This window comes from Nicotiana tabacum, chromosome 20 (genome assembly GCF_000715075.1).
Source record: "Nicotiana tabacum cultivar K326 chromosome 20, ASM71507v2, whole genome shotgun sequence".
NCBI classification, from domain to species: domain Eukaryota; kingdom Viridiplantae; phylum Streptophyta; class Magnoliopsida; order Solanales; family Solanaceae; genus Nicotiana; species Nicotiana tabacum.
Genome location: NC_134099.1, coordinates 91,172,265 through 91,244,353, shown reverse-complemented (window position 1 = coordinate 91,244,353; position 72,089 = coordinate 91,172,265). Strand labels below are relative to the sequence as shown.

The window sequence follows — 72,089 nt, the reverse complement described above, 5'->3', positions numbered from 1 at the left end:
TATTATGTACCTGGCCTTATTTGCATGTTCTATACTTGCACTATGCTGAAATTATTTCCTTATGTGTTAAATTCCATGTCTTATGTGATCTCTTTCCTTATTTGTCTTTACCATTTGAAATTAACTCCCTTAATTAAGGGAGTACTTCTATTAGTTTTATACTAATTGATACCTAGTTCCATAACTACTGCTTGACTTTGATTCTTACCTTATTATTTTGCCTAGTTTCAGACTATATATAGGCTCTCTCATTAACACACGCAGGACACAAACACTTGGCTCAAACTATCTCTCATACTTAAAAAATTTTTGCTCTCTCTCTCTTGTGCTACTTACTACTGCTCTAAGTTAGCCGGCTACAAGTCAAGGCTAACCATTTGTGTTCTCTTGTTCTTTCACTCTGCCTATTATCCCCTTTACTGGTATGTCCTAGTTTCAATTCAAAATTCCAACAACAATATGATTCTCTTATTGTTTCAGTTCATCTTGTTTCTGGTTTGCTTCTATTTGTGGTTCTATTGTGAAACTTGTAGCTGAGGGTTATATTGTTAGCATTTTATCATGTCTTCCCCTCCCCTTGAGATCAGTATATTTCCCTTCTGTTTGTTTATGAGCATGTCTACACTAATCATCTCTCACTTGTTATATGTTTACTACCATGGATCTCCCAAATCCCTACCCCCTTGCATGTGGATCTTGTTCTTTATGTCTGATTCTGTGGCTATGTCTAGCTAGCTACTTCTGGGCATGACTATGCTAATTCCCAGGTCTTTGCTTAATTATGTATCCTATGTATTCCCAAACTCCCTTGACCCTTGTGTGTGAATACTGAGTTTACTTAGTTCTGTAAATTGTCTATGTGCAAACCTTCCCTAAGGTGTTTGGACTTTTGTTCATCTCTTCAACCCTTTTCTTTATACAGTCTCTATTTCTTTACTAAACTACTTTCAAACAAGCCCTCTTTTATACAGTTTTTTTCACTAAAATCACTTTCACTCTACTCTTAGTCAATAAGTTCTGACCCCTCCAGTATGTGTACTGCCTTGGGATCCTCTTGAGAACCCTCTGAATTCTGACATACTGAGGCTGGCCCTTCCACACTACACTTGTTCAATTCTTGGTTTCTAAGTCTAGGTGTAAGTATTGACCGGGATCCTTGAGATCCTTAGGGAACTTTGATGCACCTAGACTCTGATTTGTCTATGGAATTGAGGCATATGAGGCCATTGGAGGCTTTGAAAAATCTAGGCCTGATTGAAGGCTCCCTATAGAATAGCTTCTTGATTTTCTATTTTTACTTATGTAATTCATTCATTGGCCTGTAAAAATTTGTAAACAAATATTGGGGTATTTAGTGAAAATGGTGGGTAGATACATGTTTTATGGGGTAATTCGGGTAGAAATCATGCTCATTGGACTTTGCTTTTAAATCTGTTTGCTCTACTAAGTAGAAATCATGCTCCTAGGACTTCACGTTTAAATCTGATTGTTTTTCCAATAGAAATCATGCTCTTAGGACTTCCTGCTTAAATTTGAGTTCCTCATCAAGTAGAAACCATGTCTATAAGGTTTTATATTCTGTCATGTTTAGAAACCATGCTTATAGGTTCCAAACAATCATGTCTTAAAATTAGTTTAATAATAGATGTCATGCCTATAGGACCTGGTCCAAATTCAGTTGCAACGAGTATTTATGTATGTTTCCATACCTGCAAACCGTTAAAACCAGTATTACGCGTAGACATCATGCCTATAGGGAGCCATACTCGAAATTCTGTCTGTTAATCTAATTTAGTCTAATAAATCGACTTGATCAAGCCTAGTTCATTTTTTGAATTGGTTTTATTAAGTATGAAGTATTTCCTGAAACAAGTTCCTTCAACCTGCCTCAATCTAACTAGATATCATGCTTATAGGTATTAAAGGAGTCCATTTCAAAACCTACTTTGTTTCTGCATTAATATAGACATAAGTATTCTGCGTATAGGCGAGCCTTTAGGGCGTTTTCAAAATTGCATTTCTGAAACTGTCTTTATTGCTAATATTTTCTGATCCTAATAAGCTTTTAAAAAGAGTCCATAGGCAACTGCTAGGGTATAACTTCTAAGTCTAAAAAAGAGGTTGTTTGTCTTTTGCATATTCACTTAGATATCTTGCTTTAGGAGATTGTCTAATAAAAGATCTTAATTGTGCTTGGGTCATGTTTCTTATGTGTTTGTTTGAGGAGAAAACTCTAAGCCTCTTAATTGCTCCCTTTGTATGTTGAAAGTCCTAAGTGTTTTTGATTATCGTCTTAGAATGTTCGCCTTTTAAAACCTTAGGGGTACTTCTAGAATCACCTATAGGTAAAGGTCCTAACTCCTTCCAGGACCATTAAGAAGGGACGGGTAGCAGCACGCACTAGAAATCATTGACCAACACTCGCTTTGCATGACCAATAAGGGGATGTAAAGGGTAGATATGGGATATGATGACTACGCGCTAATGTCACATATAGCCCCTCATTGAGGAGTGTTTACCGGACATTGTGTGGGGTAACCCTATAGGATAACCAACCTAGGACCCCTCTTTACCAAATCCCTTCTTTATTTAAACCTTTGTTTTACAACTTGTCCAAACCTTTATCTTACTACTTGAGTTATTCTAACGTGCTTTAGTCATAACTTATTTGATTCAACTATTTACTTGTGATGGACTAATTTGTGAATATAAGTTCGGCCGGGACCCACAGTTGTGGACTAAAAGGGGTGCCTAACACCTTCCCCTCGAGGTTACTTCAAGCCCTTACCCTAATCTCTAGTAATGCAAACCAATCCAAGAGTTAATCGCTCTAGGTGCCCTAACACACCATAATCCATTAGATGGTGACTCTTCAAATACCCAATTTCCAAAAGGAAGGAGTCATTACACCCCGTGAATATCAAAATCCGGACTTCTCCCCGTAAAAAAGAGAGGAAAAAGGGGGCGCGACAATTGTAATGTCTTCTTGTTCTTCTAATATTCTTGTGATAAATAACTTCTCCACTCTGGAGTAGTCTTTCTTAGGGTTATTGATGGATCTTGTGATTTAACTATTGTTTTGGATTTTACTCTCTGCTAATTACCCGAATTCATTGAATGAGTTATTAATCAAATTGCAAGGCTAATTGTGGGTTATCTTTAATCGAAATAGAAGTGTTGCTACAATTTGCATTGTGCCAAATTGTTTGGGATGATTTTACGCCTCTCATAGGTAATCGCAAGAGCTTAGAGAGTTATTAATTAACCCAGTTTGAAAGAATAGTCGAGAGGCATTCTTCGAAAGATCATTCATTCACTGTAGTTGTGCATATGTTCATAGAACTTGTTCTTAGGTTGGTCAAGGGAACTTTCATTCATTCGAAAGAAGAATTTGAATCCCTAAGGTAGCCTAATCATCTATTGAAATCGAATAAATCAGTATAAATTAAGAGTGAACTTAACTCAGAGTTACCCGGACTAATAAGTGATCACATATATTGTCACAGCCCTTACTTCTCACCTTGATATTCAATCGTTGCTATTTAACCATTAAATTGCCATTAGTTTCTACAATAGATAATCTTAGTTTTATTAGTAGTCGACGATAATATAAATAAAAGGTTTATTATCCTGGATAGTGTTGAGCTGAAGATTTATTAGAACATTATTTAAATTTTAAACTAACTCCTGTGGAGACGATTTAATACTATACTATCTTTGACTAGCGAGCCTTAGTTTTATACATCGATTTTGCGCTCGTCACATACCGAGCTCGTAGATTTTGTGGTTATCTGAATTATTTGATGCTCTTACAATGACTCTTCTCCTGATTCAAAAAGGTACTTTTTTAAAATTCATTAAATAAGTGAGTATAAATTAATAAGGGCAAAAATAGTTAATTATACTTTTCACATTAATGATAATAAGTTAACAAAATTATTACAAAGTAAACATAATATTCGTAAACCACAACTAAGATTAGCGAAACTTGGAGGGAGGTTTCTCAAATTATCCCAAATATAACTAACTTATTTTGGAGTGTTATGTCATATTTTCAGTATAAAATATAAAATTCGGGTGATATTTAATTTTTGGTTACCTTGAATGACTTTTATGTGACAAAAAATAAAAAAGTGACTTTTATTTTATAAACTCAAAGTTAAATAATTTTTATGTGATAAAAAATAAAAAGTGATTATTGTGTTACAAACTCAAATGAACGACCACCAGTGAAATTTACTCCTTATTTTTGGGTGTTTGTTTTTTGTTGGAGATGCATTAATATGGTATTCTTTCACAATCAGTTTTCTAGATTACAGGAAATCTACCATATTTGAGGGTATAACATTCACTATGTTTATTCTTGGTCATCACTCGTTTTGAAAGTAAATTCTGTGTTCCTAGGCCTTAAAAACATCTTTTTATCTCACCTTGATTTGCGTGTGCAGTTCGGGCACATTTCCGGAAAGCTTTTACGTGAAAACTAAGTGAAATAAGGAAATTGGCTTTTAAAATTAAATAAAATTGACTTTGGTCAACATTCTTGGTAAACAGACCCGGACCCGTGATCCGGCAGTCTTGTAGGGTCCATAGTAAAATTTGGGACTTGGGCATATGCCCGCAATAAAATTCCGAGGTCCCAAATCCGAGAAATGAATTTTTGAAAGAAATTATTTAACTGAAATTATAAGAAGTTTTCGAAATAAAAAGATGTTTAAAATTAATGGTATCGGGCCCGTATTTTAGTTCTGGATCTCTATACAGGTCTTATATAATAATTAAGTTGAATCTCTGAAGTTTGGTAAGAATCGGAGTTCATTTAGTATAAACTGGACCCTTAGTTGAGAAGTTGGAGATTTTGATGTTCTTGAGTGATTTCATGAATTTGAGGTTTAATTCATAGTTATTGATATTATTTTGATGATTTGATCGCACGAACAAGTCTGTATGATGTTTTTAGACTTACGTGCATGTTTGGTTTGGAGCCCTGAGGGCTCGGGTAAGTTTTGGATAGGCCACGGAATGAAATTAAACTTAGGAAACCTACTGATGTGTTGCAGGTCTGCAGGCTTCGCAATTGCGAGCTTGCATTTGCGACTAACCATCGCATTTGCGATGATTTGGTAGGGGGTGACCTTCGTATTTGCAAAGCTCAAGTCGCAAAAGCGACTCCAATAGTGTTCGCATTTACAAGAGTTCACATTTGCGAACATATCATCGCAAATGCGATATCTGCACCTGTGTAAATCATAACTTAGCCGAAAATTTTTCATTTTTCAAACTCCCTCAAACCTTAAGCTCTCTTGGGCGATTTTCTAAAGAAAAGTTCTTCTCCAAATCGATTGTAAGTCATTTCTAACTCATTTTCTTTAATCTATAACATTTTTCACATAATTTCAACTCAAAATCAAGGGTTTTCATGGGGGAAATTGGGTGTTTTGGGTAGAACTTAGGATTTTCAAATTTTGGGGATTTGGACCTCGATTTGAGATCCGATTTCAAAATAAATTATATATTTGAGTTCGTGGGTGAATGAGTAATTGAGTTTTGGTTCGAACCTCGGGTTTTGGTCATATGGGCCCGGGGTCAATTTTTGACTTTTTGGAGAAATCTTTAGAAAACCTATTTCCATGCATTAGAATTGATTCATTTAGAATTTATTGATATCGTTAAGTAAATTGTGGCTAGATACAAGCGAATTGGTGGTGGAAACAAGAGGTAAAGCGATAGTTGAGGCTTGAATTGTGTTCATGGCATTGAGGTAAGTGTTTGGTCTAACCTTAGCTTGAGGGATAAGGAGTTGTGTCTTAGTTGCTATGTGTTAATTGTTGAGTACGACATATATGTGTGGTGACGAGTATCTATACGTCGGTGTCAAGCATGCCCGTGAGTCTTATACTATGATTAATGTGACTCGGTTTCGTATTGTTCATGCTTTATATGATGATTTCTATTGTTGAACAAGGCTTGTGGAAGTATTATTGGTAATTGAACATTGTAGAGCATTGGCTCAAGTTGAGAATTGAGTTGTGAAGTAATTGTGAAAAATAGAAGAGGTTTATGATAGATTGTCTCCCTTGTCGGGATGTTATTGCTTTTGATATTATCTCCCTTGCCGGGATGTTATTACTCATGATATTGTTTCCCTTGCCGGGATATTGTTGTTATGTTATTGTTCCCTTATGGGGATTTTATTGTGATACTATTGATTCCCTTGCCCAAATAGCTTTGAGATTGTTGCTTGGGTGAGGAAGAGTGTAAAGCACGAAGGGTGATGTCGTGCATGATTTTGAGAGTGTTAATGCACGAAGAGTGATGTCGTGCCGATATTGTGAGGTAAAAGCACGAAGGGTGATGCCGTTGTTGATACCCAATTTTTCCTTATGTATTTTTACATGCAAATACTTTCAAAATAGCATATATATGCATATATAAGTATGTCCAAGTGTTTCAATAATTTTCCTAATTTCTAAAAGATTTTTAAACTGATTTATTGCCCATTTTAGTAGTACAAAAACCAATAATTATTCCCAAAATTATCATTTTGGTGAATAACTTACTTTATTCTCATATTTATACCCAAATATAGCTAGGGTAATTTTTATACATTTTTTACAAATTTATTTAGTATTTTAAAATCTAAATTGCATATAATTACAATTTTAGCCTATTTTAAGATTAAAAGCATTATGAAATTGGTTCCAATAATTTTAAATTAATATTTATATCATTAATTGACTCAGTACCTTTAATTTATTTTCATAAGTTATTTTACTATTTTTATAAAAATAAAAAGAGAAAAGTGGCTATTTAAAATTTGGCCCATTTTGTTTCAATTATAGCCAAAATTGGTTCCCCTAATTGACCCAATTTCAAACCCAATTTCGGACCAGCCCAGTTCCATTTAACCCAACCCTTAACCCATTTAAACTACCCGACCCAAACCCCTTTTAATCTAGGTCGTTGATTAATCTGATCAACGGCCATGATTTCCCTTTTCCTTTTTTAATCCGTCCACACCCCTAACCCTAACTCATTTCATTCTATCATCCGCCTCTAAATACCCCCCTTCCCTCTCAAGCTCTCTCGAAGGTTCTTGAAACCATAATCATCTCCTATTGTCTTCTACCTTCAGCTCACCGGAATACATGGCCTCTCAGGCCATGGATGGCTTAAACTCATCTCCCTCTGCTCTTAAACACTTGGTGTTCGAAGTTTCAAGGTCTGACCTCAATGGTGTCCATTCAGATACTCTCCGATTCAAGGATCTATGGCCTCTCCGGCCTTACTCCGGCATGTCCAAGCATTATGAGCCTATTTCTGACTTATACGACTCAGATCAGATCTTTTCCAAGCCTTTCTCTCGGTATTTTTGTATTCTTATACTGTATGTATTTCCTATTGAGTTCTTAAGTTTTGTTTGCCTTCTACTGAACTCTGTTTAAGTCCCTTCTAAAAGGTTTTCTTAAACACGTTTCTTTTATTGTCGTGACTATTCTCTCATTATGCTCCTGCGCTCTGTCTGCTTTGAATATTATTTGTATTTGCTTGTCTTCTCATGAGATTCTGAAAGGAAATCTCTGAGCCTGTTGCCTCCTCATCTCTGTATTTGACTCGAGTCGGAAACCCTAGAATTTGGGGGTTTCCTCCGAGTTTGGTCATATGATCAAACTAGGGTTCTGTTTGAGGACCTTTGACTCTTTTAGACTTATTTCTGGGTCTATGAACTAAGTGTGAACTTCTTTTGTTTGCACACAATTCTGATTCTCCTACACTAGAATCTTCTATTGAATAGCATGACAAATTTCTTCATGTTTAACGTGTCTGTGTGCTTTTATATATGAGGAATCTTTCTTCAAAATGGTTTTCCAACTTGTGATTGATTCAGAATTCCTTTTAATAAGTTTAATTGATTGGTACTGATTTTCCTTAAGTCGAAATCCTTCCCATCTTTCTAACCTGGTTCATTCATACGAAATCCTCAATTTCTAATTTACTAGCTGTTAACTAATTTCCTTTCCTTACATGCACAAACCATGTACTATCAAGACTTTGTCCTTAAATAAACCTTTATGTATTTACCCCTCTTGTACTGCTCTGGAAAAGTGTTTGATTGACTCATTTCCTTAATTATTTTGCCCGTTTGAAATCAGAATCCCTTAATTAAAGGGAGACCTTGTGTAATTGATTTCCAAACTATTTTTCTTACCTATTTCTACTTGCTTTCTGCACTATAGAAGGGCACGACCCTTCTGCACTTTAGGACACCTTCAATTCAATACTTCTACACGTCACACTTCACAATTCTCTTCTAAACTCACAGCATTCTGATTGCTCGTTTGTACTTTGGCTTTACAAGACTACTGCTTTCTCTTTGTTTGTTTTCTGTGAAACTGGTATGTCCTAATTTTAGTTTCAGCATCACCCCAATGTGTTTACTTAAAGTTTTTATATCCATGGCTACCTTACTGCTTATGTAGAGTTCAATATTTAACTTAATATGTCTATGTTCTATTGCATGTTTCTACTGTGAATCTTTGCTCCCTACCACATTACCCCTATGTGTTTGTAAGTGGTGACTTAGGGCATGGCAACATGAGTTGTTTCCCATGACTTGGGTTCTGAACCAGTGAGGTCCTAACCTCTAACAAGCTGGAGGGTGTGCCAGCATACCCCAATGCTGAATATGCCCATCGGCCTGCTTCTCTTGTGTTCTTGCAAATTCCCTACTCCTCTATACCCCTATATGCACTAATTTTTAAGTTGTTCCCTTTCCCCCTTTCCCCTTTCAGAATTTCACTTCTGCACTTGCACTCTCTCCTAGCTTCTAGGTTCTGCCCCCCTCTTGTGAGCCTTGCCTTGGGACCTTGAGTTTCCTCAGAACTTGGACACTTGAGGGCTGGCCCTTCCACACTGCACTATGTTCTTAATCTGGTAACATTTGGTTGCGAGCACAACCCGAAGTCTATATGAGGCTCTTAGAGAACTCTGACACATCCAAAAATGAGAGAAAGGCTTTGGATCATGATCTTTAGAGTTGGTTCATCTCATATTTCAGACATGGAGTATGAATTAGGCTCCCCTTGGTTGTACTTTTAATTTTGCTTTTCTTATTTCATTCCGGGCTGTAATAACTTGTAATAACTATTGGGGATGGCTAGTGAAAAGGGAGGGAATCATGCCTACAAAGGGGTAGATATCATGTTCATAGGGAATCATTATACTTCTGCACTTCTGCATTTCATATAGATATCATGTTCATAGGGAATTATTATACTTCTACACTTCTACATTTCATATAGATACTATGTCTATAGGTTTCTGCACTTCTGCATTATATAGAGACCATGTCTATAGGTTTCTGCACTTCTGCATTACATAGAGACCATGTCCATAAGTCATTTCTGAAATTTTGCATATCCTATAGATAATATGCCTATAAGACTTCCTGCAATTTGCATGTGCATCTATCATTAGGCAAACCTATTTATAGGAGTTAAATAACTAGCTACATATAGATGACCTACCTATAGGATTTCTGCATGTCAATAACAATGTTTTTAAAGGCAACAATGCCTAGAAAGCATGCCTATAGGAATTAACGACCTAGTATGAAACGTTTTCGTTCACCTATAAGTCTAAAATCGACAATATCATTGTCCAACATCTGCAGAATCTTTTGTCAAAACTCGTCTTCCCTGAATAACTGACGACCTCTTCTAAAATCAATACACTTCATCTTTTCTGAAACCAATAGATATCATGCTTATAGGTTTCATCCAACACTTAGGCAAGCCTTAGGATAAAAGTTATGACTGCACCAGTTTTCTTTGTTAATTACGACCAGCGGGCAGGTCTAATTTGGACTTCTTATCTGAAAATATGTGATAAATCAGCCTGCTTTCCCCTTTTAAGTTTTAATCGGACCCTAATCAGTACATGCAAGACATGCTAAACTAGATGTTTTTCTTTGATTTGAGGAGGTTTATTTGAGCCATACCTGTTTATGTGTTTTCCCAATACTTGTTATACAGGTATGTGATAAATCAGCCTGCTTTCCCCTTTTAAGTTTTAATCGGACCCTAATCAGTACATGCAAGACATGCTAAACTAGATGTTTTTCTTTGATTTGAGGAGGTTTATTTGAGCCATACCTGTTTATGTGTTTTCCCAATACTTGTTATACATGTTTTTCTTGTCGCCTTAGTATTTTGACCTTTTGAAACCATAAATAAGCCAACTTTTCCACCATTATAGGATTAGTAGTCCCAAGCACCTCTGGGCTAATAGAATTGGGGCGGGTAATAACATGCAATAAGTAAACGAGACTATTCCACACTTTAACACCTTAACGGGGTGGGAAAGGGTAGATATGGATGTGATGACCACGCGATAATGTCACGTGTCGATTACCAGACATTGTGTGGGGTGATCCATATTATTTATAAACTTAGGACCCCCCCCCCCCCCTTTCCTTTACTTGTTTATTTCGTTGTTTACCTTTCAAAATTTTAAACCGTTTTTCTCAAATTTCAGTTTGCCTTTCACTTCTTTTAATTTTATCTATTTTCAACCCTTATGTGAAAACCCCCTCATATTTGAAACTCTTATTTGCTTACTTAAAGTCACAATTATAGTATGGCCGGGAACTACACTAGTGGATCCTGAGGGGTGCCTAACACCTTCCCTTCGGGATAATTTCAAGCCCTTACTCGATCTCTGATTTTCCTAAATCAAACTCTTCTTAGTGTCCTAATGCACTTTAATCATTAGGTGGCGACTCTTCTCTTTTAATACCCGTTAAAAGAGTTGTCAATGTCATAAACCCTATTTCGCAAGGAAAAAAAGGGGGCGCGATTATTTGTTTATTTCTTTTAAGCATTCAATTTTCTTTTCGATTGCGAAACTGACTCGTCTCTTGTTTCTTTCACTTGTCTCTTTTACTGCTTTCCTCTATTGCACTCCTTTATAACTGTTTTAAATTATTGTAATTATTACTTTATGAACGTGCAAATATGCAACAACTTGTTTAATCATTGCATAAACATGTTTTCAACATCATATTCCACTCGTGCCAAACAAATATCATAGCAACACTTATAATGAGTGGTTGCGCTCTTCCGATATTTTCACCCTTTAAATCCGGCAAAGGCATATTTACGGTAAAACCAGTCGATCAACGGTGTAGTCGACGGTTTCGTGCCTTTCCCTCTTGAGTTATCCGCTTAGGGTATCAGTCTAAAACCCCCATAGAAACCTTACTCTGTTTAATTGTGCATGCATCATGGTCAAACCTAGCCAAGTCAGTTATGTTGTCTGCATAATGACTCTTTAAGATAGCCTTATCCAAAGTTCACTAGGTTTCCCAAAAATCCAAACGGACACTATCACGTTTTGTGCATTTATTTGGGGAATTAAATGCTTTTATGCCAATTATTGGTATTTAATAGTCGAGTCTGGTGGGGGTAAGGGCCTGACCCTTTTGTCTTGCAGAAACATGAGGCACGAAGTCCCCAGATTTGGCATGGTCACAAACATCCACCCAAGGTTGCTAAGCTGGTGGGAGGATCTTCATTCCAGTGATCAGACTCTTGTCCAAAAAAACCTAGGAAATCTACCTTCTCTCCTGGAGGTCCAACCCAACAACAAAATCATAGAAGCTGCTACTCTGTTCTAGGACTGTGATAGGTCTGTGTTTCGCTTCGGGGAGATTGAGATGACACCCCTGCTATAGGAAATAAGAGGATTGACTGGTATACCATGGGAGACTCCGAGTTTGTTAATGTCGAAAAATCGCAAGGGTAGAGGTTTCCTCAAAATGATGGGCCTAAATAAGAATCCAGACTTGACATGTTTGAAGGAGTCTTACATTCCCTTTGATTATTTGTACGAAAGGTACGGTCACAGCAAATCATACCTTACTTATCCGGATGAGTTTGCCCTTACATCGTTGGGGCATATTCACCGAAGGGTCTTTCTCTTCATGTTCTATTTCTTGGGGATGATAGTGTTTCCAATGAAGAAAGCAAGGATCCACACTAGGCTAGCCATGGTCACCAAAACTTTGATGGAGGGAATTGGGGGACAACCATTTAGCATAGTGCCCATGATCATCGCAGAGATATACCGAGCCCTGGAAAAGTGTGAACAAGGAGCCCCACACTTCGAGGGCTGCAACTTGCTACTCCAACTCTGGCTCATGGAGCATCTCCAAAGGGGTGAATATCGGCAAGAGATTCAGCATAGAGACTGGAACGATCATATAGCCTTCCATCAACCAAGGCAAATGAACTACATGCCCAACATGTTTGCTCACCCAGAAGATGCCAAGGGATGGGTGGAGCTATTTGAAAATCTGACTGAGGATCAAATACAATGGATGTTCGAGTGGTTCCCTACTGAAGAGTTCATCTCCTGATCTAGGGACGCACCATTTCTGATACTGATCGATTTGAGAGGAACCTACCCTTATGTGCCTCTCCGGGTTATGAGACAGGTTGGTAGGAAACAGGTTATACCAAGGGTCGACAAGATGAGTCACTTCCGGACCGACTTCCAAGCTGATGACAGTCCTTATAAGTGTCAAGCTCAGCATATGTGGCATTGCAAGATCATCATGGGGAGAGATACTATCGAGCCAGACAGATATCATGCTGGCTTCACCCCATCGATGATCACCATGTTCGAGGTCACAGAATCATCGATGAAAGGGCTGAAGCACAGTTCAAATACAACCAACTGTGCAATAGGATTCGCGAATATGAAAGTGAACACCGCGAGATTCAAGAAGCCCACCAAAAGATGATTAAAGAATGGAAAGACATGGCTGTCAGCGCCAACAAGCGACTAGGATACTTGGAACGGGGTCTAGTGGAGCTGGAAAGAAAATTTATCAAGAGGATCGAGGACTGAAAGGTGTTCAGCTCGAACTGGGTAACCATGGCGTCCGATTTTATGGACAGGTTCGGGTTCAACACAGAAAATGTGCCAGATGTGTTCTACATCCAGAACCTAAAGAAAAAAACCCGCGGAGACATTCCGCGAGTATGCTACTCGCTGGAGATCAGAAGCTGCTAAGGTTAGACCAACTTTAGAAGAAGAACAAATGAACAGGTTTTTCGTCCGAGCTCAAGACCCACAGTACTATGGAAGGTTGATGCTGATTGAAAGCTAGAAATTTTCCGACATCATCAAGCTAGGTGAGAGGATCGAGGAAGGCATCAAAAGTGGTATGGTCACAAACTTTGAATCCTTTCAGGCTACCAACAAGGCTCTACAATCTGGTGGCATATCCAAGAAAAAGGACATGAGTGCAATAATGGTTGCACAGAGAACCAAATCCCCTATCAAATACCAAACCTACCCGATGCCCCCACTCACATATCAACCTACTCCAAATTACCAAGCATCCTCGCCCTCTTACCAAACTCCACCACCTACTTACCAATCACCTCCACCTCCTACATATCAGCCTACTTCACCCAGATATTCCCAACCCATACATGTCTACCAAGCCTACAATGCTCGACCCTCTTACTATCAATCACCTCCCACTCGCCAAAACTTTCCTAGACCCCGACCGAATTTCGACCGCAGACCTCTCAAACAATATACCGCCATTGCTGAACCAATTGACCAGTTGTATGAAAGGCTCAAAGCTGCTGGTTATGTCACCCCCATATTTGCTATAACCCCTGAAAACCCTTCCCAGTGGGTCAATCCAAATAAACCCTATGTATACCATTCCGGCATGAAAGGGCATACCATTGATGAATTCAGTTCTTTGAAAGATAAGATCCAGACACTGATTGATAACAAGATTATTGTGGCAAAGGAGCCTGCTCCGAATGTCCACAACATCCCTCTGCCCGGCCACAAGGGTGGAGGCGTTCTTATGATTGAGATGGAAGAAACCGACAATCACCCTTAATCCGATTGTAGTCCAAATTTGGCCTTCTGGGAGTACCGAGGTGAATATATCCATACTACTTGAGTTTGAAGTGCCTTCCCCCACAAAGACGCCAACACCAATTGAGGTCAAGTTTGGGCCTCCAGCAAACACACCCGCGCCATTTGAAGTTACGATTTTACCGTCCAAAATACATGCTCTGTTTGGGGTAAAGGCGCCCATTCCAGTAGCAATGTCGGCTATAACACCATTCCATTCAAAGGCCATCCCTTGGGACTACACAGCTGAGGTAAGAAGGAAAGGGAAAGCCAAATTCGGAGAAGTAGTCGTGGCACAGGGTATGACAAGAACCGACAGAGTATACACCCCTGAACATTTGGCTGAATCAAGCAAGCAGGCCTCTGGATGGCCGACTATCACTGAAGCTAGGCTCGATGATCTCTGGATAAAACTACAAGCAAAGGAGTACTCAGTCATTGATCCGTTGAACAAAACACCGACACAGATATCTATCCTAGCCTTGCTGCAAAGATCCGATGCACATAAGAACGCCTTGTTGAAGGTGCTGAGTGAGGCATATGTACCAAGCAACATCACTGGAGGAGAAATGGAAAACATGGTAGGGAAGGTATTGGAGAGTCACAAGATCACTTTTCATGAAGATGAGTAGCCACCAGAAGGGTTGAGTCACAACAAGGCACTGCACATCACTGTGCAATGCGAGGATTATTTTATCACCAGAATCCTGATTGACTGAGGGTCCAGCCTAAACATTTGTCTGTTGGTAACACTCAAGGCATTGGGAAAGGGGCTGCATGAGATCAAGGACAGGGTCATCAATGTCAAAGCTTTCGACGGTTCTCAAAGGTCCACTATTAGGGAAATTAGCTTGTATTTGCAGATGGGGCCTACTTGGTTTGATGTTGAATTTCAAGTAATAGACGTGCCGACATCTTACAACTTACTTTTGGGATGGCCTTGGATTCATGCCGCTGGGGCTGTAGCATCAACCCTACATCAGGCAGTGAAGTTTGAGTGGAATCACCATGAGGTGATCATTCACGGCGACGGTAGCAATCCCATATACAGTCGCCAAACCATCCCAACGATCGGAGGTAGAAGAAAGATAGGTAGAGAGACCTATCACCACATCGAGCAAGTCAACGCCGTTGATAAGGACAAATGGTGGGACAACAAAATCGAAAGCATATTGAACTGGAGCGGATATGAACCTGGCAAGGGTCTTGGCAAGAACCTCCAAGGAATCGCCAAACCTATCAAGCTGAAGAAGTATGACACCAATTTTGGTCTGGGATACGAGTATACTTAGGAAGAGTTCAACAACTGGTCGCCACCATGGCGCGGCCTTTACTACCCACTGGAGCAGCCGATACCCCATTTGGGATAGACTTTCTAGTCAGCCGATGTTATATATGGGTCGGAAGAAGAGGAAGCATTGCGGCAATGGGAAATTTATTCGTGGAAGATGATGACATAGATTGTTCCAAGGAAGAGGGGGAGGAAGGACCTTCCATACAGGCTGTAAGCTGAGGAGCATGCCTCAACAATTGGACCATCAGAACCACCAGAGCCCGGAAAGCCTCGGGGTAGCAAGGCTGAATAAAACATCATGCCCTATCTTTCATTATTACTAGTTGATTTTCCTTTCGCATTTTTGAATTTTCGCAATAAGATCTTCAATATTCAAAACAATTATGGAATTTAGCAAAACATTTTATCTATAAATCTTACTCTTATTATTTTTCTCTCATTACTTTACTCATACAACATTACTATTACTTATCTTGATGAACTAATGACTGTGACATGCAACGAGGCAACGCAACAAACGGACATAGATTCAGAGGAATATGACATACCAGAAGATATTGTTAAAGAGGTTGAAAATTTTGAGAATAGACCTAAGTCCAACCTGGATGAGACCGAGATTCTTAACCTGGGAGATGCAGAGAACGTCAAAAAAACGAGAATCAGTGTCCACTTATTGCCATCAGAAAATAAGGAATACACAGAATTTCTAAGGGAATATGAAGACATATTCGCTTGGTCGTATGATGACATGACTGGTATGAGTACATCTATTGTGGCTCACAAACTGCCAATCGATCCAACATGTCTGCCGGTAAAGCAAAAGCTCAGAAAGTTTAAGCCTGACATGAGTCTGAAAATCAAGGAAGAAGTCACTAAGCAAGTCAAAGCCAAGGTTCTCAGGGTAGTAGAATACCCAACATGGTTAGCCAACATTGTGCCAGTACCAAAGAAGGACGTGAAGGTCAGAGTCTGTGTCAACTACCGGGATCTCAATCGGTCCAGTCCGCAAGATGATTTCCCCTTGCCGAACATACACATCCTGATCGACAATTGTGCCAAGCATGAGTTGCAATCATTTGTAGATTGTTTCGCTGGATATCATCAGATCTGGATGGACGAAGAAGATGCTGAGAAAACGACTTGCACTATGCCGTAGGGAATGTATTGTTACAAGATGATGTCATTCAGCATGAAAAATGCAGGGTCCACCTACATGAGGGCCATGACTACCATTTTCCATGATATGATACATAAGGAGATTGAGGTGTATGTAGAAGATGTCATCATCAAAACCAAGAAAGCCAGTGATCACATGGAAGATTTGAGGAAGTTCTTCAACAGACTAAGAAGGTACAACCTGAAACTGAATCCCGCAAAATGTGCATTTAGGGTTCCTGCCAAAAAACTACTTGGGTTCATTGTAAGTCACCGAGGAATAGAACTAGATCCATCAAAGGTTAAATCCATTTAAGAATTGCCACCGCCAAAAAATAAAAAGGAAGTGATGAGTTTCCTGGTAAGACTCAACTACATCAGCCGGTTCATAGCTCAATCTACTATCATCTGTGAGCCAATCTTTAAGATGTTGAAGAAGGACGCCGCTACCAGATGGACTGATGACTGCCAAAGGGCCTTCGACAAAATCAAGGAGTACCTGTCAACATCGCCAGTTTTGGTCCCGCCCGAACCAGGTAGACCTCTATTACTCTACCTTGCAGTGCTAGATGGAGTGTTCGGTTGTGTTCTTAGGCAACATGATGAAACAGGGAGGAAGGAGCAGGCCATCTACTATCTTAGCAAGAAGTTCACCCCTTACGAGGCCCGATATTCTCTGTTAGAACGCACCTGTTGTGCTCTGACTTGGGTAGCTCAAAAGTTGAGGCGCTATTTCTGTGTCTATACCACGTATCTCATATCAAGGATGGATCCGTTGAAGTACATCTTTCAGAAGCCCATGCCCACTAGCAAGTTAGCCAAGTGGAAAATCCTGCTGAGTGAATTCGACATTGATTACGTAACTCAGAAAGCAATCAAGGGACAGGCTTTGGCAGATCATCTTGCCGAGAATCTCGTGGACGGAGAATACGATCCTTTAAAGACGTATTTTCCTGATGAAGAGATATCATTCATAGGAGAAGACATTGCAGAATCCTATGACGGTTGGAGAATTTTTTTCGATGGAGCAGCAAATTTCAAAGAAGTTGGCATAGGATCAGTCCTAGTGTCAGAAACCGGTCAGCATTATCCGGTGTCTACCAAACTTAGATTCCCTTACACCAATAACATGGTTGAGTACGAGGCCTACAACTTGGGACTCAAGATGGCCATTGACATGAACGTCCAAGAGTTTCTAGTGATCGGGGATTCAGACTTGCTTATACATCAGGTCTGAGAAGAATGGGCGACCAAGAACTCCAAGATACTCCCTTATCTACATCATGTGCAGGAGTTGAGAAAGAGGTTCACAAAGATAGCATTCTAGCATGTCCCTAGGGTCCAGAATGAATTTGCCGATACATTGGCTACCCTATCATCCATGATACAACATCTAGATAAGAACTTTATTGATCCTATTCCGGTAAAGATCCATGATCAGCCAGCTTACTGTGCTCATGTCGAAGAAGAAGTAGACGGAAAGCCTTGGTTTCATGATATCAAGGAATACTTAGCAAAAGGAGAATACCCAGAGCTCGCAAACGCTATTCAGAAGTGCACTCTTCGGAGGTTATCCAACAACTTCTTTCACAGCAGAGGAATCATGTACAGGAGGACTCTTGATTTGGGATTACTAAGGTGTGTCGAAGCAAAAGAAGCATCTAAATTACTAGAAGAAATCCATGCTGGGACCTGCGGCCCACATATGAATGGCTTTGTCTTAGCCAAGAAGATAATCCGAGCTGGTTATTTTTGGATGACTAAGGAAACGGACTGCATCCAGTATGTCCAGAAGTGCCACCGCTGTCAGATACATACAAATATGATAAATGTGCCTCCAAACGAGCTTAATATAACAAGCTTACCATGGCCGTTCGCCGCTTGGGGAATGGATGTTATCAAACCAATCGAACCTGCCGCATCAAATGGGCACAGGTTCATCCTAGTGGCAATTGATTATTTCACCAAATGGGTTGAAGTAGCATCATACAAGGCAGTGACTAAGAAAGTTGTGGCTGACTTCGTCCGCGACTGTATCGTTTGTCGGTTCGGAATTCCAGAATCAACCATTACTGATAATGGTTCCAATATTAATAGTGATTTGATAAAAGCCATGTGTGAAACCTTCAGGATCAAACACAATAATTCTACAACCTACAGACCTCAGATGAACGGAGCCGTAGAGGCCGCCAATAAGAATATCAAGAAGATACTAAGGAAAATGATAGAGAAGCATAAGCAGTGGCACGAGAAGTTATCATTTTCTTTATTGGGGTATCGCACCACAGTCCGCACATCAACCGGGGTGACTCCCTATATGCTGGTTTATGGTACAGAGGCGGTCATTCCTGCCGAGGTAGAAATCCCTTCCTTGAGGATCATACAGGAAGCAGAACTCAACAATGCAGAATGGGTGAAGAGTCGTTATAAGCAACTAGCTCTTATAGATGGAAAAATAATGAACACAGTTTGCCATGGTCAGCTTTATCAGAACAGAATGTCCAGAGCCTTCAACAAAAGAGTCAAGCCGAGACAGTTCACACCGGGGCAGCTAGTGTTAAAGAAGATTTTCCCGCATCAGGACGAGGCCAAAAGGAAGTTCTCTCCCAATTGGCAGGGTCCGTACATGGTCCACCAGGTTCTAACAGGAGGAGCCTTCATACTTGCAGAAATGGACGGAGAAGTTTGGTCGAAGCCGATCGATTCAGATATAGTGAAGCGATACTATATGTAACCTTTATGATTTCCTTTATGATGTAACTTGAACTACGCCTGACTTGATTCCCGTTTAAGAGGGGATATGTAGGCAGCCCTATAGGTTCGGTCACAATGCAATAAAATTTCCATTTCCCCGCAATTGGAAACCGGGGCACAATTTTGAGGAGGACCCTCAAAGTTCCAAAGCCGATTCCAGACATTTATCATTAACAGTCATTAGAATCAGTAGCCTAGTAAACTAGGGCAGAATTTTAAGGAGGACCCTCAAAATTCTGGAGCAAGAGAAGTTGTAATGTCTTGAACCACGTCACAGTCATAGGTTCATCTAAGGAAAACTACTCTTGATTATGTATTTATGTTATATTTTTTTACTAAATCATGCATGTCTGTTACCAAAGTTGCTTTATTTAGCAACGCTACCCCAATGATACGCACAATATCACCGGAAAAGAGCCAAGCAAGTCAAGCAGAGCCAAAGGGAATACGAACTAACCTCCCCCCCCCTTTACAAAACTCACTATTTTCTTTGGATGCAGGCACTTGAGTTGAAAAATCATCAAATATACTATACACTCACAAGACTCACATTACTCGGGAATACTACTCTCAGAACCGTTGCACTTACTCACAGCTGCTATCCGCACGTAGTGTCCCCAGCAAACACAGTATCCCCAGCAGTCGCAATATCGCAATCCGTTATCAGCTAAGAAAACTCTATTGCCATTTGCCATTTTACTTCCTGTATAAGGCTACCATTCTGCCTTCCGAGGTTAAACTCTACCTCCATCTGCATTCTCTGCATTGCATAAGGCTACCATTCTGCCTTCCGAGGTTAAACTCTACCTCCATCTGCATTCTCTGCATTGCATAAGGCTACCATTATGCCTTTCGAGACTAAGCTATGTCTCCATCTGCATTCTCTGCATTGCATAAGGCTACCATTCTGCCTTCCAAGGTTAAGCTCTACCTCCATTTGCATTCTCTGCATTGCATAAGGCTACCATTCTGCCTTCCGAGACTAAGCTCTGTCTCCATCTGCATTCTTGCATTGTATAAGGCTACCATTCTGCCTTCCGAGGTTAAGCTCTACCTCCATCTGCATTCTCTGCATCGCATAAGGCTACCATTCTACCTTCCAAGGTTAAGCTCTACCTCCATCTGCATGGCTGAAATATCGCCACTTCATTTATACCTTGCATGGCTGAAATATCGCCACTTCATTTACATTTGCATGGTTGAAATATCGCCGCTTCATTTATACCTTGCATCGGCTGAAAGATCGCCGCTTTATTTACATCTGCATGGCTGAAATATTGCCACTTCATTTACACCTTGCATGGCTGAAATATCGCCACTTCATTTACATCTGCATGGCTGAAATATCGCCGCTTCATTTATACCTTGCATCGGCTGAACGATCGCCACTTATTGCATTTCATCGGCTGAAAGATCGCCGCTTCATTTATACCTTGCATCGGCTGAAATATCGCCACTTCATTACACCTTGCATGGCTGAAATATCACCACTTCATTTACATCTGCATGGCTGAAATATCGCCACTTCATTTACATCTGCATGGCTAAAATATCGCCGCTTCATTTATACCTTGCATCGGCTGAAAGATCGCCACTTATTGCATTTCATCAGCTGAAAGATCGCCGCTTCATTTATACCTTGCATCGGCTGAAAGATCGTCGCTTTATTTACATCTACATGGCTGAAATATCGCTGCTTCATTAATACCTTGCATCGGCTGAAAGATCGCCGCTTTATTTACATCTGCATGGCTAAAAAATTACTGCTTCATTTATACCTTGCATCAGCTGAAAGATCGCCACTTATTGTATTTTATTGGCTGAAAGATCGCCTCTTCATTTATACCTTGTATCGGTTGAAAGATCGCCACTTATTGCATTTTATTAGCTGAAAGATCGCTACCTGTTGCATCTCATAGGCTGAAAGATCGCCAAATTGTCCAAAGGCATCATTGTTCAGAGGCACCATTTTCATAGCCCGAGAATGCCATTTCATGGACCCCTTTTATCTTTTGCATATCATTATTCAAAGGCATCATGGTTCGGAGGAATCATTCTTATAGCCCGAGAACATCATTTCATAGCCTGCGAATCCTTATCATACGCTTTATGGCCCAGGACGTCATCCTAACCATCCAAAGACAACATTCATGGTCCGACGGGAACTTGCATCATGTTTAATTTTTCGCACAACATACAATTGTGTTTCTTATTTGTAGGTAAACCAGCTAGCAACAATCGTCTCAGCAGGAGCGATCTTGCTCCAGTTCCCGCAGCCCTGTTAGATTTTAACCATCCATCCCAACCTAAATATCGCGCCCGTCTTTGAAGAAATCTCCATCGGCATATTCCGTCGACGGATCCTGAACTACATATGGCCTGATTCCTGTAAGACCGGGGATATGTAGACAGCTTAGGAACCAGAGCACAGTCAAGTTCTTCAAACCATTTCATTCGGTCAAATTGGCCATCATATTTTTACCTGAATACTCTTTCATCTTTCCCAGGTAAAGAAGGGCAACTGTTGATACCCAATTTTTCTCTATGTATTTTTACATGCAAATACTTTAAAAATAGCATATATATGCATATATAAGTATTTCCAAGTGTTTCAATAATTTTCCTAATTTCTAAAAGATTTTTAAACTGATTTATTGCCCATTTTAGCAGTACAAAAACCAATAATTATTTCCAAAATTATCATTTTGGTGAATAACTTACTTTATTCTCATATTTATACCAAAATATAGCTAGGGTAATTTTTATACATTTTTTACAAATTTATTTGGTATTTTAAAAGCTAAATTCCATATAATTGCAATTTTAGCCTATTTTAAGATTAATAGCATTTTATAATTATAAAATTAGTTTCAATAATTTTAAATTAATATTTATATATCATTAATTGACTTAGTACCTTTAATTTATTTTTATAAGTCATTTTACTATTTTTATAAAAATAAAAAGGGAAAAGTGGCAATTTAAAATCTGGCCCATTTTGTTTCAATTATAGCCAAAATTGGTTCCCCTAATTGACCCAATTTCGGACCAGCCCAATTCCATTTAACCCAACCCTTAACCCATTTAAAACTACCCGACCCAAACCCCTTTTAATCCAGCCCGTTGATTAATCTGATCAACGACCACGATTTTCCCTTTCCTTTTTTAATCCGTCCACACCCCTAACCCTAATTCATTTCATTCTATTAGCTTCCTCTGAATACCCCCCTCTCTCAAACTCTCTCAAAGGTTCTTGAAACCCTAATTATCTCCTACTGTCTTCTACCTTCGGCTCACCGGAATCCATGGCCTCTCAGGCCATGGATGGCTTAAACTCATCTCCCTTTGCTCTTAAACACTTGGTGTTCAAAGTTTCGAGGTCTGACCTCAATGGTGTCCGTTCAGATCCTCTCTGATTCAAGGTTCTATGGCCTCTCCGGCCTTGCTCCAGCATATCCAAGCGTTATGAGCCTATTTCTGACTTATCCGACTCAAATCGGACCTTTTCCAAACCTTTCTCGCTTTAGGATTCCTCTGAAACCCTAGCTATTCAAGGTTTTCTCTGATTGTTTTCTTAAATCTGTTCTATATATGTGCTCTACTTGAGTTTTTAAACGTTTTCCCTAATTTTTCTTTCAAAAATTACTCTTTCCGATTTAGGGTTTTTCTGAAAAGCTTAAAATGTTTCTATGACTTTTCTTCTTCTTTTATTTGTGTGTATTTGTCTATACTATGTTCTTATATTTTCTTTTCTACCACGCATGTTCTTCTACTATTTTCTTATGTTTTCCTTTATCATGCATGTTCTTCTGTGCTTTGTTTTTCTACTATGTTTTGTACCATGCTCGCATGTTTATCTTGCTGTATTTTCCTATATGATCTTTTGCTATGCTTTTCCGGTATTTTTGTGTTCTTATACTGTATGTATTTCCTACTAAGTTCTTAAGTTTTGTTTGCCTTCTACTGAACTTTGTTTAAGTCCCTTCTAAGAGGTTTTCTTAATCTCATTATGCTCCTACGCTCTGTCTGCTTTGAATATTATTTGTATTTTCTTGTCTTCTCATGAGATTCTGAAAGGAAATCTCTGATCCTGTTGCCTCCTCATCTCTGTATTTGACTCGAGTCGGAAACCCTAGAATTTGGGGGTTTCCTCTGAGTTTGGTCATATGATCAAACTAAGGTTCTGTTTGAGGACCCTTGACTCTTTCAGACTTATTTCTGGGTCTATGAACTAAGTGTGAACTTCTTTTGTTTGTACACAATTCTGATTCTCCTACAGTAGACTATTCTATTAAATAGCATGACAAATTTCTTCATGTTTAACGTGTCTGTGTGCTTTTATATATGAGGAATCTTTCTTCAAAATGGTTTTCCAACTTGTGATTGATTCAGAATTCCTTTTAATAAGTTTAAATGATTGATACAGATTTTCCTTAAGTCGAAATCCTTCCCATCTTTCTAACCTGGTTCATTCATACGAAATCCTCAATTTCTAATTTACTAGCTGTTAACTAATTTCCTTTCCTTACATGCACAAACCATGTACTATCAAGACTTTGTCCTTAAATAAACCTTTATGTATTTACCCCTCTTGTACTGCTCTGGAAAAGTGTTTGATTGACTCATTTCCTTAATTATTTTGCCCGTTTGAAATCAGAATCCCTTAATTAAAGGGAGACCTTGTGTAATTGATTTCCAAACTATTTTTCTTACCTATTTCTACTTGCTTTCTGCACTATAGAAGGGCACGACCCTTCTGCACTTTAGGACACCTTCAATTCAATACTTCTACACGTCACACTTCACAATTCTCTTCTAAACTCACAGCATTCTGATTGCTCGTTTGTACTTTGGCTTTACAAGACTACTGCTTTCTCTTTGTTTGTTTTCTGTGAAACTGGTATGTCCTAATTTTAGTTTCAGCATCACCCCAATGTGTTTACTTAAAGTTTTTATATCCATGGCTACCTTACTGCTTATGTAGAGTTCAATATTTAACTTAATATGCCTATGTTCTACTGCCTGTTTCTACTGTGAATCTTTGCTCCCTACCCCATTACCCCTATGTGTTTGTAAGTGGTGACTTAGGGCATGGCAACATGAGTTGTTGCCCATGACTTGAGTTCTGAACCAATGAGGTCCTAACCTCTAACAGGCTGGAGGGTGTGCCAGCATATCCCATTGCTGAGTATGCCCATCAGCCTGCTTCTCTTGTGTTCTTGCAAATCCCCTACTCCTCTATACCCCTATATGCACTGATTTTAAAGTTGTTCCCTTTTCCCCTCTTTCCCCTTTTAGAATTTCACTTCTGCACTTGCACTCTCTCCTAGCTTCTAGGTTTTTCCCCCTCTTGTGAGCCTTGCCTTGGGACCTTGAGTTCCTCTAAACTTGGACACTTGAGGGCTGACCCTTCCACACTGCACTATGCTCTTAATCTGGTAACATTTGGGTGTGAGCACTACCCGGAGTCCATATGAGGCTCTTAAGGAACTCTGACACATCCAAAGATGAGAGAAATTCTTTGGATTATGATCTTTAGAGTTGGTTCATCTCATATTTCAGACATGGAGTCTGAATTAGGCTCCCCTTGGTTGTACTTTTAATTTTGCTTTTCTTATTTCATTCCGAGCTGTAATAACTTGTAATAACTATTGGGGATGACTAGTGAAAAGGGAGGGAATCATGCCTGCAAAGGGGTGGATATCATGTTCATAGGGAATCATTATACTTCTGCAATTCTACATTTCATATAGATATCATGTCCATACGGAATCATTATACTTCTGCACTTCTGCATTTCATATAGATATCATGTTTATAGGGAATTATTATACTTTTGCACTTCTGCATTTCATATAGATACTATGTCTATAGGTTTCTGCACTTCTGCATTATATAGAGACTATGTCTATAGGTTTCTGCACTTCTGTATTACATAGAGACCATGTCCATAAGTCATTTCTGAAATTCTGCATATCCTATAGATAATATGCCTATAGGACTTCCTGCAATTTGCATGTGCATTTGTCATTAGGCAACCCTGTTTATAGGAGTTAAATAACTAACTACATATAGATGACCTGCCTATAAGATTTCTGCATGTCAATAACAATGTTTTTGAAGGCAACAATGCCTAGAAAGCATGCCTATAGGAATTAACAACCTAGTATAAAATGTTTTTTTTCACCTATAAGTCTAAAATCGACAATATCATTGTCCAACATCTGCGGAATCTTTTGTCAAAACTCGTCTTCCCTGAATAACTGACGACCTCTTCTAAAATCAGTACACTTCATCTTTTCTGAAACCAGTAGATATCATGCCTATAGGTTTTGTCTAACACTTAGGCAAGCCTTAGGATAAAAGTTATGACTGCACTAGTTTTCTTTGTTAATTACGACTAGCGGACAGGTCTAATTCGGACTTCTTATCTGAAAATATATGATAAATCAGCCTACTTTCCCCTTTTAAGTTTTAATCAGACCCTAATCAGTACATGCAAGACATGATAAACTAGATGTTTTTCTTTGATTTGAGGAGGTTTATTTGAGCCATACCTATTTATGTGTTTTCCCAATACTTGCTATACATGTTTTGTTTGTCGCCTTAGTATTTTTACCTTTTGAAACCACAAATAAGCCAACTTTTCCACCATTATAGGATTAGTAGTCCCAAGCACCTTCGGGGCTGATAGAATTGGGGCGGGTAATAGCATGCAATAAGTAAACGAGACTATTCCGCACTTTAACACCTTAACGGGGTGGGAAGGGTAGATATGGATGTGATGACCACGCGATAATGTCACGTGTAACCCCTAGTCGAGGAGCGATTATCGGATATTGTGTGGGGTGATCCATATTATTTATAAACTCAGGACCCCCCTTTCCTTTACTTGTTTATTTCGTTGTTTACCTTTCAAAATTTTAAACCGTTTTTCTCAAATTTCAGCTTGCCTTTCACTTCTTTTAATTTTATCTATTTACAACCCTTATGTGAAACCCCCCTCATATTTGGAACTCTTATTTGCTTACTTAAAGTCACAATTATAGTATGGCTGGGAACCACACTAGTGGATCCTGAGGGGTGCCTAACACCTTTCCTTCGAGATAATTTCAAGCTCTTACTCGATCTCTGGTTTTCCTAAATCAAACTCTTCTTAGTGTCCTAATGCACTTTAATCATTAGGTGGCGACTCTTCTTTTTTAATACCCGTTAAAAGGGTTGTCAATGTCATAAACCCTATTTTGCGAGGAAAAAAAGGGGGTGCAACAGCCGTGCCGCATGATGTACAATGTCGTGCCATGATATGAGTGATAATACATGAAGGATAATTCCGTGCCATGATTATGTGAGGTAAAAGCACGAATGGTGATGCCGTGATGATTCTATTGATTTTTATGGTGAGGATGAGAGTAAAAGCACGAAGGGTGATACCATGCACGTGTTATTGAGTTCTTGATTCTTGCTAATAATTGAATTATGGCTTTCTTTACATTCTTCTATTGGTTTTCTATTGTTACCTGTTGTTCCCCACAACATGTGTTCCCCTCCTATCTTTAACTGTAAATTTCTGCCTTTATTTTTTCGTTGTATATGATTTAACTGCATAGGTTTATTTGGTAGTCATGTCCTAGCCTCGTCACTACTTCGCCGAGGTTAGGCTAGGCACTTACCAGCACATGGGGTCGGTTGTGCTGATACGACACTCTGCACTGTGTGCAGATCCCGGTGCTGCAGCTTTTGGACCACAGTGAAGTTGCTGCCTTCAGTCCATCAGGTGACCCGAGGTAGTCCTGCAGGTGTCCGCAGGCCTTGGCGTCCCCTTCCTATCTAGATTTTCATGTGTTCTTTACTATTTTAGAGACAAACATGTATCTATTTTGTTCGGACCCTATTTGTAGTATTCTTAGACAGTCTGTGAGATTGTGACACCAGTTCTGGGTAACTTATGTTTATGGATTTGTATCAATATTATTTTAAGTTGTTGCATTTCCTTCTTTCACTTTATTATTTCCGCTGTTTATAAAATATTAACCACAATTGTTAATTAAAATGAAAAGGGTTAAATAATCGTAATGATTGGCTTGCCTAACTTTCACTAGTAGGCGCCATCACGACTCCCGAGGGTGGAAAATTTGGATCGTGACAATGCTATAGAATATGTTATTTAATTAATAGTTGTAAACTGTAGAATATTTTTGAATTCATAAGTAAGTATGGAACCCCAAAAAAAGGCAGAATGTCCTAAATGACACTTATACTTGTGCCACTTTATCATGTCGGTCCCTTTACTTCATTTGTTTTCATTCAGACATTTTTACTTGATCAAAACTTATATTTTAAACTACTATGACCGTTGACCGAGCGTATGTGGCATTTATTTTGCTGAGTCAGATGAAGTGCGTGGTCACACGCTTTTAAAAGCGGGTGAATACACTAGGTTTGATTTTTAAAAAAAAATACTAAAATCAAAAAAAAAAATTATCTTTGACGGCTCCCAAGAAGAGTTTTACGCTTGGTAATCCGGTGACTGTTGCTTCATGGAAAACAATAATTATCGTCATGGAAAACAAGAGGCCTCAAAGGCTCATTACGTCACCCATTAGTGATTCTCATGGGAGATAATCAATCAACTTATCTCCATACAAACCAAAATGAAATTTTTCTCACTCTCCAGATCTGCACAAAGAACAAATATGTGAACTATTGTCAAAGTAATACAGAAATATCAGAATTAGAAGAGCAAATATTCAAGCGAAATCAAATTCCGGCCAAATTTTTTGCCAAGATTTGGTAGTTCGCCTAAGTTTATTTAGGGTCTAATAACATAAAAGAAAGAGAGGAATTCGCCGGCCAGTGTTGTGGTGGAACGAAGGTCCCGAAAAGTTATATTTCCGATCAGATCTAATTTATTCGGCTAGGTCCAGCCCTGTAAAAAACTAACAAACAGTTAGAGAAAATAAAACAGGGGAGAAGGGAAGATGAAGAAGAGAAACGACAGAGATAAGGAGTGAAACAACAATCACCGGATTCTGAGGTGGGGGTGAGTTTATCTGCGTTCGAGCTCCCAAGAAGAGTTTTATGCTTGGGAAGAGTTTTAGAATCATTATCTGATTTTGTGCATTTTGTAATGGGTTTTATAGGAATTGTAGGAAGAAAAAAAGAGATAGTATGATTGCTCATCATGGGAGAAGCCATGAAAGGTTCTGGGTTACGCTTGAAAGATGAAGAATTGGTTGAGAGGAGGGGGAGGGGGAGAGGTTAATAATCATTTCCCGTTTTATTTTCCTATGTGTCCATAAAAAGTGACGTGGAGCCTAAGTGGTTTAATTTTGTTGATGTGGCGTCCTACGTGTAGGAGATTGTATCACACGCACTGACAGCCTCCTGTCCTAAGCATTTATTATATACAGTTTGAATGAGTATAAGTGTTTAATTGGCAAATTGTTATGTTTAGGGACCGGCATGACAAAGTGACACAAATATAATTGCCATTTAGACCATTCTGGCCCCCAAAAAAACAAACATACTAATCTCAAATTTTCGATTAAAAAGAAAAGTAAGGGAAGGTCCCTAGACTGTCTAGTCCTATACCTTCTCTCCTAATTTATGTGATAGTACTACTTTTTAATTAGTCCAAAAAATATACTATCTTTTTATATTTAAAAATTATTAAACTTTTAATTTTCTATTTTACCCTTATAATTATTATTTTTTGTTAAATCTGGAGCACAGTCAAATACCATTTAATAAAATTGAGAGGAAGGGAATAGTACTATTTTGGAGTCACAACATAGTCAAAATCATGGACCTCGTGGAAAATCATAGTATACTCCTAGTAGCCTTGAAAGTAGTTTATAGCAACGTTCTTCTCCGTTTTCCCTCACAAATCAGAATTAGGAATTGTCACGCTCTATGGGCTTCGGCGTTTCATAAAACCCCTCTAACTTCACTTCCCAATTATGTATCAGTTCGACGCCGTAAACAACCGCAGCACCACCGTCTACAACCGTAGTACCACCACCACCTACAAGCGTAGGCTTGATCAAATAGTTTCCTCTGAATCCTTGGCCCCTTCCCCTATCAGAATGCGAAAAGACCAAACTCTCCCTCCCTCTCCTCCTATTCCGGTTCAGTTCTTCGTCCGTTTGTTTCCCGGAGGCAAAACGCTAGTTATGCGAGCGCATTCTACGGACCCTGTGGAGTTCATCCACCATAAAATCATGACGATCACCGGTATCCCCGCAGTCGAACAACGGCTAATTTATAGGGGAAAGCAGCTCCAGCCAGAGCAAACATTGGCGGACTGTGGCATCCAAAAGGACGAGAGCATGCAGCTCGTTGGTCGATTGCGGAGCGTAGATCATCCTCAGGCGCGGCAGCTCATCAATGGCTTAATTTCATTAATCTTCGATATTTTGAAAAGCAAAAATCCTTCGATTCCTTCGGACTCGGATGGTATAATAAGGATGCTTGTAGGATTTTTAACAATGACTCCAAAGGATACTATTGAAAAAGCCGCCGAACATATCAAAATATTCATCTCCTCGTCGGCTCCTACAGCTCTGGTAATGCTTTATATGTCTCCAGATGGTGCTAACAAATTTACTGCTGATAAATCTGTTCGTTCATTTATCAGTTCATTTAAGAGTATGTTGCCTAAGCGCATGTACATTTTATGTACTCCTATAGTGTTACAATTTTGTAAGCTTCTCAGAGGGGCTGGACTAGATGATTCTTTGTATAAATTTTGTCGGAGTAGTCTAGGGGATATAGTTGAGTCCACTGGTATCTTGAGGCGCAAGGCTACCACGGGGTTATTAGCAGTGAAGGACGAAATTGTTTCCTCTGAATCCTTAGTCTCTTCCCCTGTTAGGATGCTAAAAGACCTAATTCGAGTTCAGTTTTTTGTACGTTTATTTCCCGGAGGCAAAACGTTAGTTATCCAAGCTCATTCTACGGACCTTGTGGAATTCATTCACTATAAAATCATGAGGATCACTGGTATACCCACCGCAGACCAACGGCTAATTTACAAGGGAAAGCAGCTCCAGTCAGAGCAAACATTGGCGAACTGTGGTATCCAAAAGGACGAGAGCATGCAACTCGTTGGTCGAATGCGAAGCACAGATCATCCTCAGGCGTGGCAGCTCATCAATGACTTAGTTTCACTAATCTTCGATATCTTGAAAAGCAATTATCCTTCGGTTCCTTCAGATTCGGATCATATAATCAGGACGCTTATACAGTTTTTAACTATGACTCCCGGGGATAATATTGAAAAGGCCTATGAACACATCAAAATATTCGTCTCTTCGTCGGCTCCTGCAGCTCTGGTAATGCTTTTTATGTCTCCAGATAATGCTAACAAGTTTACTGCTGATGAATCTGTTCGTTCATTTGTTAATTCATTTACGAGTATGTTGCCTAAGCACATATGTGTTGGATGTGCTCGAATAGTGTTAGAGTTTTGTAAACTACTGAGAGGGGCTGCCGGGCTTGATGACTGTTTGTATAATTTTTGTCGGAGTAGTTTAGGGGCTATAGTAGACTCCATTGGGATCGCAAGGCACACTAAGGAGTTATTGGCATTGAAGGATGTTTTTGTGTTTGTATGTGAGGTAGTAGTACCTGAGTTATCCCATGCTTTAGAATTGAGTAAGGGATCAGTTGAGTCTACAGGGGGGTTATCAGTGAGCATTGTGCGTGATTTTACTGAGTATATGCTTGCATTAAAGAAAGTAATACCGTCGCAAATATTATTTGGCACCAGTGAAGCAGTGTGTGTCAGAGAGTGTATTAAATGTTTGCATCGTATTTTATATGGTTTGCTAGACAAAATGGAGTTGTGTTTAAATAAATTAGAAGCCCAGTTGGGATTGAAAGAGATAGGAAAAGGCAAACCTATTGTACCCTGGTGGTCTCAGTATCTTGTAATTCTGAAGGAGTTAAATAGCATTTCAAAGCTGTTTAAGGGCTTGGAGAAGATCTTTTGGCAGAAGATGAAGCAAAGTAAGGTTTCACTGTGTTTTTTGATAGTGGCATCTGCAAAAAGATCTAACGATTATCGGTGGGTTCTTGAACACAAGGAGGTAACCAATTTTGAGGTAAGGAGACATTTCGCAATGATGATGCTTCGAGAAGTTAGATATGGAAACCAGGCGCTGCATGAGATGCTCATTGACAGGTCCCAGTTGTTGGAAGAATCATTTGAGTACATTAGACATGCAGATCCTGCATTGCTGCGAGGTAGTCTTTTTATGGAATTCAAACATGAAGAAGCTACTGGGCCGGGTGTGTTAAGGGAGTGGTTTTTCTTGGTATGTCAAGCGATCTTCAATTCTCAGAATGCTCTTTTTATAGCTTGCCCAAATGACCGTAGAAGGTTTTTCCCAAATCCAGGTAAGCTTTTATTGCCTTTTTGCACATGCTTATGTGACCTTTTGTGCTCACTTGAACTCATAGATCTCCACATTTTACTCTGCACTAGATCTGGCAACAACATCTTACTCCTTACTCTTCTAAGTAATTAGATTATCTCCAATCATAACATCGTATTTAGAAGTATATCGTCTATCTGAGGGAGAATCTGTCCTGTCTGCATCAGCATATTCAACAATTTATGGATGACCCTTGTCCTTTTTATATACACTAGAGTGCGGATTACTGCATCCCAAAGGCCAATGCATGGAGCTTGAAGAATCTAACGGATCACAATCACTACAAATGAAATATCTTGTCGTGTAATTATTAAATTGTTTAATTTGGTATTCATATCTGTCAGGATCTTCCTGTGGCTCCTTATCTTGGAACAAATTTGATGTTTGGATCCATAGGAGTATTCGATGTTGCTTGGATGCAGGTGCAAAATGTCTGATATAGGTGCGGATCTGGATGTTGGATTTGTCATCACATAAATTTTAGGATTCAAGGGTGCGGCTGATAAATATATATATATAACATTACTTACTTAAGAATGTTGAAAATAACTAATATGTAAGTCAACAGTGTAAGTTAACTTGATTCCTATTTAATTAATTTAAATGACTAATAATTATTGTGTAATTTTAACTTAATTTTTTATTTTTAGTTAATTAATTATTTGGGTCCTGGGATACGACTTGCATTTTAGGAGAATCTGACACGGGGTGCAGCATCATTTTTTAAGGATCCGAGCAACATAGGGAGTATCAACGTTTTTGAAATCTAAGCCTATCTCCACCAGTATGTCCAAGATGTACTTCCTTTATAGGATAATAACACTTGTCTTGGATTGTATTGCCTCAATCATTTGAAAACACTTCAATTTTTCTAGATATTTGGTCTGAAAATGACTGAACAAGTGTTTTTTGATTAAAAAAAAAAGCCTTCCTGGTCATTGCTTATAATGACAATTCATCCACACAGACTACCGACAGATATCAATTATCATGACCATCCCTTCTCAAAATAAAAATCAATTGTCATGACCATCATGTGGACAGTGGAAATATAAGCTTTCACTTCGAGACATCCCGACTTGTTGGAACACATAACTGAACCTTCCAAACCATGTTATCCGGAATTGTTTCAAATCCTTGACCGTCACAGACGCATACCAAGCCTGGCTGCCTAATATGAAAAATCTTGGTAGTTAATCTTCTTCTTCCCCAATCTGCACCAACTCGTCTTTATACTAGACAAGCAGATAAAGATGTGGAATAACAATCTAGAGGAGTTAGTCTGATTTATAACCATATTGTTTCTACAAGAAAAGAGAGTGAAAGATTGGTCAGCTGTGAAATCCCATTGTATTTGAAGAGTCAAAAATTTGTTGGGGAATTCCGAGACAGATCAAAATATCGTGCGGGAAAACCTAAATCGATGTGAATAGAAGATGTAGTTTTTCTCAGTAATGAGGTACAAAGTCACTCAACTGGAAGGAGAGGAAACAATTATAGAATCTCAACTGTGACAACATCAGGCCACTTTTCGTTGCCCCATGGTTCACCTTCAAGATACCCCACAAGGGAATTTTTCAGATGAACAACCATAAAACCCCAATTGTGGCGTCCCTTCTCTCTTACTCGCACTCACAGTGCTCACCGTGCATGTAAAGATATATTCGCTTTCCCATCTTCGTGACCCAAAATGACATTTAATTTTAGAGGACATCCAAAAGACAACAATAGATCTCGTCTTTAATATTAATAAAGAAATATCGATGCTTATGATTCAGTAGTTGGCTGCAAAGCTTACACTAAAGAAGAAAGGCCGCATTAAGAATACTTTGATTGCACTGCATATGCAGTACTTCTGAGTGATGTTATCATTTTTCTCCCCGTCAAGATATGAGGTTAGATCACTGGGATTTCCTGATGAGAGGATTATTTGCAGCCGAACTTTATTTTTAAGATAATTGCTAGCTGTTTGAAACAATCATTTAATGCATCACAGAAAGTAATGTTACTCACCGTTAGAATATACATAATGCTCATCTACAAGTTGTGCTTGCAGCATCTAAGGTGGACCCATTGCACCTCGAGTATTTCTGCTTCTCAGGTAGGATGATTGCATTGGCTTTAATGCATAAAATACAAATTGGCGTAGTGTTCGATCGTGTGTTCTTATTGCAATTGGCTGGAGAGGAAATTTCATTGGAAGACATTAGGGATGCAGATCCATACTTGTACAGTAGCTGCAAGCAGATACTGGAGATGGATCCTGAGACGGTGGATCAAGATATACTAGGCTTGACATTTGTTTGTGAAGTTGAAGAGTTAGGGTCCAGGAAAGTGGTCGAGCTTTGTCTCGACGGGAAAGATACTGTTGTGAACAGTAAGAACAGGAAGAAGTATGTTAATCTTCTTATTCAACATTTGTTTGTCACATCAATTGCTCAGCAGGTAGCCCATTTTTCTCAAGGTTTTGCTGATATAACTACCTCAAGGCTCCAAACATCCTTTTTTCGGAGTTTAGATCTTGAAGATCTTGACTGGATGCTTGATGGGAATGGAAGTGCGGTTTCTGTGGAAGAGTGGAAAGCACATACAGATTACAAAGGCTACAAAGAAAGTGATCCCCAAATATCCTGGTTCTGGAAGGTACATGAAGTCAGTATATTCTCACAATATTTAGTAGGCGTTTGGACATGAATTCCAAAAAAAAAAAATTCAATTTTGGAATTTCACTAAAATTTGAATTGAGGATGAAGTTGTGTCTGGTTATAATTTTTGCAACATATTTGGATGTCTCTTTTTCAACATGTTTTGCAACTAAAAACTAGCAACCTTCTCATTTTCAATTGAAAAACTGGTTCTCACCAGTTTTTTAAATTTGAAAATGCATTTTCAAGTGAGAATGCAAAAATTATAAGATTTTGATAACCAAACACTTTTTTCAAAAAAAAAATTGAAAAAAAGGAAAATTTTCTTATCTCCAAACGGGCTCTTAGACTTTAAACTTTCACCCTTCTTTTCTTCATTATTTTTAAAAGCAGAAAATTTCTGACACTGAAAATTCATTTTATTCAAAGTTGCCCTGGCAGCATTTGTTTTGGGGAGTAGGGAAAGTACATACTAATTTTTTTTATTTACCGGCTTTTCTACTGGTGGCACATGTTTTTGCCTTAGTAACACTTGATGAAAACGACACGGTTGAAGCATGAACATCACGGAATGGATATGGATCCCAAATAAATTTATTATTGTAAGCTGGAATAAGTTGTTGTCACTCTGAATATTATGAGGACAAACCTCAAGTGTTAGGAGATCTATGATTCATACCAATAATGTTTGTTTTCTTTCATTGTGTGCAGATAGTTGGCCGTATGTCTGCTGAGCAGAGAAAGGTGCTCCTTTTCTTCTGGACTTCAATTAAGCATCTACCTCTAGAGGGTTTTGGTGGTTTGGCTTCTAGACTTTACATCTGCAGAATCTCGGAGTCTTATGATCACTTACCTTCTGCACAAACATGCTTCTACCGCATACGCTTTCCTCCCTATCAATCCATGGCTGTGATGCAAGATCGACTCCGGGTAATCACCCAAGAGCATGTTGGTTGCAGCTTTGGTACCTGGTGACATCTACCAATTTTGGGATTGAACTTGCACATAATCAGCTTGTACATGAAGTAGGATATACTTACCTATTTAAAGCTTGATGTTTATGGTCTACTTTTGTTTCCCCTCTCTACATGGCTGAAGCTCATACTTTCAACTCAATGCATCACATACTGACGAGTCTATGACAAGTTAAAAGAACTAACTGAACTTTGCTTACTTCTTGCTGAATGCAAGCCCTTTCTTTTTCCTTATCAACTTTTATAGAATATAGAGGTATCGGATCTAACGATAAAGAAAGAAGTTCCAGTCCATCTTGTCTTCTCTATGCATTGTCAGTTTCATTTTTTTTTTCTTTTTTCCCCTATTAGTTTGTGTTTACATGGTTGATTGTACTTTCCAGCCTCTCTTTTTTTCATCAATGGTGTATAGAGTAAGTCTCATTCTCATTTGAACTCAAGTACAAAAACACTAGAGTTGTAAATTTGTTGGTTGGCATCTGTATTACTTATTCCGTATCTGGATATCATTCTCTCCGTGATCTTCCTCTTCTCCAATCCGCATTTACTCGATGTGGAATAACGAATCTACAGGAGCTAATCTGATTTATGATCATATTTCAAGGTGTTTCTATTTGTACAGCATTTTGCTAAACCATTGTTATGTATGTATTTATGCAGCTAGCAGTGCTTCATACTTATTTAACTTTTCTATTGTACATATTGAACCTTTTCCTTTTTGATTAGGCATCTAATGCAATTCTTGTATTCCAGTCCAAAATTTCTTGAGTATTGCAAACTTGCAAGTTGGCGTCTATATTTTCACTTGTGCTGTTTCTGCATATCATTCTTCTATGTGATATCTCACCTCTTCAAAATGGCATTTTTTTCCCCTGAAGTTCACTCATCAATTAAAGGCCAAACAAGTCAACTAGCCGGGATTGTGTCGCACTCGACGTTTACACAAATCCATACTAATTTAACATGGTTAACTAATAAACTAAAGTAAACTGTTACTCCTTATGTTCCAGTTTATGCGAATTTATTTCCTTTTTGGTTTAAACTTATAATTCTACCCTTAATGATAAACTTTTATAACCATATAAATACTCTGGGTCCCTTTTTGACTTGTTTAAGATCACAAATCTCAAAAATCTTCATTTTTTCTTAAACGTCATGCCCAGTCAAACAGATTCACATAAAATGGAACGGAAGGAGTATTAATTAACTATGGACTAGTGATAACAATGTATATAAAGACGTGTCACCCGTCAAGTATTACACCAGATACGTTTTTACCTGTCCCATATCTTATATATCTAAAAACTTTCTGGAATGAAATGCTATTCAATTATTCAATATGTACACTACAAAATAAACATTACCACCACCATCATACTGCTCTGAACTCGCATATTACACACCGATGACATCAGCTTTTGGTTAAACACAGCAAATTTCTAAACCAAACAGGCTCTTTCAACCAAGACACCTATATCTATATCTATATCTATATCTATATTATATTAAAAGAAGAGGAGTATACATTGTGGTTAAGCCAAGTGGCAAGCTAAAATGAAGCCACTTAGCAATTTTAGGATAACATTAATAATTAAAAATTATATATAGAAACATAATTAATGGAGGTAGTTTAATGAATCTTATACATAATGTATATTTGTATTAGTATCTATATTTATATCTATATATTGATCCACTCATAGATTTTCTTCTATGTTAGCTAGAAATATGGAGGTGAAAAATTAATTAAAAACTATAATAGAAAAAAATATAAAGACGTAAATTGAGATAACCTATGACTATTTATACTTTGGAGTAAGTTAAAATATAAAATAAAACTAAAAATTACTTAAGATATTAAAGATTTATTGAGTTTAAAAACTAAATAAATTCAAGCAGCAAAATAAGATCTTACATAAAGTATACAAATTAATTATAAGATAAGAGAAAAATTAAATAATCAGCAAAAGATATTTTAATAAGAAGAAAAATAAATTCATATTAATATTGATAAATCGTGCAAACGAATATTTATACGTAAATATTACTACAACATTTAGATATAATGTATTCAAACAATTAAGAAAATAGTTTTCTATGATTAATAGTTGAATTGAGTTTAGTTAGTGTAAGTTTGAAAGCATACCATAATTTTTTGAAAATATGGTCCAATTAAGAAAATAGAATGATAAAAATTATTTGAATTTGAGATGAGAAAGTATTTTAATTTTTATCTATATTATATTAGAATGAGTGTAGTAAAAATAGATATTAAATTCAAACATGCTAATAAAAATTCACATGACAATGTAATAATATTAGGTATTGAATAATATAAAATCAATAATAAAGAATAAATAGAAAAAAAGCTAAGATTTTTTATCATAGGAAAAAGTGTAAAATTATTTAAATTTGAGATGAGAAAATTTTTTATATTATAATAAGAAAAGTCATAATATAAGTCCACATAACTCAAGTCTAATAGTAAAATAAAAAACTAAAAATATTGAACAATAAAAATAAATTAGAGATAATCTAACGATATTTATAAATCATAAGTTTAGAAAATAAAATAAAGTAAATATACAGTACTTAAAAATATTATTAAATTTTAAATAATTTAAAATTTTCGAGCAATATTTTTGAAACAAAATAAATATTTATTTTATAATTAAAAAATTATATATTTATCTTATGTTATTAAATAAAAGTAGCTGATAATGATATTAAATAAAGTTACGAGTTAATGAAAAGCCACATAAAACGTAATAAAACTATATATTAGATTAAAAAAATAGGAAAATTATGTTAACTTATTAGAAGTTTATTATTAGAAATGAAAGGAAAAGAAAAGACTATTTGAATTTAAGATTAGAAAGTTCTTAAAACTACGATACGAATGCGCAAATTATGAATAATACCACGAAATTGAAGTCTTATTTATGAAAAATAAAATAATAATAAAATATAAATTTTAAATTATAAAATAAATTTCTAATAAAGGTAATTTTACAAAAAAAGTAAATTTGTATCTTAAAACTAAAAAGGAAAAAAAATTATGTAAAGAAGTAAAATGGCAGTGAAAATATTACTACAATATTTAGATATAATATGTTCAAACAATTAAGAAAATATTTTTCTGTGATTCTGAATCGAGTGCAGTTAGTTTGAGTTTGAATGCATAGCATAATTATTTGAAAATGCAGTCCAGTTTAGAAAATAAAATGATAAGAATTATTTGAGTTTGAGATGGGATTTTTTTTGAAAATATTACGCAAAGAATTAAAATGACAATAAAAATATCATTACAATATTTAGAAATAATGTGATCAAAAAATTAAGAATTTTTTTTCTATGATTAAATAAATTTTTAAAAATACAAAATAAATTTCTAATATTGGTAATCTTAATAATAAAAATTAAAAATTAAATTTTATCTTAAAGCTAAAAAGGAACAAAAATTTAACTGCATCTAATACAAAACTAATTATAAGAGAACTCAATACATTTGGAACAACAACAACAACGACCCAGTATAATCCCACAAGTAGGGTATGAGGAGAGTAATATGTACGCAGACCTTACCCCTACCCCGAGGGGCAGAGAAGCTGTTTCCAGGAGACCCTCGGCTCAAGAAAGCCAATACATTTGGAACATGATAATCAAATAACTTATGTATTAATATTTTAGACTTATGATTAATATCTGAATCGAGTGTAGTTAGTTTGAATTTGAATGCATAGCATAAATTTTTGAAAATGTGGTCCAGTTTAGAAAATAAAATGATAAGAATTATTTGAGTTTGGGATGAATTTTTTTTTTTAAAAAAAATATTACGTAAAGAATTAAAATGATAGTAAAAATCTTATTACAATATTTAGAAATAATGTGTTCATAATTTTTTTCTATGATTAAATAAATTTTTAAAAATAAAAAATAAATTTCTAATATTGTTAATCTTAATAATGAAAATTAAAATTAAAATTAAATTTTATCTTATATCTAAAAAAGAAAGAAAATTTAACTGCATCTAATACAAAATTAATTATAAGAGAACTCAATACATTTGGAACATGATAATCAAATAACTTATGTATTAATATTTTAGACTAATTAAATTTACAATTTAAAACAAAATATGATATTATTTTGGTTATAGGTAAAATATTAATATAAAACTAATTAACATTTATAGTAGGAAAGAGAATGTATATTAAAAAGAAAATAGAGGTAGTGTGAGGATACTTATACTTTAAATTAATTTTAATATAGATAAAATAAAATAATTAATTATATTTAAAAATATTATTGATAATTTAAATGATTAAAATATTATGAATAAGAGGATAAAAGCATAAAAATATATCAAATTTTGAGAATAAAAAATTTATTTTATCACATACTATTAAAAGGATAATAAGCAAGACATTAATTTAATTATAAGCTAACAAAAAATTATATGATGATATAATAATATGAAATATTAAATAATACAATAACTACAAGAAAAGAACATATTTGACTTCCTCATAAAAATAAAGTGATTGTAAGAATTTTGTTAAAATAATATAATCTAATGTGCTCGAACAAGACAGATCACAATATGACATGTTTAGTATTCTTTAATATCGACAACGGAACGAAATGCAAGTACTAAAATCAAGGGGTTAGGTTGCTACAAATATATGTTAAAAAGATTGATTGTCTACTACGAGATTTGATCAATAACTTCATATCCTGCTTCATAATTAAATTCTCATATTATATAATTTTTATCTGAGAGATATATATTTTAAGGTTATTTGTACATGATTCAAACAACATACATCGCAATTTGAAATATTTTAAGATACTAATACTAGCAGTGGCGGAGGCAAGATCTCCACGAAAGGGGTTCAAAATTTTATTTTGTAGCTAGTGGGAATTGAACCCATGACCTTACGTAGATTTTGAACCCCCTTGACCACTAAACTACACTTTTGGATTATGTTAAAGGGTGTTCAAAACTTAATATATAGAGATAAAAAACAGATTTTACCTTATATATACAGTGTAATTTTTCGGCGAAGGGTGTTCGCTACGCCCCCCTAAATCCGCCCCTGAATACTAGTATATATTAAAGCAAGAAAGTTTGTCTTTCTCGTTCAGCCAAGTGGCAACATATTAAAAAGACATATGGCAACTTAATTTATTAGAACTTAATTATTAAAAATGCAAGTTGGAACAGCCAAATTTTTCGGCCTAGCAACTAACTAGGGAATCCCAAATTTATTGCCTTTGTTTTGTAAAATTTCCTATATTTAAAATTAAGATTATCAGATATATCGTATTTCATATCTCTAAGCCAGATTTTTCGGCATAACAACTAATTTTACACCCCTACCAGTAGGAATCACTTTAAAGTAACAAAGAAAAAAAATACTAAGGCTCTTAGAGAGCCGTAGACTCTGCATTTGCTATGTAGTAATTATTTTTGTATGATTTTGCTTATGCTATTTCTCATAAAAATCTAAATATGTGTGTGAAGGGAACCGATCAAACTTTGTATTTGTGTTCCCTATTTATTTAATATGTACAAAGTATTTTTTCATAATTATATAAATAAAACAAATTTAACAAGAACTCATAACTAAAAATTAATCCTGGCTTTGCTCTGTGCGTGCAATTATTTATGTGTTTGAAACAGAAGTAAAATAGGTTTAATGTGGCTTCATGTTTTTTCCCTTTTTGTTCAATAATAAAAAATAGTCAAATTACATTTAACTAGATATTGGCTTATAAATAAAATACATATTGAATATATAACAGAAGAATAATAAAGGTTTGTTGAATGTAATGACAAAAGTAGAAAGAAAAAAAAACGTTAGGAGTAGTAGCTTAAACTTAAGAGCACTAGGGTATATCTATCTTTCTTTAAATTAAAAGGATTGGGAAATACAGAAATCCCAAAATGGGTAAGCCTGTTAGTATATATGCCTCTAAAAGAAGGCCGGATTTGCCGCTCCTCTCTCTCTTCTTAAAAAATTCCCAATTCTTCTTCGCGCTCTCTCTCTCTTCTTAAAAAATTTTCAATTCTCAGCAGAAATCCATTTTAGAGGCTACTTGGACATGGAAGGTCAGAAGAAACTCGCAAGAATAAACAAAATATGCATACAAAACCAAAAGCGGACTAAACACTTCTCCGATCTAAATGGTAAAAACTTATATTGCCACGCTTAGTTTTGATGTATTTAACATTTTTCGTGTTATAAATTAATCATGTTATCACAGATATGGTATTTCATATCTCTAAGCCAGATTTTTCGGCCAAGCAACTAATGTTATGGGCCAGATTTTTCGGCCTAACAACTAACGAGGGAATCCCAAATTTATTGTCTCTCTTTTGTAAAATTTTCCATATTTAATATTAAAATAATACTAAAATATGATATTTCATATCTCTAAGCCAGATTTTTCGGCCTAGGGTATCAAATTTTCTCTAAGAAGAAATATGACGGCATTTGACTATATTAACAATATATCAAGTAACAAGATGAGTTGGAATTTAAAGGTACGAATAGTGAGATTGTGGCATGTTCTAGACCGCGATAAATCAGACAATACCGTCTCCCTTAAATTAATTATTCAAGATGAAAAGGTGTATTCTTTTTTAGTTGCATTTATTTTTTCAACCAATTTGCCTACAATCTCCATCTTCTGCTTTGTACTACGAAAAAGTGAAAAAATAAACTACCAAGGTTTTGTGTATTGAAAAAGTGAACTATCTTCGGGCCAACTTATCTGAGCTTTATCTTCAGTTACAGAGATGTTTATTCCAGTGAAAATTTGATGACATTGAAACTTGAAAACTGCTGTTACTGATATGAAATACAATATTTTAGTATCTAAACCCGTTCTTATTCGAAAGGTCCATTAGTTTTGGTTGTATCTATTTTGGTTGTATCTATCTGCTTAGAAAGTGTATATCGATATGAACTTTAGTTTTCTTTCTATATCATGTGCTAGATATACTCAATGACAACACTATACAACTAAGTATTTGCTTGACTCAATATTAATTATGAATTATTTGTTTTTAGGGCGATTGAATTCATGCGACTGTTGGTCGGTCTTTTATACGTATGCTCAAACCAAAGATAAAAGAATTGAGTTTGTATTTTATGAAGAACTTTATGGTTGGACCAAATTATATGAAACTTAAATACTCGCGGCATAAATTCAAGTTGGCATTTACTCATAAGACGATTTAAGAGGAATCAAATGATCATCTTTTTGGTATGAGTATCTTCGACTTAAGACCTTATGAGTATTTGTTAAACAAAATTGATGTTGAAGAGAGTGAACTCTTCGGTAAGTATTCCATTCGCAGTTCTTTTATTTGAATGTCTTATCAGCTTTGTCCTGATCATTTTTTTTAAAACTATTATAGATGTCATTGGAGAGGTTGTAAGTTATGGTGAAGTAGAATCACATAACCAAGGTGATAAGACCAACACTTTTATGAATATGGTACTTGAAGCTCATGAGTAAGATTGCGTCTATGAATTTACTTTTTTATATATTTTAACATGATTACTTATCGGTGTCTGATTAAGTTGCTATATAAATTACACAGGAGGAATAATATCTCGACAATGTTTTGGGGAGAATTCGTAGACCAGATCTTGCCACATTTATCCAGCCTTTTGGAGGTAAAACAGTTGTTCTTGGTGGCGACTTCAGACAAATTTTGCCTGTTATTGCAAAAGGATCTAGGCAAGATATTGTTAATGCTACTCTTAATTCTTCGTATTTGTGGACCACTGTGAAGTCTTAAATCTAACAAAGAATATGAGATTGCATAGAGATCAGTTAGATGACATTTGGATGAGTTAAGAAATTTTTCTGAATGGATTTTGGAAATCGGTGATGGAAGGATTGGGAGTTCCATTGATGACATTGAGAAGATCCAAATCCCTGATGATCTTCTCATAAGTAATTGTGATGATCCAATATCCGCAATTGTTGAAAGTACATATCCAGATTTCTTTAACCATTCCAGTGACATAGATTACCTCCAGCAAAAAGCAATTCTTGCTCCGACTCTTGATATGGTGGAATCACTCAATGAATATATGGTTTCACTCAATCATAGTCCTGAGAAGACATATTTGAGTTCTGATACCGTTTGTATGTCTGATCATTCTTTTTCAGCTTTGGAACACGTACATACACCAAAATTCCTAAATAGTATTAAATTTTTTGGAATTCCAAATCACTCTATCACTTTGAAGGTTGGTGTTCCTGTGATGTTGCTGAGAAATACAGACCAGTCATCAGGATTGTGTAATGACACGAGGTTGATCATCACAAGACTTGGAAATCGGATTATTGAGGCCAAGGTTTTATCTGGTAATGTGGCTGGACAAAAAGTGTTTATCCCGAGAATGACGTTGACACCATCAGACGCAAGAATACCTTTTAAGTTCCAGCGAAGACAATTTTCAATTGTTGTATCTTTTGCCATGACAATTAATAAAAGTCAAGGCCAGTCATTGTCTCATGTGAGATTATTTTTGAAGAAGCCAATATTTACTCATGGACAATTATATGTTGCTCTTTCACGCGTGACAAGTAGAAAAGGGTTGAAGATTTTAGTTTATGATGATAATGGCCAAATAACGAATGAAGCTAGAAATGTGGTGTATAAAGAAGCTTTTCGTAATTTAGTTTGAGATGAAGCTAGACATGGTGGAATTATCAGGTATTTACAATACATTTTTCTTATTTCTGTAATTGCTTTAGCTTTTGAGTAAATATTACTATTGATTATATTTTTACTGTATTGTAGTTGTAAATGAATTGTTAATAATCATATAAAATATGAGAATTTCCTATAATAAGTGAACCTGAGTACTAATCCAAAAAAGAAAAGAAAATAAACAAGTGCAGTCTAATTTTAGCTCTGGAATTAGTGAATGCCTCTGTGCGTCTTGGGTGACATAAAACATAACCATTTTAGGAGAAATAGGTTTCTTAGGAAGATATTCTGAATTATAAATTATAGGAAGACCGATTTAGTGTTTTTCTTGTACATGAGAACATATGGACAAACCATACAAAAGACAAGGAAGAAAGAGAGATCAGGTCCAGACTCTTTTCACTTTCAATTATGAACTCCATTGTGGCAGATAGAGTTCTTGCATTTGATTATCCTCTCGAAACGTCTACAGATGCCAAATACTACATTGGTATAAAATAGACATCAAAACAAGAAAGTTGAAACATATTGATATAGGACATAGCAAATTCTTGTCAGATTGTTATATCTTATTAGAGAGTATGGTTGGTATGAGAAGTCTTGACTAATCTCTGATCAAAAGATTCATAATGTCACTTTACTTGGACAATCAAATAGTCTCAATTCTGCAATTTGCTATAGAAATACCTCCACCTGTAAAAAGTGTAAATTTGAATAGTTCTTTAATGGTTCTGCTTTAGCTTTTTGGCAGTTTTGCCTACTTAGTTGCTAGATATGAGGTTATTTTGGAGAGTAAAGTTTATCAGAGAGTAAAGTTTCTTACCTTTTTTTTCTTTATTCCATTTAGCTAAAAGCTTTTTGTTCCTTATGCTTGAGATTGAAGCACATTTGTTATTGTTGTACTTTCAGTTTTGAACTTACTAAAAGATGCACATATATCACTTAGACAAAAGTTGAAAAGATCAAAGTATTTTTCCAAGTGAAAATGAAGGCCATGATTGTTATATCTTATGATATCTAATATGATTATCTTGCTACTGATGGAAAGCCTTCTAGCGACATGTGAAACTGAAAAACCAATTGGATAACTTCCTATGATGCATGTGCCCAAGAACTCCATGTTTTCTTGAAATGATATTTTCTTTTTGCTTCAGCATGTTGCTCTTTGCAGGTTTATATAATGATGATGAAAGTTTCCAAATAATGTTTGAACTTCGTATTCTTTATTTAATTGTTTACAAACAGCTATTGATATTCATTTTCTAGGTTCATGATTTTGGCTTCTTTCGCTAAGACCCTGGTGTCATACAATTCTTTAGTTATGAAGAGATTCCTCTTGCTCCTGATGCTGCCGCTGTAGGTGTAGAAATCAGGGTTGTTGGTAATGACAACGATGAGAAGGTATGAAGTCTTGACTAATCTCTGATCTAGCAGTTCATAATGTCACTTTACTTGGACAATCAAACAGTCCTAATTATGCAATTTGCTATAGAAATACCTCCACCTATGAAAAATGTAAATTTGAAAAGTCCTTTAGTGGTTCTGCTTTAGCTTTTTGACAGTTTCACCTACTTAGTTGCTAGATGTGAGGTTATTTTAGACTGGCACTTTTGTGAAATTGATGTATTGGAGAGTAAATTTTCTTACCTATTTTTTCTTTATTCCATTTAGCTAAAAGCTTTTGGTTCCTTATGCTTGGTATTGAAGCACATTTGTTATTGTTGTACTTTCAGTTTTGAACTTACTAAAAGATGCACATACATCACGTAGATAAAAGACTTGAAAAGATCAAAGTATTTTTCCAAGGAGATGAGAACAAAGCAGAAAGGACACAAGTGTGATAGAATATCAGCAGAAAAAACAGTTGAACTAATGCAGAAAAAGCCAGAAGTGTTATAAATATATTATATTATGGATGTTCATTTAGTACCCCGTTGTAAATAAGCTTCCTGAAGAAGCTTATCCATATGGGACTCCGTTGTAAATAAGTTTATCTATTTAGTACTCTATTGGAAATAAGCCTCCTGAAAAAGCTTATCCTTTCGGTATCCGTTTATGGATAAACATTACTTTCGGTAGAAGATTATTCATACTGAGTATAATAAGCTTATCCTTTCGATATTCCATTTATTGATAAATATTACTCCCGATAGAAGATTATCCATACTGGGTATAATAAGCTTATCATTTCGATACTCTGTTATGGATAAACATTACCCCCGATAGAAGATTATCCATACCAGATACAATGAGCTTATTATTTCAGTACTCCATTATGGATAAACATTACTCTCAGTAGAGGATTATCCGTATCTAGTATAGTAGCAGCTTACATAACAGCTTGCAGTAGCAGCTTACACATCAACTTCCTTTCTTCTATAAATAGAAGAGATTTCAGTTCATTATGTGCATCGGGTTGAATTCGAATAATATATCAGTTTCTCTCTATACTTGTCTTTACTTTACAGTCTTTATTTTATAACATGTTATCAGCACGAGACTTTGCCATCTCAAGCAAATACTTTGAAAGTATCTAAGGTATGAACTTTTTTTTTCTATATAATGTCAAATCTTTCTAAACTTGAATTTGTAGCCCTGGATATATTGGGCAAAAGCTACATATCTTGGGTGCTTGATGCTGAAATTTATCTTGATGCGATGAGTCTGGCAGACACCATCAAGGATAAAAATCAGGCATCAAACCAAGACCGTGCCAAAGCAATGATATTCCGACGCCATCACCTTGATGAAGGTCTGAAAATGAAATATCTCACTATTAAAGATCCAGTCATACTGTGGAATAGTTTGAAAGATAGATATGACCACCTGAAGATGGTCGTTCTTTCACAGGCACGTTATGATTGGACTCATCTAAGGCTACAAGATTTTAAATCTATAAGTGAATATAATTTTGCTATGTTCAGAATTATTTTCCAATTGCAATTATGTGGTGATAATATTATTGATCATGATACGTTGGAGAAAAACTTTCACCACTTTTCATGCCTCGAATATGCTCCTGCAGCAGCAATATCAAGAGATGGGATTTAAAAAGTATTCTGAACTTATCTCACATCTTCTTATAGCCGAGCAACATAATGGGCTATTAATGAAAAACCATGAAAATCGGCCTACTGGTTCTTGTCCATTCCCTGAAGTGAATGAGACGAACTTCCACCAAGCTAGACGTGGAAGAGGTCGTGGCCCCAGTCGGGGAAGAAATTTTAATCATGGTAATAATAATGCACCAAAGAAACCTCCTCACCACCAGCAGTGGAAAAGGAAGGAACAAAAATATGAAGCGGTGCAAACACCAAATGCAAAAAATGCATGCTATAGATGTGGAGGAAAAGAAAACTAGTCACGTACCTGCCATACGCCAAAGCATCTGATTGAGCTTTATCAAGCCTCCCTAAAGAAGACAGAGAAAAATGTTGAAGCAAATTTTATTTCTGAAGATAATTTAGACTTCATGCATTTGGATGTAGTTGATTACCTTGCACTCCCAGAAGGAGAAACAAGTCATGTAATCGGTGGTGAATATGTAAAAATATAAATATTTTAATTTTTGTTGTTTGTAATAGATAGTATGGTTATGTAATTGTTGTATATAAAGAAAAATTATGATTTGATAATTATGTTTACTATAATATATCTTATTTATGTCATTTTGAAGAATATGGATAGCATTATTAGATCAACATAAACTCTAGCAGAGTTTGCAAGAAATATACAACCACCAGAAGTGGTTATATTTTGTATATCTCATTGTAATTATATTTTATTAACCACCAGAAGTGGTATATGCCTATGATCACCAGAAGTGATAATTTAGGCTTTCTATGGTTACAATTGAAGATAAGCTACATAAATATTCTCTATATTAAATGCACGCCTCGATTTACTCCTGAAGTAGCAAATATTTTAAAAGAGAATGAGGCATCACAATTTGATGTGATTAATGCGCATTCAGATAATTATGTTTGATTTCCTGAAGGATGAGAACTTTTGATAATATTAATCCATTCCCTGAAGTGAATGTGAAAATATTAATAAATCTGATAAATATGAACGCGCTCTTAATGCGAATATATTACAATTCACCTCCAGAAGAGGTAATATAATTGAGAGAATATATACTCAATATTTCGTATTTTAAATTTGCTCCTGAAGAAGTAACACAATTGAATTGCCTCCTGAAGTAGGAAAATATTATGAAGAAGAGTTTTCTTGTGCTTAAACAATTGTTTTACATTGTTTATTTGATTGTGATTTTCTCTTATGATACCAGAAGTATATGAGAAATATTTGATAGTACAAAATGTATCAACAACTCCTGAAGAGTTAACTGTTTGCCTAGAAGACACATGACACCAGTAGTGTCTGATAAATATTAGATTGTGGATAATAAATGAAGGCTCTTGAAGAGTTTATATAAAAATATGTCATTCATATTATATGATTATGGTCAAAATATATGTTGTAGTAAACCTGAAGTTTACTGATACAAGTGGTTATCATATTGATACTACAAATGATTGGAAGATTGAAAATCTTTATGTTTTCACAATCATAGGGGGTAAAATAATATGTATGTGAGAAGTTACCCGCCTTATTCTTCAATTTGTATTACATCATGTATCATAGTAAATCAGAAGTTTACTAATGCAAAAGTTTATGCCATATTAAACTAGAAGTTTACTAAGAGATAGCACATGCCATGATAAACTTGAAGTTTTCATTTGTCATTTTTAAATGAGCTATTTGAGAATTATGATAAGCATATACTGAAGAACCAGAAGATTCTTCAAGAATTCTCTTGTGCTGCTTGTTCTCATAATATTATATCGGCTAAAGTTGGGACTAAGACCCCTACAACAACAACAACAACAACAACAATCCAGTATAATCCCACTTAGTGGGGTCTGGGGAGGGTAGTGTGTACGCAGACCTTACCCCTACCCTAGGGTAGAGAGACTGTTTCCAAAATAGACCCCCGGCATCCTTCCCTCCAAGAACTTCTCACCTTGCTCTTGGGGAGACTCGAACTCACAACCTCTCGGTTGGAAGTGGGGGTTGCTTACCATCAGAGCAACCCCTCTTGAATATATAAAAGGTGAATTTGGGCTCATTCACCTATCATGTGAACCACTTATAGATGCATATATAAGATGGTTACATGTATATTTATTGTCAACCTGCAGTTTGGCATTTGAGATTGCTTTTCTCAATTAAGAGCATAACTTTCAGATTATGAAATCAAGACAATTCATCTTGATAATGTTGGTTTATATCCAAGCTGGTTTAACATTGAATACCTCCTACTAATGGCTAAACTATTGCTTATGAGAACAAAGCTTTATGTGTTGGTCTAAGATATTCTAAATTACATACATCAACATTTGTATGCATCAGACCAACAATATATGTTAAAGACCTCCCCTAACAATTGATTTAGGATCAGAATCAAATATTTTTACTATCTTTTGGTGTGTGGTATATGATTAATTTCTCTACCACAATACACAAAGATATGTTTCTCAAAGAACAATGGGGATATATGTTAGTTTTTATAACATTTGGGGGATGGAATAAACAGCTGAAAAATATGTTATATAAATCAAATTATCATTAGTATGATCCTCACTCAGAAGATAATTCAAATCAAATGCCAGAAGCATTTGCTGATCCAAAGTTAAATATCATATTTCAGCTACAAATGCTCCTATTAAAATTAAAGTCCCTGAAGGATAGAGTGTATTATACGCATGAAGCGTGGTAGACCAATCGATTCCAAAGGTAACAATCCTTGAAAAATGATAGGAGCTAATGATCAAAATGATCATAATGAGGAGGAAATGAGCTCTAGAAAAGCCCACGACATAACATTTCATGAAACTCCAGAAGAAGTTCAGGTATCTGAAAATAAAGAAAGTGATGAGATCTCAACAAGTTATGTCGCTTAGGAACTAATACAAAATGATCGTCGACGATATATTTGATACGATATAGTGCACAATATTGTAAAAGATTGTGAGGATCGGAATAGTATTCCAGACACTTGAAGATGTCATACCATTTAGATACAAGTCATAACCTATATGACCTATTTGATTAAATCTATATGAAGATCCTTGAACGATTTAAAATGCCTGAAGCATATAATTCAAAGTCTTGAAAAATATACTCGATCAAATTATAAAGATCTTTGTACGGTTTAAAGCAACCTGTGCGCGTGTGGTATAATCACCTCAGTAAATATTTGCTGAAAGAAGATTACATAAATGATGTTATTTGTCCATGTGTTTTTATAAAGAAAATGTCATCATAATTTGTTATACTTGTTGTTTATGTTGATAACATAAATCTTGTTGGAACTCCAGAAGAGCTCCAAAAAGGCAATTGAATATCTTAAGAAAGAATTTGAGATGAAAGATCTTGGAAAAATAAAAAAATTATCTTTGGTCTGCAAATTGAATATTTAGCAGACGAGATCTTTATCCATCAATTTGCCTATGCAGAAAGGGTCATTAAATGCTTTTACATGGATAAAGCGCACCCATTAAGTACACCAATAGGTGTTCGATCACTTGAAGTGAATAAAGATCCGTTCCGACCTCCAGAAGAGGATGAAGAACTCCTTGGTCCTGAAATACTCTATCTTAGTGAAATTGTTATGCATTTATGTATCTTGCTAATGCTAAAAAATGTGGTGTAGATCGTATTGGTTATGCAGATACAAGATTAGAACGTGGAGACTCAAATATTTGAAACAAGGTTTTCATCAGGGGGAGTAAAATACGCGATGCACTCTTTTTTCCTTACTAAGGTTTTTTCCCATGGGGTTTTACTTATAAAGTTTTTAATGAGGCACCTAGCAATGTGTATTACTGAATATGTGTACTCTTTTTCCTTCACTAGGATTTTTTTTCCCGCGTGATTTTTCCTAGTAAGGTTTTAATGAGGCACATTATCTTTTAATGAACATCCAAGAGGGAGTGTTATAAACATATTATTATGGATATTCATTTAGTACTCCGTTGTAAATAAGCTTCCTGAAGAAGCTTATAGATATGGGACTCCGTCGTAAATATGTTTATCTATTTAGTACTCTATTGGAAATAAGACTTCTGAAGAAGCTTATCACTTCGGTACCCGATTATAGATAAATATTATCCCCGATAGAAGATTATCCATACATGGTATAATAAGTTTATCCTTTCGATACTCCGTTATGGATAAACATTACTCCAGGTAGAAGATTATCCATACGGGGTATAATAAACTTATCCTTTCGATATTCCGTTACGGATAAATATTACCCCCGGTAGAAGATTATCTATACCTGGTACAATGAGCTTATCCTTTCAGTACTCCGTTATGGATAAACATTACTCTCAGTAGAAGATTATCCATATCTGGTATAGTAGCAGCTTACACAGCAGCTTGCAGTGGCAGCTTGCACATCAGCTTCCTTTCTTCTATAAATAGAAGAGATTTCAGTTCATTATGTACATCAGTTTGAATTCGAATAATATATCAGTTTCTCTCTATACTTGTATTTACTTTACAGTCTTTATTTTATAACAAGAAGCTAATTATAGGAAGAGAAGATGTGAGAGGCAGATGAAAGCAGAAGAAGATACTGCTAGAAGAGAAGTGCAGGAGTAGTTTTAAATGGATGATTGACGTGGGATCATTTCACTTTCCACAATATAATACTAAATGATAGCTTCAGTTTATAAGACTTTGGTTTTGCAGTACCGTTCACTTATGTTTCTTAATAGAAAAAGTGATAGAGCATAAAATCATAATTATTTGTTTCCAGACTATGGAACCTCATCAAAAGTTGTAAAGAAATTAGAAAAATAAATTGTTCTTCAAATATAAGAGACCGTATCTGAATTCTCAAAAATATCAAACATAAGGACATCGATTGAAGTCACCCTTGTAAAATTAAAAAAAAAACAGGAATCAATACTCGAGCCTTTATGTCACGACCCCAACCCCCGGTCGTGATGGCACCCAACACACTGCTAGGCAAGCCTGACCAATAAACAACTTTAACCCATTTCTCATGCAGTTCATTACTAGCCATCACAATTAGTTTGCCAAATCATCATATTAGAAGTATGAAGTAAGAGTTAAACATGCGGACTTTCAAATAATAATCCTACTACATAGCCCATATAGATCCGGTGTCACAAGTCTGAGCCTCTAATATAGGTTTACCAATCTAATACATATCAGTCTAGTGAAATGCGGATAAAACAAAAGGATAGAAGGGAGAGATCAGGGCTGCGGACGCCATGCAGCTACCTCGATGCTCCCGGATATACGCTGCTCAACTGAAGAATCCTTACTCAACCTCATATGCACCTGGATCTGCACGCAAGGTGTAGGGAGTAATGTGAGTACTCCGACCCAGTGAGTAATAAACATAAATAATGGCTGAGAATAAGAAATCATGGAAGAACATAGAGTAATCTATAATCCTGCAGTTTAAAACAAGTAATATGGAAGCGATAGACCAATGTAATTGAAATATGAAAGATACTACAACAGATAAGCAGATAAGTGACAGTCAAATAAGGAAATGCAACACATAGTACGACACCCTACAGTACCCGCGGCGGCGTGCAGCCCGATCCCTTTATTTATGATTGACGGCGCTCACTAGGGGGTGTGCAGACTCCAGGAGGGGCCCCTTATGGCCCAAGCACAATATCAAGCCATCTCGTGGCATCAAATCTAGGCCCTCGACCTCATATCAATATCAGTATAACATTGCTACGGCGCGCAGCCCGATCCCATGGTATCCTCACATCTGGAACTTGGTCGTACTCAGTCCAGAAATCATATAAGCCCCTCGAGCATTAGTAAAACAGTAGTTCTCAGCCCGAAACATCATTTAATATATCATTTTAGTTTCAAAACCGGGTAAAAATTGGCTGAAAAATAGTGGAAAAACGATATGACTGAGTTCAAGTAGTAAGTCAAAACAGTGAGGAAATAATGATAAAACTCCCCGGAGGGTTCAAATAGTTGGCACGAAGCCCAAATGCGGCAATTAGTCCAAATAATGATGATAACAAATAAGCGTCAATCAAATACGCGGTAAAAGCATCACTCGGGACAGACCAAGTCACAATCCCCAATAGTAAACGACTCCACGCTCATCATCAAGCGTGTGTATCACCTCAATATAGCACTATGATGTGCAAATGCGGGGTTTCAAACCCTCAGGACATCATTTACATTCATTACTCACCTCGAACCGGCAAAAACTCTAGCTCGTGATGCCTTTGCCTCTCAAATCGGCCTCCTCGCGCGTTGAATCTGACCAAAACCAGAACGAATACATTACAATATGCTAAGGGAACATAACCCAAGCGAAAACAATCGAAAAATATCAAAAATCTCGAAATTAGCAAAACCCGAGCCCCGGGCCCACTTCTCGAAACTTAGAAATTTTCACATCATTAGATTCCTTATCACCCCACAAGTTCATACATACCAAAAGTTCTCAATTCCGACCTCACATGGTCCCTCAAATCCCAATTCAAAAGTTCAAAATCCCAAGCCCTAGTTCTTCCAATTTTAGCTTAAATTCCATGAATTTCTAGGTTAACTTCACAATAGAATCACGGTTTTGGTTCATAAAACTTACCTCCAATCAATTCTCCTTGAATACCTCTTCAATCTCCCTCAAAGATCTCTCAAAATGATCAACTATGGTGGAAAAATGGCTCAAAATCGTGGAGGAAATGTCTTATAAACTTTCTACCCAGTGCTGATATTCCTTCTTCGCAAACGCGGTCAACGTCTCGCGTCCGCGAAGCACAAACTTACGTTGACCAATTTTTGCCCTACGCGAACGCTTCACACCGATCGTGAACGCGATGCTTCTGCCTCCTACACCTCCGCGAACGCGACAACCTTATGCGAACGCGATGAACAAAATGCCTTGGACCCCAATTTGCTCTACGCGATCGCGAGTGCCTTCTCACGAACGCGATGCACTGCTTCCCATCCTTTCGCGAACGCGAGGCACCTCTCATGAACGTGAAGGCTTAATTCTGGTCTTCCTCAAATCCTTCTACGCGAACACGACATACCCCTCGCGAACGCGAAGGGTTATTTTCTGCAACACCTGAACTCCCAAAATCTGCAACTTTTCAACTTAGAAAATGGTCCGATTGACCACCCGAAACTCACCCGAGGCCCCCGGGACCTCAACCAAGAGCACAAACATGTCCTAAAACCTCATTCAAACTTGTTCCAATCATCAAAACACCTCAAACAACACCAAAACCATCAATTCTCATCGAATTCAAGCCTAAGTTTCTAAAACCTTCCGAAATACGCTTTTGATCAAAAACCCAACCAAACCACATCCAAATGACCTGAACTTTTGCACACACATCCCAAATCACATAACGAAGCCACAACAACTCTCGGAATTCCGTTCCGACCCTCGGATCAAAATCTCACCTATCAACCGAAAATCGCCAAAATACTAACTTCGCCAATTCAAGCCTAATTCTACACCAGACCTCCAAAATCACTTCTAATCACACTCCTAAGTCACAAATCACCTTCCAAAGCTAATCGAACCATCAGAACTCACATTCGAGCTCTCTAACTCATAAGTCAACATCCGGTTGACTTTTCTAACTTAAACCTTCTTAAAAGAGACTAAGTGTCTCATTTCTTACCAAAACCACGCCAAACGCAAACCAACCAACTCGACCACATAAAACACGGATAACAAAGCATAAAGAAGAAGAAATGGGGAAAACGGAGCGGTAACTCATGAGACGACTGGTCGGGTCGTCACATCCTTCCCAACTTAAACAAACGTTCATTCTCAAACGAGTCAAGAAACATACCTGAAGCCTCAAATAGGTGAGGATATCTGCTCCGCATCTCCCACTTGGTCTCCCAGGTAGCCTCCTCCACGGGCCAACCTCTCCACTGCACTTTCACTGAAGCTATATCTTTTGACCTCAACTTCCGAACCTGACGACCCAAAATAGCTACTGACTCCACATCAAAGGTCAAATCATCATCCAACTGAACTGTGCTGTAATCCAAAACATGCGACGGATCTCCAATATACTTCCGGAGCATAGAAATATGAAATACTGGATGCACACTCGATGGGTGGCAACGCAAGCTCATAAGACACCTCCCCAATCCTCTGGACCACCTCAAAAGGCCCAATGAATCGAGAACTCAATTTCCCCTTCTTCCCAAATCTTATAACACCCTTCATGGGCGAAACCTTCAACAAAACCTTCTCACCCACCATATAGGATACATCTCGAACCTTCCGGTCCACATAACTCTTCTGACGCGACTATGCTGTACGAAGTCTCTCCTGAATCACCTTCACCTTCTCTAAGGCATCCTGAACCAAATCGTCCCCAATAGCCTAGCCTCGCCGGGCTCGAACCAACCAATTGGAGATCTACACCGCCTCTCATACAAAGCCTCATACAGAGCCATCTGAATACACGACTGGTAGTTGTTGTTGTAGGCAAACTCTGCAAGCGGCAAAAACTCATCCCACGAACCTCCGAAATTAGTAACACACGCACGCAACATGTCCTCCAATATCTGAATAGTACGCTCGGACTGCCCGTCCATCTGAAGATGAAAATCTATGCTCAACTCCACCTGAGTACCTAACTCTCGCTGAACAGACTTCCAAAACTGGGAAGTAAACTGAGTACCCCTATCTGAGATGATGGAAACCGGAACACCATGCAACCGAACAATCTCCCGGATATATATCTCTGCTAACCGCTCCAAAGAATAAGTAGTACCCACAAGAATGAAGTGCGCGGACTTGGTCAGCCGATCCACAATCACCCAAATAACATCAAACTTTTTCAAAGTCCGAGGAAGTCCAACCACAAAGTCCATAGTGACCCTCTCCCACTTCCACTCGGGAATAACCATACGCTGAAGCAAGCCACCCGGTCTCTGATGCTCATATTTCACCTGCTGACAATTGAGACTTGAGCTACAAATCCCACAATATCTTTCTTCATTCTTCTCCACCAATAGTGTTGCCTCAAATCCTGATACATCTTCGCGGCACCCGAATGAATGGAATACCACGAGCTATGGGCCTCCTCCAGAATCAACTCTCTAAGCCCATCCACATTGGGCACGTAGATCCATCCCTACATACTCAACACACCATCATCACCGATGGCCACATCTCTGGCATCATCATGATGAACTCTATCCTTAAGGACAAGCAAATGCGGGTCATCATATTGGCGCTCTCTAATGCGGTCATATAAGGAAGACCGAGAAACCACACAAGCCAACACCCGACTGGGCTCCGAAATATCTAGTCTCACAAACCGATTGGCCAAGGCCTGAACGTCAAATGCAAGGGGTCTCTCCCCAACTGGAATATATGCCAAACTGCCCATACTCACTGCCTTTCGGCTCAAAGCATCGGCCACCACATTGGCCTTTCCCGGATGATACAATATAGTGATATCATAATCTTTAAGCAACTTCAACCACCTCCGTTGCCTCAAATTAAGATCCTTTTTCTTGAACAAATGCTGAAGACTGCGATGATCGGTGAATACCTTACAAGATACTCCATACAAGTAGTGCCTCCAAATCTTCAATGCATGAACTATGGCAGCCAACTCCAAATCATGAACAAGGTAGTTCTTCTCATGGGGCTTCAACTGACGAGAAGCATAAGCAATAACTCTATCTTCCTGCATCAATACACAACCAATCCCAACTCTCGAAACATCACAATATACGGTATATAAACCTGAAGCTGATGGTAAAACCAATACTGGAGTTGTGGTCAAAGCTGTCTTGAGCTTCTGAAATCTCTTCTCACACTCGTCCGACCATACAAATAGGGCACCCTTCTGAGTCAACTTGGTCAAGGGCGATGCAATAGATGAGAATCCCTGAACAAATCGAAGATAATAGCCTGCCAACCCAAGGAAGCTACGAATCTCTGTGGCTGAGGACGGCCTAGGCCAACTCTGAACCGCCTCTATCTTCTTCGGATCAACCCGAATACCCTCGCTCCCTGAAGCTGGTCAAATAAATCCTCAATGTGAGGCAAAAGATACTTGTTCTTAATTGTTACCTTGTTCAATTGCCTGTAATCAATGCACATTCTCATTGTGTCATCCTTCTTCTTCACAAACAGAACTGGCGCACCCCACGGTGACACAGTAGGCCGAATGAACCCCTTATCTAGGAGTTCCTGAAGCTGCTCCTTTGATTTTTTCAACTCTGTTGATGCCATAAAATACAGCAGAATAGAAATGGGCTGAGTGCCCGACACCAGTTCAATACCAAAACCAATGTCCCTATCCGGTGGCATGCCCGATAGGTCTGCAGGAAACACATCGGGAAAATCCCTCACAACTGGGATAGAATCAATACTGGGAGTCTCAACTCCAACATCCCTCACAAACGCTAAATATGACAAACAACCCTTCCCAATCATACACTGGGCCTTCAATAAAGAGATCACTCTACTAGGAACATAATCAGTCACGCCACGCCACACCACTTGATCCGCGGTACACCCAGCATAGCTAAAGTGAATGTCTTAGCATGATAGTCTAGAATAACATGACACAGAGATAACCAATCCATGCCCAAAATAACATCAAAGTCCACCATGCTCAATAGAAATAGATCAACTCAGGTCTCCAGACCCCCAATAGTCATAACACATGAGCGGTACATACAGTCCACAACAATAGTATCGCCCACCGGGGTAGATACATGAACAAGTAAAGCAAGAAACTCACAGGGCATACCCAAATAATGAGCAAAATATGAGGACACATAAGAATAGGTGGAACCGGGATCAAATAATACAAAGGCATCTCTGTGGAAAACTGAAATAAAACCTGTAATGACAGCATCTGAAGCGATAACATCTGTCCTGCCTGGAATGGCATAGAAATGAGCCTGGCCACCGCTTGATCGACCTCCCCCTCTAGGGCGACCCCTGGTTGCCTGACATCTACCCCTAGTTGGTTGGGCGGGTGGTGAAGTAACTGGAGCAGAGGTCGAGGGCTGACCCCTCTACTGAAACTGACCATCACGAAGTCGAGGGCACTGCCTCCTCATATGTCCAAACTCTCCGCACTCATAACAACTACCCGGTGCTGGAGATGGGGACTGAAGGGAACCCCTCGCACCGGAGTAACTAGTAGATGCACTCCGTGTAGAAGAACCCTGAACTGATGGGGCACGAGATGAACTCTGAGCTGGGAGGGCGCTGAGTGAAGACTGGCCCTACTGAGACCCATGATGACCATGACCTGAAGATTCCCTATGATACTCTGGACGGGCCGACTGAGCAGGCCTGTAAAAATGACCTCTACCATGCTGGAACTGACCCCTCGAAGGAGCACCGCTGTAACTGCCCAATCCTCGAGGCCTCATGGCCTCTCTCTCCTCTCGCTCCCGACGGCGAACCTTCTCAATCTCACGAGCGATATCAACCACCTCCTCGAACGTAGCATTCAATACTCTCTCTCTAGTCATCAGAATACGGAGATGGTAGTTAAGGCCATCCACAAATCTCCTGATCCTCTCACGATCTGTCGGAATCATCCAAATGGCATGACGAGCCAACTCAGAAAACCTCATCTCATACTGGATCACGGTCATATCCCCCTGCGTTAACCACTCAAACTGCCTATGCAACTCCTCTCTGCGAGACTGCGGGACATACTTCTCCAAGAAGAGAGCGAAGAACTGCTGCCAAGAAAGGGGTGCTGCACCGACAAGCCTACGCCTCTCAAAATCCTCCCACCAAGAAAAGGCATCCCCCGAGAATTGAAAGGTGGTAAATCCCATACCACTAGACTCAAGAATCCCTGCTGTACGGAGTATCCGCTGACACTTTTCAAGAAAACCTTGGGTATCCTCTCCCTCAGCACCACCGAACGATGGAGGCTGGAGCCTACCAAACCTCTCAAGACGACGCTGATCATCATCCGGCTTAACTGGTACCACGAACTCCTGAACTGGTGCAACCGGCTGGGCTGGAGGTGCCTCCGGAGCCTGTAGTCCCTGCACTGCCTGCTTTGGTGTGCGAGCAGCGGGGGTCTGATTGCCTCCCCTGGACTATGAAGTAGCTGCTGCGGTAATGGCTGAAACTGCCTGAGCCAAGCCAGTGCAAACTGATAAGATCTGTGCCAAGGCCTCCTAGAAACCCGGAATCATGATGGGCACAATTGTTGCCTGAACTGGTGCTGCTGGAGCATCCGTAACTAGAGCCTGATCCGGAGCTAGGGTAGTTGGTGGATTTGCAGGTGCTACCCTCGCTACTCTGCCTCTGCCACAACCACAACCGCGCCCACGGCCTATGGTGGTCTCAGCTGGTGGCACGGTGGTCGTCCACCTCGTCCGGTAGCTCGCGTCCTCACCATCTGTGAGAGAATAGAATAATAGAAGTTTTAGTTCTCGAATCAACAAAGTTGCACGGCAAGAATTTCAAGAATGTGAAGTTTTTCCTAAAGGTTCTGCAGCCTCTCGAAGATAAATACAGATGTCTCCGTACCGATCCGCGAGACTCTACTAAACCGGCTCTTGACTTGCGATACCTATGTAACCTAGGCTCTGATACCAACTTGTCACGACCCCAACCCCCGGTCGTGATGGTGCCCAACACACTGCTAGGCAAGCCTGACCAATAAACAACCTTAACCCATTTCTCATGCAGTTTATTACTAGCCATTACAGTTAGTTTACCAAATCATCATATTAGAAGTCTAAAGTAAGAGTTAAACATGCGGACTTTCAAATAATAATCCTACTACATAGCCCATATAGATCCGATGTCACAAGTCTGAGCCTCTAATACAGGTTTACCAATCTAATACATATCAGTCTAGGGAAATGCAGATAAAACAAAAGGATAGAAGGGAGAGATCAGGGCTGCGGATGCCATGCAGCTACCTCGATGCTCCCGGATATACGCTGCTCAACTGAAGAATCCTCACTCAGCCTCAGATGCACCTGGATCTGCACGTAAGGTAATTGAAATATCAAAGATACTACAACAGATAAGCAGATAAGTGACAGTCAAATAAGGAAACGCAACACATAGTATGATACCCTACAGTACCCGCTGCGGCGTGCAGCCCAATCCCTTTATTAATCGTCGACGGCGCTCACTGGGGGTGTGCAGACTCCGGAAGGGGCCCTTTACGTCCCAAGCGCAATATCAAGTCATCTCATGGCATCAAATCTAGGCCCTCGGCCTCATATCAATATCAGTATAACACTGCTGCGGCGCGCAGCCCGATCCCATGGTATCCTCACATCTGGCCCTTGGGCGTACTTAGTCCAGAAATCATATAAGCCCCTTGGGCATTAGTAAAACAGTAGTTCTCAGCCCGAAACATCATTTAATATATCATTTTAGTTTCAAAATCAAGTAAAAAGTGGCTCAGTTGAAAAATAGTGGATAAACGATACGACTGAGTTCAAGTAGTAAGTCAAAATAGTGAGAAAATAATGATAAAACTCCCCGGAGGATTCAAATAGTTGGCACGAAGCCCAAATACGGCAATCAGTCCAAATAATAATGATAACAAATAAGCTTCAATCAAATACGCGGTAAAAGCATCACTCGGGACGGACCAAGTCACAATACCCAATAGTAAATGACCCCACGCTCATCATTAAGCGCGTGTATCACCTCAATATAGCACTACGATGTGCAAATCCGGAGTTTCAAACCCTCAGGACATCATTTACATTCATTACTCACCTCGAACCGGCAAAAACTCTAGCTCGCGATGCCTTTGCCTCTCAAATCGGCCTCCTCACGCGTCGAATCTGACCAAAACCAGAACGAATACGTCAAAATATGCTAAGGGAATATAAACCAAGCAAAAACAATCGAAAAATATCAAAAATCTCGAAATTAGCAAAACCCGAGCCCCGGGCCCACTTCCCGAAACTCAGAAATTTTTACATCATTAGATTCCGTATCACCTCACGAGTTCATACATACCAAAAGTTCTCAATTCCGACTTCAAATGGTCCCTCAAATCCCAATTCAAATGTTCAAAATCCCAAGCCCTAGTTCTTCCAATTTTAGCTTAAATTCCATGAATTTCTAGGTTAATTTCACAATAGAATCACGTTTTTGGTTCATAAAACTTACCTCCAATCAATTCCCCTTGAATCCCTCTTCAATCTCCCTCAAAGAGCTATCAAAATGATCAACTATGGTGGAAAAATGGCTCAAAATCGCGAAGGAAATGTATTATAAAATTTTTGCCCAGTTCTGATATTCCTTCTTCGCGAACGCGGTCAACGTCTCGCGTTCGCGAAGCACAAACTTACGTTGACCAATTTTTGCCCTACGCAAACGCGTCACACCAATCTCGAATGCGATGCTTCTGCCTCCTACACCTCCGCGAACGCGGCAACCTTACGCGAACGCGATGAACAAAATGCCTTGGACCCCAATTTGCTCTACGCGATCGCGAGTGCCTTTTCGCGAACGCGATGCACTGCTTCCCATCCTTTCGCGAACGCAAGGCACCTCTCGTGAACGCGAAGGCTTAATTCTGGTCTTCCTCAAATCCTTCTACGCGAATGCGACATACCCCTTGCGAACGCGAAGGATTATTTTCTGCAACACCTGAACTCCCAAAATCTGCAACTTTTCAACTTAGAAAATGGTCCGATTGACCACCCGAAACTCACCCGAGGCCCCCGAAACCTCAACCAAGAGCACCAACATGTCCTAAAACCTCATTCAAACTTGTTTCAATCATCAAAACACCTCAAACAATACCAAAACCATCAATTCTCATCGAATTCAAGCCTAAGTTTCTAAAAACTTCCGAAATACGCTTTTGATCAAAAAGATAACCAAACCACATCCAAATGACCTGAAATTTTACACACACATCCCAAATCATATAACGAAGCCACAGCAACTCTCGAAACTCCGTTCCGACCCTCGGATAAAAATCTCACTTATCAACCGAAAATCGCCAAAATACTAACTTCGCCAATTCAAGCCTAATTCTACACCGGACCTCCAAACTCACTTCCGATCACACTCCTAAGTCACAAATCACCTTCCGAAGCTAATCGAACCATCAGAACTCACATCCGAGCCCTCTAACTCATAAGTCAACATCCAGTTGACTTTTCCAACTTAAGCTTTCTTAAAAGAGACTAAGTGTCTCATTTCTTACCAAAACTACATCAAACACAAACCAACCAACTAGACCACATAAAACACGGATAACGGAGCGGTAACTCATGAGACGACTGGTCGGGTCGTCACACTTTAAGTCACAACATCAAGGTTTAGGACCTGGTAAAAAGGTTCCTAAAGTGCACGATTAGAAATCATGCTATTTTTGAGTTTGAGATGACTCCCTTTTAAATTAAGCAATCTTGACAATATTTTTGTATTTATGTAGTAAATTTAGTAATATACCATACTTTCATAGAATTCAAATGAGCAAATAATTAAGAGCAATATTATCATGCCAATATATGTTTTTAACAATCCGCGCATCGCACGGGTACATATACTAGTATTTATATAAAGTTGGAGAAAAAAAGAGTGAGGTGGCATATCTCTTTGACCAGCTTTACCATTTATCTTTATTCTGATTTTTTGGGCTTTTTTCCTCCTTTTTATCTGAACGGATTAGCCCATTTCAATGGGTCATTTATATCTCATTATTGCTATCTTACTATTTCTTTGCGTATTAATGTGTTTTTTGTTCTTCTTTGTAACTTCCCAGGTCATTTATATATCATTATTGCTATCTTATTATTTCTTTGCTTATTAATGTGCCTTTTGTTCTTCTTTGTAACTTCCCATCTAACCTCTCCTTATTTTACGTTCTGGTTTTCATAACGGTCTATTGTAGTTACCTACATAAATGTCAAGAAATTTTTCTTGACTTATATAAGCGCATATTGCAACACATAAATTGCAAGATTCAAATCTTGGTGCATAGTTTTGCTCACTGCAAAATTAGAAAATTCTACTACCATCTCATGGTTTACCAAAAGGTTTTAGATCTTTGACAATGATTTTATAGTGTGTCAAAAAGTCGAGACTATTGAAGATCGACTATGCGAGCGAGGGTATGATGGCAAATAAGATTGATTCGGTTCCTTTTAAAGACAGTAATTATTTTGGTTGTTGTTGCTCCTATTGGTAATGGTGTCTCAGATGTTAGTCTTATGTGTGGCTGAAGAAGAAAAGAAAATGGAAGAGAAAGAAAAAAAAAACTCAAGAAGAGTTGGTTCCACAAGGCACAATGGATGTGATCATTGCGACCATAAGGAAAAATCTAGGAATCCAGGGTTGGTTAAATTTGAGAGGAGAGAGTGAAAGAGATGATGGATTTGCACATTAAAAAAGAAAAGTAAGAAAGAGTTAGGAAAATAGTTGGGATGTTTTTTTTCGTTGTTGGATATGTATTCATTAATTTTTCTTTTTTTATTTCATTTTATATTTCTATTCCTTTTAAGTTTTGAATTATGAGTCAAATTAAGAATTTTCCTTTTTTCATGGTTATTATCCATGTAATTGTTCTCCATGATTGACAATCTTGAATGAATCAACGACAATCGTGGCCCTTAGCAAATTTAAGGTAACGTTCTTTTCTGTGAACTCAAATGCTATGTTCATTTTTTTCCCTCTCTTTCTTTTGATTACTTTTCAATTAGTATCCGTACCCGCACGTCGCGCGAAGAATATTAAATATAATTTCATAAAAAAAATATTATTAGAGATATACGGTATACGAAGGAGCATGCAAATACTAATATTTTTTGAACATATAAATGCACCGTATATTCATAAATTGAATTGATACATACTTATCCGTTATTAAAAACAAATATTAAGAAAGAAAATAAAATATTAAATTATTGGTCATACTCAAATTCTAAGACATATGTATTAGCACTATTTAAGAAAGGCGATAGATAGCGCCTACTTAAGATAGCTTGATGAGACTTAAGATTGCTCGATGAGACCTCTGTTATCAAGGGATTTGAAATTAGACAGCCACTAATTAATTAGTGGAAGGAAATATTTTAATTAGCTGCAATATAAATTAGGCAACTACTTAATTAGCAATACCATCCAATAGGTGAAATACATTATAATTACACGAGGTACACAGGTGTAAAATCACGTATTACAAATCTTTTGGGATTGTCTCTACCTTATATTCTACATGATAGATAAAACCAAATTCTCAGAAAAATAAAATATTTTTTTATGGAAATTTCACATATTTATCAGACGATAATTTATAACTAAAAGTTAGGGATGCTCTCTTCTTGATGCAAACTTCAGTTGACTTCACGATAACTAATAGTTCTCTTTTGCATAAAATTAATGACAATAACTCAATGGTATATGTTTCTTTCAATTAACTGCAGAAACCTACATTATAGGGGACTGAAGTAGTGAAGTACTAATCTTTCAACGTTAATATCATAGAAATTTGTAAGATTTTTCTGAATATTTTCTTTTGTTGAGCTACTCTTGTGATTTTCTTTGTGTCTTTTTTTTTTTTTTTTACAAATTTAAAGGCGCTGAAGGATCAAATTGTTGCATAACATTTTCAGGTAAGAGAATATTTACAAATGAATACTAAACTATATGAATTCGTGGGTAGAAAAAATTAGACTCCTGCACATTCATGAAGTTTACATATCAATACATGAAAAACCTTTTCAACGAAGGAAAATAAAGAAGATTAGTAGAACCTTCAAGCAATTAAAAAGTAATGGCGTGTAGATAAAATGGACTATATAAGCTTATGAGAGCAAGTCGTCACGAAAATAAACTTGCATTTACAATCAGCATTTTATGGACCATAAGAGCATAAGTTTTATACATAGATGTCAATGGCACAAACGTGAAGCACACGCTTAAACCAAAATAACTGTACCACCATTATTCGCTGGAAAGAGAAACATCAAAGTCAAACTAAGACGTCTAAACGCCTGTAAAGTCCTTTGGATATATGAATGTATAAAAAAACTCATTTGAATAGTTTTTTAGATCCTGTTGTTATTCAAAAGGATATGCCACAACCAGCATAACTTAAAGTACCACCCCACATGATCAAACAGTGGCCCATTGAAATGATAACAAATAGTTTTTAGGTTCCTAATAATAGCAATTAGTAAAAAGCTTATTCTTAGGCAAAGAAGGGGAGGGTATAATAAGAAGATGTAATTACTTATGTAACTGAAGAATTATCACCAGTAACTCGAGCTAAAACTACGTACTAATTCCTTGTTATAATATAATTATCATACAGGTCAACACATTTCATTCAAAAAAATACAAGGTATCATTGTATTATTAAACTCCGAAAGTCGACTATCTTGATTCTATTTATTCTCATGCATAATTCAATCATGATATCTTAAGATGTAAAATGTAGAATATTATATATTAGAATTTCATTAATTAACCTTTAAGTATGAATTGGTTAAATTTTGAGCAGCAACCTCCTTTTCTTTACAAAGCCTAAGATCATGCAGCAGTTTCTGCGCAATATTCGACTTCTGACATTTTTTCTAAATGTAGAACTGAATTTTTGGACTAAGTTTCTACAAAAAAGGTGCAAAATCAATAAAAGCAAATATATATCAAAGAAGAATATTCTTATATTGTGTTGCAGGTCAATTGCTAGTAGATTAATGAGGTATAAGAATGTAATCTATGAAGTTGTTATGTCACTTTGGTGAGAAGGGCTTTTTAGTGTTAGGTAAGTTGGAAAGTTTGAAAAAAAGCTATAACATTTGAGGTTGATTTTTTTCCCTTTGTATTCATAGTTTACAGTCACAAAATAGAAGCAACTATAAGTCTATATAAATAATCATAACATCATCAACTTTTGAGTATCCAAAATAACATATCTTCAATTGTGGAGCTGCACTTTCATCAAAAAGTGTATCGTCCAATTTCAAATCTTTGATGCGCAGACACTTGAAATTTGAAGAAGAATAAGATCCCTTAAATTAAAAAGATGGTATTTAGGATAAAAATTTATAAAGATTAGTCCATGTCTAAGATATATCTTAAAAATAACATGCATTCACAATCTTTTGGTTTTGTTTGTAGAATCTTGTAAGTTTCTCACCATGTTGTGACAGTATTGGATTCCTAAAATAAAATTCTAGAAGAGGTTTCTAGTCTGAAATGAAAATAACTAAAAACCACAATGAGAGAAGTATTGCAGATAGGGAATCAATGCTTTTAAAAATAGGAAAGCTGGCATTTTAATATAATAGAATTGTGACAAAGTGCCTCCATTACCATTTCATTATCGTCCATAATGGTAGTAGATGTGAAAATTGACTACTAACAAAATAAAGATATTTAAATCTACCTCATTCTCACTGAACCTTTCCGCATAGCAGATGCGCACAAACAGTTTTCCCCCATCTGCATATTCCATAAGAATAGCAAGATGAGTGGGAATTATTATCACCTGTATTTCACAAAGAAAATGAACATTAGTTAGGGTAGCAATTCCTTAGTTTTTTGTTGCCATTGTCAAAATATACTAACATAAATATACAAGGGCCATAAAAATAAACAACATATAACCTCACAAAATTGCCTTGTTGAAGTGAATTACGTTTGATTGTCGAAGCGATTTATGATTAATGATCTCTCTTGCTATATTCTTACTACTCTAAAACATCTCTACTTTATAGAATATTATATATACAACACAATAGTTAGACAATGAGTAAAAGAAACTTAAATTAAATGTAATTTTTTTAAAAATAAATTCAATATTTGACGATAAACGATTGCAATAATACAAATGTTATGCCAGCTCTCAATGTATTTCATATCCACAGAGCTCTGTCTCCATATGCCTCATGAGTCTCTCCACACCAAATTAGCAAAGTATCTTATTCAAATAGCAATGAATAGGAGCACCAACAATTTAGATATCAGTAACAATAATATTAATAAGTTTGACGGCATAAACTTAGCCAATAACCACTGCATTGGGAATAAAAACTTACATGATTCATCAAAAACTCCTCTTTAAAATGCTTGTATTGAGACCTTTTTTTAGCCAACTCCGTTAGATATAGCGTGTTCTCCATTGGCAAATAGCCCAACAATAGCTGCAAAAAATACATGTAATTAGGAGGAAGAGTCATCCAAACTAAAATTTTCTCTAGCAACAAAGTATTTGGATGGGAAATTGCACCACTTATATAGTCCGACACATTCTACATAAATAATTGTCGGTAATATATACATCTATCACTAACTATAGTTAAGGAGTAGTATGTATTCTGACATCAATCCATCCTTGATAAACTAATATAATCTGGTATAAACATCGGGTGTGAGTAAGTTTTAGGAGTAGTATGTATTCTGACTTCAATCCATCCTTGATAAACTAATATAATCTGGTATAAACATCGGGTGTGAGTAAATTTTTTCTCTTTTTCGTTCTATTATCTGCTTTGGTTAGCTCAAAGGTGGTCTCTAGTATGCACTTAACATAGTTTAGGTATGTTACATTAGCTAGAAAAGTAATCTGGATCTTTTTGCTCTTCAACAACTGAAATGTTGGAGAATTTACAGCTAAGGCTTGTTACACTTTAGGCGCATACACACACCAAAAGTAGTTTTGTGGAACTCTCATGTTATTATTACTTTTTGTAGTAAGTCTAATGTGCATAACATAAGTTATGTCTGAGATAAGAGATGTTCTAAGAAGTATTCGTCTTTCTTAATTCATATGTTAAAGTTAGTTGAACATGTTTTCTGAAAAAAGTCAATCACCATAGTTGCTGCCAAATCAACCATGAAAATCCGACAAAAAACGCAGCGAAAATCTCCAAAAAAAATAGTCCAAAAAAGTCGCATAAACCCCATAAAAACCACCTCTAAAGCCACCATAACTGCTGCAACAAACCAGCCATGAATTACTTCTAAACCTCCATTAAAATGACCCTTAAACCCCATCAAACCACCACAAGAATGACCCCAGATTAGCCATGTAAAAAATTACCTGAAAACTCCATAAAACCAGTTCACAAAGCAGTATAAACTCCTTTATTAACACCAAAAACTCCTCCTATAAATTTGCTTCTTAACAACTGCAACACTTTTGTAGCTTTTGAACACAATATGTATTAACTTATTGAAGTTTCATGGATAGTTCCTCTGATGATTATTGTCAGAAAATAGCAAGCAGAACTAATAGGGAAAGGAATAGAATTTGATTTCGCATTCTAGGAGCAGACAATATCAGTCCTGCTATAGTGCAAATATATAGAACCTTATTAATTACACGCAACTACTTAAAAAGAATCTCCTAACTATGAGTTTACGACTATAGAAGTATCTCGTATAAATTTTAGCTTCACCAACACATTCATTCAACATTCGATTAGTTCAAATAACTAACAGGTTGCATAAAAAATTAACTGAAAGAGTCAACTAAGTACTAATTTAAGAATCAGCTTTTAAAATATGAATGTAGATCAATATTTACGTAGGAATTAGTGCATAATTGTGAATCCAACTTTCAGAAACAGAAAGTTAAATACGTATACTATACATAATCGTTTATGTAAAATTGGAATGATTGAAGCAATTTCGTAGACCCTTGAAGTTATGGGGAATATACGAAATATCATATCCGTCTTAGCAAGTACTTCAACAATACTGGAAAAAAAATATTGATTTTTCTGTATTTTTTCTTCATCCTAATAACATACTCCTTAGAAAGGTAGATTCATATATATCATATTGCTGATAAATTTCATATACATACAAATTGGAATACAACTGTGAATCCTACTTTCAGAAACAGAAAGAGAAATATTGGTAGCATGCATACTCGTTTCATTAGTACAATTTCATATATTTGAAGATTGTGAAAAATTTATCCATTAAAGTAGCATAGAAGAGGACTACATATAATCGTTTCATTAGTACAATTTTATGTACTTGAGGATTGTGAAAAAGTTATCCATTAAAGCACCAGAGAAAGGATTCACATAAAAACTATGTGAAAGTAGAATGTTATCTATGCATTGGGTAAAATCTAACTCTGTAGAATATGGTATTTCAAGCTTGAAACGATTCGGATTTTTCACATTTGAACGACTCCAACTCAGATTCAATTGCACCAATACTTGAAATTTGTGTGGTTGTAGCCATACTTGCAAAGTTATTGTAGTACTGAGCGGAGAAAATAGGGATTGAAAAAAGAAGTTAACATATGAAATCACATAAATCGTGGGTGATCCTCCGACTGTTTGAGTTAATTTAGAATTATTGTTGAACCCCACGTTTGGGAAGATGATGAGTCGTGGGTTATCCTCACGACTATTCTTTGTAAAAAAAAGGCCAATTCCAGGAAGTATTTATATTTTCTTAATATAATTGCCGAGTTGAATAAGTAAATAAAATAACTGTCATACGTGAGAAGTATCCATTTTTGTCAATATATCTTTCTGTGCCTTTTCAAAAGAGAAATATTTTAAATTTTCTTAATTTTCAAGTCTTGTAAATAAATAAAATAATTGCCCTAAATAAAATAACTGCCCAATATGGCAGGCAGTATCAATCTTTTTTTGTGAATTCGTAAGGTTGAATCTTTTTTGCCTATTTTTAGTTTCAAATAATTTTAAACTCCTACTTTATTGGAGATGTGTCCCAAAAAAAATAACACTTGTTTAATTGTGATTATGCCACTTGGCATCATTGCATGCTTTTGCTTCTCCTTTTATATATAATAGTATTAGTACCCGCACGATGTGCGGATAATATTATGATCCTAGTAAATTCTATAATTAAAAAGAACAAATTATATGAATAACTATTGACATTTACTTAAATATTATAACCCCCCATATATAGTCAGTGATACAAACAAATAAAAATACAATATGATTCAAAAATAAATACTCATTACCTTTCAATTTACATAAAATATTTTCTTATTAGTTTGTTCCAAAAGAATGACATACTTCTGTATTTGAAAATAATTTAGCTTTAAATTTTTTATTTTATCCATTTTACCTATAATGAGAAGTTCTTACACCCATACAAATATCATGACCCCACAAAACTGTTACAACCATAAGTTTCAAAAGTCTTCTTTTTCGTTCTTAAACTGCGTGCCAAGTCAAACTATCTCATCTATATTGAAACTGATTGAAGTCATACTATATAGAGTAATAACTAATAAAAATACATTTAGTAATAACTTAATTTAAATTATAAAAATATATTATATTATTATCTATGTCACACCTCCTTTTTACCTACACCCCGTAAAGGGCATAAATACAAGGGAGTTTCTACAATTAAAGGACAATCGAAACGGGATCGTTTATTTATTAAAAATCAGAGTCGCCACTTGGGATAATTTAGGGTGTCCCAAGTCACCGGTTTAAAATCCCAAATCGAGGAAAGTTGACTCTATTTACGGTCTGTGAACACAGAAATCCGGGAAAGGAACTCTGTTAACCCGGGAGAAGGTGTTAGGCATTTCCGAGTTCTGTGGTTCTAGAACGGTCGCTTTGATTATACTTGGCTTACTAAATTGTTTACTTACTTATTTTGGAACCTATGTGCTTTCACCTCTTAACCGCTTTTAAATTAAGAAAATTATCTTAAAACGGGTCACGTGTACGTGTACCCATTTTTGGCACGTCAAAAATCATGTCACGCAAACGTGTCCATAATTAATAACGCTTTTATTATTATTGAGAAAGTTTAGCCGAAGTTACGCGAACGTATACTCCGATTTATTCTTAAAGAAATCATAACCGTGTCACTCGAACGTGTCCACAACCACGATAGTATTTTAAACGGCCCTAAAAGTTTCTCTACGAGTATTTAACTTTGTGAAGGCCATACAAATTCAGCAAAACGGTATGCCTGGTTACTAAGGATTCGAGTTATTGAAGTGAGGATCGTGCCTATTGCCTGTGCGGGTATCATTTTCATTGGCTTTCAGGACTTTGGACCGCGCCTATTGCGAATGAGATTGGCAGCAGCGGTCAAATGAGAACTGGGCTCAACACGGTCCAAGGAATGGACTGCACGCACCCACTCAGAAATGGGCTATAAGTCCAGGCCCAAGTGGGCTGCAGCGTGCTATATGTGTCAGTGACACAACACTGATGGAGAGATCTGGGCTCCAGACTAAGCCCAAAAATAGAAGAGATCCAAATGCCATAGCCCAACGCCAATACTCAGAATCATATACCTTTAAGCATTTCCACAAGATAAAACAACAAGAGGCAAAGAACTAGACTAATATGACAATTATCAAGTTTAAAAATGAGACCCTATATCTATTTGAAAGCCTTTGTGAATTTATTCATGAGTCAAGTAAGGCTAGGTAACAAACTGAAGTACTGAGCTTATTCAAAAAAAAAATTACTGGATGGGCAGCAGAATACAAACCAGATTTGTTGAGGAAGAACAAATAAAAGAACTAATTGGAGGGATGCTTAAACACTACTTAAGAAAAACATCTCCAAAGTTTAATGAACTTCAGCTAAATCAGGCCAAACGAGAGTCCAAACATCATTCAAAAGAAAAACCACATATTCAGGCCTTGTAACGAAATACCAGACTAACACATGAACGAAATATATAGAGTAAATATAAAAATAAGGGAAAAATACAACACATCTGAACAATTACTCGACAGTAGAAAGCTAGCTTTTGCCATTTCACTTCAATTGGGTCACATGGCTCACATTTGCACTTCATATGTTAATCGAGAGTCGATACATACCTGGGAATAAAGAGAAACAACAGAAGAGAAGAAATCAGTAGCCAGCAACAGCAGAGAAGAAATGGAACAGTGATAGAGTCAGCCAATTAAACCCAGGGAATTCAAGATGAAACCCAAACTATACAGTACTCCACACGACCAAACTCAAACCCAGCTTTCAAACCCAAAATGAGGTGCAAAAGTCCCAAAAACCAATTTCAGTCAAACAAAAACCCAGCAGAAATCAAACCCAAACTTTAAGACTCGAACTCAATCCATTTCAACCCCAAATAAAGCAACATTGCCTCAGGAATTA

At 37.0% G+C, this 72,089-nt stretch overlaps 1 protein-coding gene and 1 long non-coding RNA gene across 2 annotated transcripts; both read left to right on the top strand.

Annotated features, from left to right (window-relative positions):
* Positions 1 to 28,960: 28,960 nt before the first annotated feature.
* Positions 28,961 to 35,391, top strand: LOC107827893 (E3 ubiquitin-protein ligase UPL5-like). Its single transcript, XM_016655117.2, has 3 exons — positions 28,961 to 31,552; positions 33,647 to 34,233; positions 34,947 to 35,391. The coding sequence occupies exons 1-3, from the start codon at positions 29,113 to 29,115 to the stop codon at positions 35,208 to 35,210; spliced, it is 3,291 nt and encodes a 1,096-aa protein (XP_016510603.1). The 5' UTR covers positions 28,961 to 29,112; the 3' UTR covers positions 35,211 to 35,391.
* A 5,842-nt stretch (positions 35,392 to 41,233) lies between these two features.
* Positions 41,234 to 43,946, top strand: LOC107827894 (uncharacterized). The gene is made up of 3 exons (XR_012703951.1): positions 41,234 to 41,402; positions 42,639 to 42,735; positions 42,825 to 43,946. It is a non-coding gene; the product is annotated as an uncharacterized LOC107827894 (long non-coding RNA).
* Positions 43,947 to 72,089: the final 28,143 nt, after the last annotated feature.

Coding starts and splice junctions, on each gene's coding strand:
- LOC107827893 (XM_016655117.2), top strand. CDS start 29,113: ATGTATCAGTTCGACGCCGTAAACAACCGCAGCACCACCGTCTACAAC. Junction 31,553..33,646: donor AAGGTTTTTCCCAAATCCAG/GTAAGCTTTTAT, acceptor TTGTGCTTGCAG/CATCTAAGGTGGACCCATTG. Junction 34,234..34,946: donor AAATATCCTGGTTCTGGAAG/GTACATGAAGTC, acceptor CATTGTGTGCAG/ATAGTTGGCCGTATGTCTGC.